Here is a 71,806-nt window from a genome sequence, read left to right on the forward strand (position 1 = left end):
AAAAAAATGGTGACTTCACCGTTTTCAGCCGATCTTGGATGGACCTTGAAAAAATCATGTTGAGTGAAATAAGTCAGAAACAGAAGGATGAATATGGGATGATCTCACTCTCAGGCCGAAGTTGAAAAACAAGACCAGAAAAGAAAACACAAGTCAAACCTGAAATGGAAGTGGAGTATTACACCAAAGTAAAAGACTCTGGGGTGGGTGGGTGGGTGGGGAGAATACAGGTCCATGAAAAATGATGAATGAAATGGTGGGGGTTGTATTGTTAAATGGGAACATGTTATGCATGTTCAAACTATTGTATTTACTGTTGAATGTAAAGCATTAATTCCCCAATAAAGAAATAAAAGAAAAAATAGTAGTGTGGCAAGCCATTAAATCCAGAGGCTAGATATTGTAGAAAACTGAAGAATAATCTTCAAATATAGCTTTCTTTTATATTTATTTATTTATTTATTTATCTTACCAGACCACTGCTCAGCTCTGGCTTATTGTGGTGTAGGGGGATTGAATCAGCAACCTTGGAGCCTCAGGCATGAAAGTCTTTTGCATAACCATTATGCTATCTCTCCCACCTGGTCCTCAAATATATCAAATCTAGACTCTGGAACCTTTAAATGCTACCTAATATGGCAAGATTTTTCAGGCATGATTAAATGAATGCTCTTATGATTAAAAGATTTTCCTGGATTATCCAAGAAGGCCTTGATACAACTACAAGTATCTGTCACAAGTGAGCAGGCTGAGGATCAAGGGGCTGATGACATCTAGTGGGTAGAAGCTGCCTAAACGCTACAGTGCAAGAACAACCCCCATTGTAAAATATATGTGTCTGAAACTGCTAACAGTGCTGAGGGTGAGAAATATTGAACTCTATTATCTATATTCCTAAAAACTTACACAGTCAAGCTGGGGGCCGGGCAGTAGCGCAGCGGGTTAAGTGCACATGGCACGAAGCCCAAGGACCCACGTCAAGGATCCCAGTTAGAGCTCCCCGCTCCGCACCTGCAGGGGGGTCACTTTAGAAGCGGTGAAGCAGGTCTGCAGGTGTCTAGCTTTCTCTTCCCTTCTGTCTTCCCCTCCCCTCTCCATTTCTTTCTGTCCTATCCAACAACAACGACACAATAATGGCAACAAAAAAGGGGGGGATGGCCTCCAGGAGCAGTGGATTCCTAATGTAGGCACTGAGCCCCAGTAATAACCCTGGAGGCAAAAAAAAGTCTTTTAAAAGGAATCTTAACATCTGGGTGAAAAAAAGTGGACTGTTTATTTTAGGAGTTGTCTTATATTTGGGTTTATAAAGTATTCCAGAGGGGGATAGGGGGCATAGCATAATGGTTATGCAAACAAACTCTCATGCCTGAGGCTCTGAAGTCCCAGGTCCAATCCTCTGTGCCACCATAATGGTTATAAAAATATAATTTCATACCTGAGGCTCCAAAGGCTCAGGTTCAATCCCCATACCACTATAAACCAGAACTCAGCAATGGCTCTCCTTAAAAAAAAAAAAGGGGGGGGGGGGTTGGGCAGTAGCACAACAGGTTAAATGCAGGTGGCGCAAACCACAAGGACTGGCGTTGAGGATCCCGGTTCGAGCCCCTGGCTCCCCACAGTGAAGCAGGTCTGCAGATGTCTATCTTTCTCTCTCCCTCTCTGTCTTCCCCTCCTCTCTCCATTTCTCTCTGTCCTATCCAACAATGAACATCATCAACAACAATAATAACCACAACAAGGCTACAATAACAAAGGCAACAAAAGGGAAAAAAAAAAAAAAGCCTCCAGGAGCAGTGGATTCATGGTGCAGGCACCAAGCCCCAGCAATAACCCTGGAGGCAAAAAAAAAAAAAAAAGGAGTCCAGCAGTAGCGCAGAGGGTTAAGCACATGTGGGCCCCGGGGAGTCGTTTCACAAGCGCTGAAGCAGGTCTGCAGTTGTCTTTCTCTTCCCCCTCTCTGTCTTCCCCTCCTCTCTCCATTTTTCTCTGTCCTACCCAACAATGACGACATCAATAACAACAATAATAACTACAACAACAATAAAACAACAAGGACAACAAAAGGGGAAATAAATAATAATAATAAAAATTTGGGGGCCAGGTGGTGGCACACCTGGTTAAGTGCACACATTACATTGCACAAGGTCCCAGATTCAAGCCTCTGGTCCCCGCCTGTAGAGGGAAAGCTTCACAAGTGTTGAAGTAGGGCTGCAGGTGTCTCTCTGTCTTTCTCTCCCTCTCGATCTCCCCCACTTCTCTCAATTTCTCTCTATCTGTATCCAATAATAAATAAATAAATAAATATTTTAAAATAATAATAATAATAATAATTTTAAAAAGACTTCAAATTGGTAATCAGACTGAATTTTAACAGTGGGCTCAAATTGTTAATACATTTCTTTCTTTTTTTTCACCAGAGCACTGGTCAGCTTTCTGGCTTATGGTGGTACGGGGGGATTGAACCTGGGACTTCAGCGCCTCAGGCATGGCAGTTTGTTTGCATAACCATTATGCTATCTACCCCAGCCTGTTAATACATTTCTAATAATGACTGGTTCTTTGAAATGCTGACTCTCCTAAAAGCTTAGACTAGGGAGAACTGATGCAACCAGTGGTGTTACTTTATAAGATACAGCTATATATAAATAGCATCAAAGGGTGGTCTGGGAGGTGTCGAGGGTGATAGGGCTTTGGACTCTCAAGCATGAGGTCCTGGGTTCGATCCCCAGCAGCACATGTGCCAGAGTGATGTCTGGTCCTTTCTCTCTCCTCCTATCTTTCTCATTAATAAATAAATAAATAAAATCTTTAAAAAAATAGCATCAAAGGACATAAATTATGGTGAGGTCATGCATGATACAGCAAATCCCAGCAATGGGATTTTCAAAGTTAATCAAACTGCTAAATAATTTGAATATAGCAATAACTATCTATTGCCTTCATAAACCCTAAGACAGCAGGAACCCAATTCCACTAAAAAGCCCATATTTCCTCCTGTCCTGGAACCTCTAGGGTGGGGCTCATTTTCCTGCATGCTTCTCTCAGCTCACACCAACTGATTCTGCATCTGCTGATCCCAACCTAATCAACGCACCAAGTACCACCTCGGCACGCTTCACTTCGGACTGCATCCAGAAATGTCAGGCGTGCAATGTCAACCCTTCAGCCTCATTACTTGGGTGAGACCTTTCCTTCCTCACAGGACTCCTTAATTCCATTTCCAGTGGTTCACTTCCTAACAAAGCCCCAAAACCCAGATATAGACCAGGTCCCATGAGACAGAGCATATGTTCACATGTATCCATAGGTTAGGGTAGAATATATACCTGAAAGCAAAAGTGCACAATAGTTTGCAGTGAGTCAATTAATGAAGCAAGCAAGTAGAAAGACCTAAAAAGACACCATAAAGTACCTAATGAAATAGTTTCTACTTAGACCTAGATACCCTCCTCACCTACTTCCTATTACACTTCCCTCATTCACTCCAAATCTAACCTTATCAAAGTAAGGACTACAAAAGCTGAATTAGGGCAAGAGACTGGCATACTTTAATGATGACTCTTTAATCACTATCAGGCCACCCCATCAGCTGGGGCCCTAGTCGGAGAGTCCTGGGATTCCCACACAGACATGATGAGCCTAGACCTCAAATAGATCCCTCTCCCACTGTCATTGGTCATCTCCATCAGTAGCAATACAATGGACCCCTTTGTAGGCCCCTATAGGACCTTGCCCTCAATGTGGATCAACAATGGTAGAGAATGTTCTATCCTCCGAAGGGGGGTTGGATAACATATTCTACCTACCACCTGAGGAAGATGGGTCCTGAAATTGGTGCAACTTAGAACATTCCTACTCATGATCACAGAATGTGAGCTCAGACCTACAGGGATGTAGACGTTACATAGGCTCCTATGCTGAACATGGGCCCCAGAGACCCCTGCGAGTGAGTCCCCCTCACCCCGTCACATGTGCAGCAGTCCCCTGGACAGCCTTCAGTCCTCTATTCCATCTTACCGGCACTGCTTCGATTACTTTCTTGGCTCTCTTGGACTCTCTCTGTAATTTATTCACCTTTCCTCAAAGTTTTGGGACTTTGAATTTAAGCTGTGCCACCTGCACCTCGGATCCTTCACCTGTTGTGCAGGAGGGCACCCTTCAACTTCCTGAAGGCACAGAGCAGCGCTGGCAGATGGGGTCACTCTCTGCTCTCCTCTCCATCTTTCCCCACATCCTTCCCTTGCTCTGCCCCACACTGAGCGCCCCTCCCTATCTCTAGTAGGGCACACCTTTGATTGCAGAGCGAGAACTGCTCCTGTCGCCTGGTTTGCAAGGAGGGTCACCTCATCATGCACTGGATCCTGGAAGAAAGCCTCACATTGAGTGGGAAGAATTTGGGACTTAAGCTAGAAGGAGCAAATAAAGGCACATGGCTTTGTGCTGGGCAGGATGAGGGCAGGAAGACTCTACAACTGGGCACAATTTTGGTAACCCTAGAATGTCCTGTAAATAGAGATATCATGTAGATATCACTAAAATAATGGGGGATGGGAGTTGGGCTGTAGCGCAGCGGCGGTAACGCAGCAGGTTAAGCGCTAGTGCCGCAAAGCGCAAGGACCAGAAAATAGATCCCAGTTCGAGCCCCCAGCCCCCCTCCTGCAGGGGAGTCGCTTCACAGGCGCTTCACAGTGAAGCAGGTCTGCAGGTGTCTGTCTTTCTCTCCCCCTCTCTGTCTTCCCCTCCTCTCTCCATTTCTCTCTGTCCTATCCAACAATGACAGCAGCATCATCAACAACAACTACAACAATAAAACAACAAGGGCAACAAAGGGGAATAAATAAATAAATTTTTTTTAAAAAAGAAAGCAAAATTGAGTGGTTGAGGAATAAGCATAAGATGGAGTCTTTTTAGGGAGTTGGGCGGTAGCGCAGCGGGTTAAGCATATGTGGCATAAAGTACAAGGACCTTAAGGATCCCGGTTCAAGTCCTGGACTCCCCACCTGCAGGGGAGTCGCTTCACAGGCGGTGAAGCAGGTCTGAAGGTGTCTGTCTTTCTCTCCCCCTCTCTGTCTTCCCCTCCTCTCTCCATTTCTCTCTGTCCTATCCAACAATGACAACATCAATACCAATAACAATAAAACAGGGGCAACGAAAGGGAATAAATATTTTTTAAAAACTTTTTAAAAAGATGGAGTCTTTTCACTGTGGACTCTTATATTAACAGAACTTTCTGTATGCATTTTTTATTTTCTTTACTTATATATTTATCTTTTTAATTTTTATTTAATATTGGACAGAGAAATTGAGAGGCGTGGGGGAGATAGAGAGGGAGAGAGACAGAGAGACAGCTGCAGCCCTGCTTCACCACTTGTGAAGCTTTCCCCTTGCAGGTGGGAACCAAGGGCTTGAACCTGGGTCCTCTTGCACTGTAATGTGTGTGGTTAACCTGGTGCACCACCACCTGGCCCCTTATTATCATTATTTATGTATTGGCTAGAGACAGCCAGAAATCAGGATGGAAGGGGAAGATAGGGAGAAAGAGAGATACCTGCAGCCCTGCTTCACCACTTGCAAAGCTTTACTTCTGCACGTGGGGATGTGGCTCGAACCACTGTCTTGAATCTGGGTACTTGCACACTGCAATGTGTGTGCTTAACCAGGTACACCACTGCCTGGCCCCCATTCTCTCACATTCAAAGTAAATAAATACATAAATAATTTTTTAAATGTTGTGGGGAGGGCAAGTACTGGTGTACCTGGCCGAGCACACATATTACAGTGCGCAAGGACCTGAGTCTGAGCTCCCGGTCCCCACCTGCAGAGGGAAAGCTTTGTGAGTGGTGAGGCAGTGCTGCAGGTGTCTCTCTGTCTCTTCCTCTCTATCTCCCTTTCCATTTCTGACTGTCTCTAGCCAATAAATAATAAAGATATATATTTTTTAATTTTAAATGTTATGAGCCAAGGAGATATCTCAGAGCATAAGACTTGCATGTCTCATGCCTAAGGTCCAGAGGACCTAGATACTACCATACTCTAGAGCCAAGCAGTATTTTTCTTCTCTGTCTCTCTCTCTCTCCTTATTTCTATTACTCATAATCCAACAAAACAGAAGTAAGCAGACTGTAAGATTTATGAGAGCGGGAGTCGGGCGTAGCGCAGCAGGTTAAGTGCATGTGGCTCAAAGCGCAAGGACTGGCATGAGGATCCCAGTTCCAGCCCCGGCTCCCCACCTGCAGGGGAGTCGCTTCACAGGCGGTGAAGCAGGTCTGCAGGTGTCTATCTTTCTCTCCCCCCTCTGTCTTCCCCTCCTCTCTCCATTTCTCTCTGTCCTATCCAACAACGACGACAACAACAATAAAAACGAGGGCAACAAAAAGGAAATAAAGAAAAGAAAAAAAAAATTTTTTTAAGATTTATGAGACCTACAGTAGCTATCTTTGGGAGGGTGAAAACTTTTTAGTGGTGGGTGTGGTGTGGAACTAACTAGACGTTGTAATTTTACAATCTTGTAACAAACTACTAATAACAAATAAAATTTTTAATTAAAATATATAAATATTTTAACTATTCCATAGTTAAGATAATGCTTACAAAAGCTCTGAGTATCTACAGTAGGCATTTTAGTATTATTATTTTTATATTTTATTTTTTTACCAGAGCACTACTCAGTTCTGGTTTATGGTGGTAAAAGGGATTGAACCTGGGGACTCTGGAGCCTCAGGCATGAGAGTCTCTTTGCATAACCATTATGCTAGCTACCCTTACCCTACAGTAGGCATTTTATAAATGATAGCTAGATGATGATGATGATCTGTTTGTTCTGAGTTCCAGGGTCACAGGAAGCAACACAAGGAGCTGGGGCTGCCTCGCATGCTTCACAAACACGAGTCCTTGGATTTAACACCATGCATCCATGTACTCACATGCACTCGGCACATGCTACCACATGGAGACACATATTGACAGTTGTGGCCCTCCACTCACATACTCAGCTGTTCAAACCTGCCATTCCCACAATCACACCTGACCAGATTTACCTTCCTCATGCTCTTTCACTATCAACACACACACACACACACACACACACACACACACACACACACTCAGCTCCATGATGTAACAGCTCCTCTGACTCTGCTCCTGGCTACCCAACAAATCACAAGCAGGAAAGGGTGAAGGGTGTTGAGGAGTGGGGATCATGTTTCTGGCTAACCTTCAACCCCTACCCCAGCTGAACACTGGCATCCAAGGATCTTGGGGTCCTGTTTAGGGGTAAGGGACTTCTAGATATGCACAGTGACCTGTGTGCAGAGGGGTGTCTGCGTGCCTGTGGTGTAGGTGTGTTTGCAGGGTCTTGTGTCTGGGCTTGTGTGCTGTAAGGGTGTATGTGTTGTGTCCGCTAGTACTGCTGCACAGGTCTGTGAGGGTGTGCCTCCCCTCTGAGTGATAAGTAGGACGCATCCCGTGAGGGACTGGTGTGTTTGTTCAGACAGTATTGTGTGTAGCGAGCAGTCACAGGTTGGCTCGGGGGATGTTGAGGGACACTTGTGTGTTCCATTTGTGAAAACCAGGAGCTGTATTTGAGGGAATACTGTGCCATATGATGATGTGTTTAATGTCTGAGAAGCATCAAGATGTGTTTGCAAGTAATGAAGGAGTGTGTGTCCATGACTGAGTGAATAATAGAGAAGTCAAACTGCCCAGCTCTACAGACCCCCAGTTTCAAGGACTGACAAAGCAGCCAAACCTGACCCCTTCACCCAGGCCACCAACCTCTTACCTGAGGAACAGCAGGGACAGTAGTCTAGGTGGTGACCCATGAGGCTGAGGGGGAGATAGGGGCTGCCGAGTACATGCTTCCTGGACAGTTTCTTAGGAAACTCAGGAAGCAGGCTATGGAGTGGGGAGGATGCAGTAGGCAAGCCCAGACCTAGATGTATGACTCAGTTCTTGCTCCAGTCCCTGCTCAGAAGTGACAGGATAAAGACTTTAGGGGAAGCCTGCCAGCTGGCTCTGCTAGGTAAGCAGGTCATTAAGAGCAGGAAGACAGCTCCTTGGGTGGAGCTCCAGGCTCCAAATTACCGGGAATACCCACATTCAACAGAAACTGAGCACGGGCTCAGTCAATAACATTGGTCTACCACCAACATGCAGAGGCCCTCTGGGAGGAAGGGCTGGGCCTACACTGGCAGGCAAGGGAGGGATTGGCCCCCTTGTCAGAGAGGAAAATGAAAAATGACCTAAGAAGGTCCCAGCTCATTCCTCAGGAGCCCCCAATCTGAGGGTGTGTAATACAGACCCACACTTAGCAGCCCAATATTCACTGAGCACAGCCTCAACTCTAGGAAGCCCCAAGGTGATAGCATGTGAGTCTTGTGCCCTGCTGACTGAGCCTTTACCCTGGCCACAATGTGTTGCTTCACTGAGGCTTGGTGCCTGGACAACCAATCCACATTTCCTGACAGCCATGTTTCCCTATTTTACTTTATTTTTAGAATTATGATGCAGACAGAGAGAGTGAATGGGAACACCTGCAGTCTGCTCCACCACTTGTGAGGCTTCCCCTCTGGAGGTGCGGTTGGGGGCTCAAACCCCGGTCCTCAAACACGGTAACTTGTGCATTGTATGAGCTGTGCCAACATCAGGCCCATATTTATACATATTTTAAAATATGTTTTTATCTTTATTTATCAGATAGAGACAACCAGATATTGAGAGGAAAGGAGGTAGAGAGAGAGAGAGGGAGAGAGACAGAGAGATACCTGCAACCCTACTTCACCACTTGTGAAGCTTTTCCCCTGCAGGTGGGAACCGGGAGCTTGAACCTGCATCTTTGCGCACTGTCATGTGTGCATTTAACCAGGTGTGCCACCACCTGCTCCCCCCTTTATTTTTTAAGATAGAGACAGTAAGGGGGCAGGTGTTGGTGCACCATGTAGAGTGAACATGCACAGTTTACGATGTGCAATGACCCAGATTCAGCCCCCAGTCTAACCCGCAGGAGCTTCACAAGCAATGAAGCAGTGCTGCCATTGTCTCTCTCCCTATATGCCCCTTCCCTCTCAATTTCTAGCTAAATAAATTTTAATAGAAAAATAATAAAATAATAAAGATAAGGGGTGGGGTAGAGAGCATAATGGTCATGCAAAGAGACTGTCATACCTGAGGTTCCAAAGTCCCCAGGTTCAATCCCCCGCACCACCATAAGCCAGAGCTGAGCAGTGCTGTGGTAAAAAAGAAATAAATAAATAAATCAAAATAAAATAATAAAGATAAGAGACAGAGAAGCACAAAGTCAAAGAGACAGGGCCAAGTGGCGGAGCACCTGGTTGACCGCACACATTATCATACACAAGGACCCAGGTTCAAGTCCCCAGGCCCCATCTGCAGGACGGAAACTTCGTGAGCACTGAAACAGGGCTGCAGGTGTCTTCCTGTTTCTCTTCTTCTCCTCTTTTGATTTCTCTCTATCCAATAAGTAAATAAGCAAATAAAATATTTTTTAAAAAAAAGAGGGAGTCGGGTGGTAGCTCATCGGGTTAAGCGCACATGGCGCAATGCACAAGGACTGGCGTAAGGATCCCAGTTTGAGTCCCCGGCTCCCCACCTGCAGGGGAGTCGCTTCACAAGTGGTGAAGCAGGTCTGCAGGTGTCTGTCTTTCTCTCCCCCTCTCCGTCTTCCCCTCCTCTCTCCATTTCTCTCTGTCCTATCCAACAACAACGAGAACAATAATAACTACAATAAAACGAGGGCAACAAAAGGGAAAATTAAAAAAAAAAGTTGAAGAGACTACAGCATCAAAGCTTCCTTCAATGCAGTGGGGGCCAGGCTCAAACTCAAGCACACTATCCAAGTGAGCTGTTTTGCCAACCTGTTAAAACAGGGACAAGGAGGGCAAGGAGGAGTAGCCACTCTTCTGGGAACCCAGGTTTTTTGATCTCCTTAACCTTAAAGGTAACACATTTGATGCATTTCTTCTTTTTTTTTTTTTCTTCTGCCTCCAGGATTATTGCTGGTGTTTGGTGCCTGCACTAAAAATCCACTGCTCCTGGAGGCCATTATTCCCATTTTGTTGTCCTTATTGTTACCCTTGTTATTATTATTGTTGTCATTGTTGCTGTTGTTGGATAGGACAGAGAGAAATCGAGACAGGAAGGGAGACAGAAAGGGGTAAAGATAGACACCTGCAGACCTGCTTCACCGCCTGTGAAGCAACTCTCCTGCAGGTGGGGAGCCGGGGGCTCGAACCGGGATCCTTGAGCTGGTCCTGTGCTTTGCAAGACAGGGCCAGGTGGTGGTGTAATTTGCACTATGCTACCACCCGACTCCTTCCTTTCTTTTTTTTTTTATATTTTATTTATTTTTCCTTTTGTTGCCCTTGTTTTTTGTTGTTGTTGTTGTTGTTGTAATTGATGTCGTTGTTGTTGGGTAGGACAGAGAGAAATGGAGAGAGGAGGGGAAGACAGAGGGGGAGAGAAAGACAGACACCTGCAGACCTGCTTCACCATCTGTGAAGCGACTCCCCTGCAGGTGGGGAGCCAGGGGGCTCAAATCAGGATCCTTAAGCCGGTCCTTGAGCTTTGTGCCATGTGTGCTTAACCCGCTGCGCTACTGCCTGGCTCCCCTTCCTTTCTTTTTTAAAACTTTTGTGCCTGGGGGAGCAAAGGTCTCAGGTTCAATCTCCAGCACCACCATAAGCCAGAGCTGAGTAGTGCTCTGGTTAAAAAAAAGAGAGAGAATTTTATATCAATCTATTTTCTTCAGAGAAAATACTGGATGGTGGAGTGGTTGGTAGAATGCATACATTACCATGCACAATGACTCAGGTTCAAGTCCCTGCTCCTCACCGGCAGAGAAGAAGCTGCACAAGCAGTGGAGTGATGCTAAGTCTCTCCCTCTCTGTTTCTATCAGAATAAAAGAAAAAAGAAAAAAACTGGTGGGAGCAATGGAGTCATCATGCAGGCACTGAGCCCCAGGGGTTGGGATGCAAATATGAAAGGGCAAATTTTGCTTCACACGCTGAGCTTCTACCCTCATGCTGGCACACTCACCTGCATTTTTTTTATTTCCTCTTGTTGCCCTTGTTGTTTTATTGTTGTAGTTATTTGCTAGATAGGACAGAGAGAAATGGAGAGAGGAGGGGAAGACAGAGAGGGGGAGAGAAAGACAGACACCTACAGACCTGCCTCACTGCTTGTAAAGAGATGCCCTTGCAGGTGGGGATCCGGGGGCTCGAACCAGGATCCTTAACGCTGGCCCTTGCACTTTGTACCACATGCGCTTAACCCACTGCGCTACCGCCCAACTCCCACTCACCTGCATCTTAACAGGCACTTACTTCCACCACCACTGGGACTCCAGGAGACTAAGAGGTTAAAAGGTAAGGCCAGGCGGGCCAGTTGGTGGCACACCTGGTTGAGCTCATAGGTTACAATGTGCAAAGACCCGGGTTCGATCCCCCAGTCCCCACCTGCAGGGGGAAAGCTTCACAAGTGGTGAAGCAGGGCTGTAGGTGTCTCTGTCTCTCACCCTATCTCCCCCTTCCCTCTGGATTTCTGCATGTCTCTATCCAATAAATAAATAAAGATAATTAAAAAAAAAAAAAGAAAGGAAGGCCAGGGTCAGGGAGATGGCACAGTACTTTTTTTTTTAATTTCTTTATTGGGGAATTAATGTTTTACATTCAACAGTAAATACAATAGTTTGTACATGCACAACACTCCCCAGTTTCCCATATAACAATACAACCCCATTAGGTCCTCTGTCATCCTTCTTGGACCTGTATTCTCCCCACCCACCCACCCCCACCCCAGAGTCTTTTACTTTGGTGCAATACACCAATTCCAGTTCAGGTTCTACTTCTGTTTTCTTTTCTGATCTTGTTTTTCAGCTTCTTCCTGAGAGTGAGATCATCCCATATTCATCCTTCTGTTTCTGACTTATTTCACTTAGCATGAATTTTTTTTTTTTTAATTTCTTTATTGGGGAATTAATGTTTTACATTCAACAGTAAATACAATAGTTTGTACATGCCTAACATTCCCCAGTTTCCCATTTAACAATACAAACCCCCCTATGTCATTTATCATCCTTCATGGACCTGTATTCTCCCCACCCACCCACCCCCACGCCCACCCCAGAGTCTTTTACTTTGGTGCAATACGCCAATTCCAGTTCAGGTTCTACTTGTGTTTTCTTTTCTGATCTTGTTTTTCAACTTCTGCCTGAGAGTGAGATCATCCCATATTCATCCTTCTGTTTCTGAATTATTTCACTTAACATGAATTTTTCAAGGTCCATCCAAGATCGGCTGAAAACGGTGAAGTCATCATTTTTTTTATTTATTATTTTTTTTATTTAAGAAAGGATTAATTAACAAAACCATAGGGTAGGAGGGGTACAACTCCACACAATTCCCACCGCCCAATCTCCATATCCCACCCCCTCCCCCGATAGCTTTCCCATTCTCTATCCCTCTGGGAGCATGGACCCAGGGTCATTGTGGGTTGCAGAAGGTAGAAGGTCTGGCTTCTGTAATTGCTTCCCCGCTGAACATGGGCGTTGACTGGTCGGTCCATACTCCCAGTCTGCCTCTCTCTTTCCCTAGTAGGATGGGTCTCTGGGGAAGCTGAGCTCCAGGACATATTGGTGGTGTCTTCAATCCAGGGAAGTCTGGCCGGCATCCTGATGACACCTGGAACCTGGTGACTGAAAAGAGAGTTAACATACAAAGCCAAACAAATTGTTGAGCAATCATGGACCCAAAGCTTGGAAAAGTGGAGAGGAAGTATTAGGGAGGTACTCACTACAAACTCTAGTGTACTTCTGCTTTCTTACTTTGGTGCCATACTCCAAACTCAGTCAATTTCTGCTTTGCGTTTCTACTTCTTTTTTTTTTTTAATTTCTTTTTTCTTTATTTTTTATTTAAGAAAGGATTAATTAACAAAACCATAGGGTAGGAGGGGTACAACTCCACACAATTCCCACTGCCCAATCTCCATATCCCACCCCCTCCCCCATAGCTTTCCCATTCTCTATCCCTCTGGGAGCATGGACCCAGGGTCATTGAGGGTTGCAGAAGGTAGAAGGTCTGGCTTCTGTAATTGCTTCCTCGCTGAACATGGGCGTTGACTGGTCGGTCCATACTCCCAGTCTGCCTCTCTCTTTCCCTAGTAGGATGGGTCTCTGGGGAAGCTGAGCTCCAGGACACATTGGTGGTGTCTTCAATCCATTGAAGTCTGGCCGGCATCCTGATGACACCTGGAACCTGGTGACTGAAAAGAGAGTTAACATACAAAGTCAAACAAATTGTTGAGCAATCATGGACCCAAAGCTTGGAAAAGTGGAGAGGAAGTATTAGGGAGGTACTCACTGCAAACTCTAGTATACTTCTGCTTTCTTACTTTGGTGCCATACTCCAAACCAGTCAATTTCTGCTTTGCGTTTCTACTTCTTTTTTTTTTTTTTACATGCATAACATTCCCCAGATTCCCATTTAGCAATACAACCCCCACTATTTCATTCATCATTTTTCATGGACCTGTATTCTCCCCACCCACCCACCCACCCCAGAGTCTTTTACTTTGGTGTAATACTCCAATTCCATTTCAGGTTCGACTTGTGTTTTCTTTTCTAATCTTGTTTTTCAACTTCGGCCTGAGAGTGAGATCATCCCATATTCATCCTTCTGTTTCTGACTTACTTCACTCAACATGATTTTTTCAAGGTCCATCCAAGATCGGCTGAAAACGGTGAAGTCACCATTTTTTACAGCTGAGTAGTATTCCATTGTGTATATATACCACAACTTGCTCAGCCACTTATCTGTTGTTGGACACCTGGGTTGCTTCCAGGTTCTGGCTATTACAAATTGTGCTGCCAAGAATATATGTGTACACAGATCTTTTTGGATGGATGTGCTGGGTTCCTTAGGTTATATCCCCAGGAGAGGAATTGCAGGGTCATAGGGTAGGTCCATTTCTAGCCTTCTGAGAGTTCTCCAGAAGATGGCACAGTACTTAAGCACAACTTTCTGGCTGAGGCTCTCAGGTCCCAGATTTAATCCCAAACACCACTGCCAGCCAGAGCTGAGCAGTGTTCTGATTTGGGTAAGGTTTTTTTGTTTTGTTTTGTTGTTTTTTGTTTTTGCTCTAGTTTTTAAAAAAAAAAAAGTGGCCTAGGAGGTGGCAATGGATATAGCATTGAGCTCTCAAGTATGAGATCCTGAGTTTTTGTTGTTGTCATTTTTTAAGAATTTATTTAGGGTGTCGGGCGGTAGCGCAGCAGGTTAAGCACACATGGCACAAAGTGCAAGGACCGGCATAAGGATACCAGTTTGAGCCTCAGGCTCCTCACTTGCAGGAGGGGTTGCTCCACAAGTGGTGAATCAGGTCTTCAGATGTCTATCTTTCTCTCCTCCTGTCTTCCCTTCCTCTATCGATTTCTCTCTGTCCTATCCAACAAAAGTGATATCAATAACAACAATAATAACCCCAACAACGTTAAACATCCAGGGCAACAAAAGGGGAAAAAATAGCCTCCAGGAGCAGTGAATGCATGGTACAGGCACCGAGCCCCAACAACAATCCTGGAGGCAAAAAAAAAAAAAAAAGATTTTATTTAGGGCAGAGGGCAGATAGCATAATGGTTATGCAGACTCTCATGCCTTAGACTCCAAAGTCCCAAGTTCAGTCCCCTGCACCACCATAAGCCAGAGCTGAACAGTGCTCTGGTCAAAAAAAAAAAAAAAAAATATATATATATATATATTTAGGGGGCTGGGTGATGGTGCACCTGGTTCAATGCACATTACCTATACGCAAGGACCCAGGTTCAAGCTCCGGGTCCCCACCTGCTGAGGGGAACCTTCACGAGTGGTGAAGCACAACTGGTATCTGTCTCTTTCCCTGTCTTCCCGTTCCTCTAAATTTCTGCCTGTCTCTATCCAATAAAGATAATTAAAAAATCTAAAAAGATTTTATTATTTATTTTTGCCTCCAGGGTTATTGCTGGGGCTTGGTGCCTGCACTACGAATCCACTGCTCCTGGAAGCCATTTGTGTTGCCTTGTTGTTATTGGATAGGACAAAGAGAAATTGAGAGAGGAGGGGAAGACAGAGGGGGGAGAGAAAGATAGACACCTGCAGACCTGCTTCACCGTTTATGGAGTGACCCTGTTGGTAGCTAGACAGTGGTCCTAGCACTTCGAGCCATGTGCGCTTAACCCGCTGTGCTACTGCCCAACCCCCCCCCCCAAGATTTTATTTATTAATGAGAAAGGAGACAGAGAACCAGACATCACTCTGGTACATGTGCTGCCGGAGATTGAATTCCAAACCTTATACTTCCAAGTCGTGTCTTATCAACTGCGCTACCTCCCACACCACAAAGATCCTGAGTTCTTCTTCTTCTTCTTCTTTTTTTTTTTTTGTCTCCAGGGTTATCACTGGGGCTTGGTGCCTGCACTACAAATCCACTGCTCCTGGAGGCTATTTTTCCCTTTTTTTAATATTTATTTATTCCCTTTTGTTGCCCTTATTGTTGTAGTTATTAATGTCGTTGTTGGATAGGACATAGAGAAATGGAGAGAGGAGGGGAAGACAGAGAGGGGGAGAGAAAGATAGACACCCACAGACCTGCTTCACTGCTTGTGAAGTGACCCCGCCTACCACAGGTGGGGAGCCGGGGCTTGAACCGGGATCCTTACACTGGTTCTTATGATTCGTGCCATGTGCACTTAACCCGCTGCGCTACTGCCCAACCTGAGGTCCTGAGTTCTTTTTTTAATAACTTATTTATTCATGAGAAAGATAGGAGGAGAGAAAGAACCAACCATCACTCTGGTATATGTGTAGCCAGGGATCGAACTCGGGACTTTATGGTTGAGAATCCAATACTTTATCCAGTGTGCCACTTCCCGGACCACAGATCCTGAGTTCTATCCTCAGTATCACATGTGTCAGAGTGATACTCTGGAGCCAGCAGATAGCTCACCTGATAAAAGCACTCCCCTGCAGGTGGGGAGCGGCAGGCTCGAACCAGGATCCTTACACCAGTCCTTGCGCTTGGCGCCAAGTGCGCTTAACCCGCTGCACTACCACCCATCCCCCCAGGTGGGAGGTTTTAAGTGATGACACTCCCAAAGGCAATGATAAATTCCACTTTATTTTAAAAGAAGCTGGGGTTGAGTTGAAGTCACAGGTCCAAATGCCAGGATTCTAAGCTTACCTGTCTGGCTCCTTCCATTTCACCTCCGTCCACAATCATTGCACAAGCAGCAGCAAGCTGTGCAGTGGGAAGGGTAGAGGTGGTTCCGCTCCATTATTCACAGCAAACCACAGGAGAAAGAGTAAAGTGGCTCTTCTGTTTCTCTCTGGACCCTGGCACTAGCTCAGAGAGCTCCTTAACCCATTCATGAATGAAGGGAAAGGCTATAGCAGACACAGCCCTTTCCTGGAGGCATCTGAACTGCCTCAAGTCAGCGCCTCCGGCACACCTTCCTCCCTGGTGAGGTCATCACTGAAGATTGCTCTGAGCAGAGATATGAGAATGGGCTGGGGCCACTCAGAATCTTCCAAGTTGATATGTGCCTCATATGTGTCAGGAAGGAACAGGATAGTACTAATCCGTCTGGGCAAACAGGTTGTTGAGGCTGAAGCCCATAATCTTAATATGACTTATGATCTCTCTGGTCTCCCCTCACCCCAATTTAGTTCCATGAATGGGCTATGCTCCTACCTACACCTGGTCTTTGGGAACAGCTTTCCCTTGGAGATATCCCAAGTCCTACCCCACCTGTGTCAGACACCCATAGTAGTCATCCCAGAAGTTCCTCCCTTTCTCATTAGCAATTTTTTTTATATTTATTTTCCTTTTTTGTTGCCCTTGTTGTTTTCTATTATTGTTGTAGTTATTGTTGTTTTTTTAATATTTATTAATTTCCTTTTTGTTGGTCTTGTTTTTATTGTTGTTGATGTCGTCGTTGTTGGATAGGACAGAGAGAAATGGAGAGAGAAGGGGGAGACAGAAAGGGGGAGAGAAAGACAGACACCTGCAGACCTGCCTCACCGCCTGTGAAGCGACTCCCCTGCAGGTGGGGAGCCAGGGGCTCGAACCGGGATCCTTAAGCCAGTCCTTGTGCTTTGCACCACCTGCGCTTAACCCACTGCACTACCACCTGACTCCCTCTCATTAGCAAATTTTACTGCAGTCAACACCAGTTCTGAGGGCAAAGTTCTGCCCATTTTCTCCTGCCATTTTCTCAGTAAAATTTATTTTTTATGTACTTTTCTTAAAATTTATTTATTCCCTTTCATTGCCCTTGTTGTTTTATTGTTGTAGTTATTATTGTTGTTGTTGTTGGGTAGGAAGAGAGAAATGCGGAGAGGAGGGGAAGACAGAGAAGGGGAGAGAAAGACAGACACCTTCAGACCTGCTTCACCGCCTGTGAAGCGACTTCCGTGCAGGTGAGGAGCAGGGGGCTCCAACCCAGATCCTTACTCTGGTCCTTGTGCTTTGCAAGACCTGTGCTTAACCTGCTGAGCTACCGCCCAACTCCCTCTCAGTAAAATTTATAACTAGAGGCCATGTGACTCATTTTTTTGGCCAAATACACCCTTTGAGAAAGATCTTACTTCTCCTGGATGACTTCTGACCAGCAGTTGCCATGAGGTATAGTGCTGCCTCAGTTATAAAGGCAACTGAGAGAAAGCACAGTAAGAGCTTGTGCTGTACCAGTACTGGTTTGTCTGTTTTTTTAATCTTTATTTATTGGATAGTTAGTCAGAAATTGAGAGAGAAAGGTGGGGGTAGATAGCAAAATGGTTATGTAGAGTCTCATGTCTGAGGCTCCAAAGTTCTAGGTTCAATCCCACACCACCATAAACCAGAGCTGAGCAGTGCTCTGGTTTTTAAAAAAAAAGAAGTAGAAAGCAAGAAGAGGGCGGGCAGTAGCACAGCAGGTTAAGCGCACATGGTGTGAAGCGCATGGACCGGTCCAGGCAGGCATAAGGATCCCAGTTTGAGCCCCTAGCTCCCCACCTACAGGCAGGTCGCTTTACAAGCGGTGAGGCATGTCTGCAGGTGTCTATCTTTCTCTCCCCTCTCTGTCTTCCCCTCCTCTCTCAATTTCTCTGTCTTATCCAACAACAATAGCAATAACAATAACAACAAGGCCACCAATGACAACAAAAATGGGGAAAAAATGGCCTCCAACAGTGGATTTGTAGTGTAGGCACGGAGCCTCAGTGCCTGAAGGAAAGAAAGGAAGGAAAGAAGGAAGGGAGGGAGGGAGGGAGGGAGGGAGGTAAACGCAACGAGTGCCACCTCAGCAAGCTTCACTTCAGACTGTGTCCAGAGACGTCAGGTGTGGAATGTCAACCCTTCAGCTTCATTACTCGGGTGAGACCTTTCCTTTCACAGGATTCTTTAATTCCATTTCAGGTGGTTCACTTCCTAACAAAGTCCCAAAACCTAGATGTAGACCAGGTCCCGTGAGATAGGGCATATGTTCACATGTATCCATAAACTAGGGCGAAATATATACCTGAAAGCAAAAGTGCACAACAGTCTGCAGTGAGTCAGTATATGCAGCAAGCAAGTAGTAAGACCTAAAAAGACACCATAAAGTTCCTAATGAAATAGTGTCTACTTAGATTTAGATACCCTCCTCACCTACTTCCTTATTATACTTCCCTCACTCCAAAGCTAACCTTATCAAAGTAAGGACTACAAAAGTTGAATAAGGGCAAGAGACTGGCATACTTTAACAATGACTCTTTAGTCACTATCAGGCCACCCCATCAGCTGGGGCCCTACTAGGGGAGTCCTGAGATTACCAAACAGACATGATGGGCCTAAACCTCGAATAAATCCCCCTCTCCATTCTTACTGGTCATCTCTATCAGGAACAACATAACAGACCCCTTTGTGGGCCCCCATAGGACCTTGCCCTCAACATGGATCAACCACAGTAGAGAATGTTCCATCCTCTAATGGGAGGCTGGACAACATACTCTATCTTCCACCTGAGGAAGATGGGTTCTGAAATTGGGGCAGCTTAGAACATTCCTACTCATGACCACAGAATGTGATCTCAGATATACAGGGATGCAGATGTCACATAGGCTCCTAAGCTGAATATGGGCCCCAGATCACATCAAATCAATGAGGTTTACAGTCAACAATATTTGTACTCCTTTCCCATATTAGGGAGCTACTCTCTTCCCTGATCCAGCTTTCTGGTCCTTTTTCCAGCCATGGCATCATCTCCCCAGACAGTAACTTGGATCCACCTGCATATCAGATGTCAGGCTCAGAAAAAAAAAAAAAAAAACTAGTATAGTCATGGGCCCTTTGGAATATACCTAAAATAGGCCTACTAGCTATCTACAAAATGGAGACCTCCCCGCCCCCAACTCATCATCTGAACTATTCCAGCCTTTAAGTTCATGATTAGTCAACAATTTGTTTGGCTTTATATATTAACTCTTTGTTCAGCCACCAGGTTCCATATGCTACCGTGATGCCAACTGGACTTCCCTAGGCAGATGACCCCACCAATGTACCCCGGTTCCCCAGAGCCCCACCCCACAAGGGAAAAAGAGACAGGCTGGGGGGATGAATTAACCTGCCAATGCCCATGTTCAGCTGGGAAGCAATTACAGAAGCCAGACCTTCCACCTTCTGCATCCCATAATGACCCTGGGTCCATGCTCCCAGAGGCAAAAAGAATAGGAAAGCTATCAGGGGAGGGGATGGCATACAGAGTTCTGGTGGTGGGAACTGTGTGGAGTTGTAGCCCTCTTATCCTATGGTTCTTGTCAGTGTTTCCTTTTTATAAATAAAAATTATAAAATTAAAAAATTAAAAAAGGGATAAAAAGAAAGAAAGAGGGGGTAAGCGTGTAATAGAGAGAGCCTGAGAAACACCTGCAGCACTGCTCCACAGCTTGTGAAGCTTTCTCCCTGCAGGTGAGAACCAGGGGCTTGAACCTGGGTCCTTGTGCATTGTAACATGTGTGCTCAACAAGGTGCGTGGCCACCACTGGGGCCCTTTCCTAGTAACTGTTGAGCCCATGAACAGCACCCAAAAGCAGCTGCCATGAGACATTTTTATTAACATTCATTTATTTATCTTTAGAAAGATAACAAAGCACTTCTAAATTCTGGCTATGGCAGTGTCAGAGATTAAACATGGGGTCTCTGGGGCCTCAGATTTGTTTTTGTTTTGATTTGGTTTTTTTCCTATTATGTTACCCCTTGATTCATCTACAAAACACTTAAAAATTCTAGTTTCAAGTCATCCAATTTCTCATGGTTTTATATTTCAGGTGATAACTGTTAGGTTGTCAGAAAACTCTCGATGCATTTTTGCATAGAAAAACATATGGGAGTTGGGCTGTAGCGCCGTGGGTTAAGCACACGTGGTGTGAAGCACAAGAACCAGCGAAAGGATCCCGGTTCGAGCCCCCGGCTTCCCACCTACAGGGGAGTTGCTTCACAGGCAGTGAAGCAGGTCTGCAGGTGTCTTTCTCTCCCCTTCTCTGTCTTCCCTTCCTCTCTCCATTTCTCTCTGTCCTAACCAACATTGACGACATCAACAACAATAACTACAACAATTGTGGTCCGGGAGGTGGTGCAGTGATAAAGCTTTGGACTCTCAAGCATGAGGTTCTGAGTTCGATCCCCGGCAACACATGTGCCAGAGTGATGTCTGGTTCTTTCTCTCTTCTCCTATCTTTCTCATTTATAAATAAATAAAATCTTTAAAAAAAAAAACTACAACAATAAAACAAGGGCAACAAAAGGGAATAAATAAATATTAAAAGGAAAGAAAGAGAAAGAAAGAAAGAAAGAAAGAAAGAAAGAAAGAAAGAAAGAAAGAAAGAAAGAAAAACATGTTATGCCAGACTTTTATGTCTAAGGCTCCCAGGCCCCAGGTTCAATCTCCTACACCACCATTAAGCCAGAGATGAGCTGGGCTGAGCTGAGCTGAGGTCTGGTCAAAAAAAATTTTTTTAAGTTATGTTTCTGCCAGAACAGAGCAACAGCCATGGCCCTGCGCCACCCATGGCCATCAGCCTCAACAAGGTCACAAAGACACCAAGAATGTCAGCAAGCCAAGGCACAGCCGCCACTACGGCCCCTCACCAAGCACACCAAGTTGGAGGTGTGTAGCTTTGCCCCCTAGAATGCTGTGCCATGGAGCTGCTCAAGATCTCCAAAGACAGGCATGCACTCAAGTTCATCAAGAAGCAGGTGGACACCCATGTCCACGCCAAGGGGAAGCTGGAGGAGTTGAGCAACATGCTGGCTGCCATAAGGAAGGCGACAGCCAAGGACTGAGCTGCCCCACCCCTGCTCTGAATAAACCCATGTTCTGGAGAAAGGAAACACACACACACATACACACATAATAACTTTTCAAACAACCCAATATTTCCTTCTTTTTTTTTTGCCTCCAGGGTTATTGCTGGGACTTGGTGATGGCACTGTGAATCCACTGCTCCTGGAGGCTATTTTTCCCCCATTTTTGTTGCCCTTGTTTTTGTTATTGTTGTTATTGGATAGGACAGAGAAATGAAGAGAGGAAGGGAAGACAGAGAAGGAAGACAGAGAGGGGGAGAGAAAGATAAGACACCTGCAGACCTGCTTCACCGCCTGTGAAGTGACCCCTGTGCAGGTGGGGAGCCGGGGGCTCGAACCAGGATCTTTGCGCTTTGCGCCACATGTGCTTAGCCCGCCCCCCTCAACCCAATATTTCTTTCCTTGTGTCCCTTCAAAGGGATGATCTTGCCTCTCACAGCCAGCAGATCATCTAAGTTAATACTATAAGCCGGATGTTTTCACATATTACAGCATTCAACCCCAAAATGATCAGTATCTTCATTTTACACAGAAATAAACACACACTGGCAACACTCACTTAGCATCATGGTACTCTGGCTAATTATGTTCCGGCTAATTGCCCCTCAAAGTTGCACAGTAATCTGTATTTTTGCTTTGTGGATAAAAAAAAACTAAGGTTGTGGTCCGGGAGGTGGCGCAGTGGATATGGCATTGGACTCTCAAGCATGAGTTCAATCCTGAGTTCAATCCCTGGCAGCACATGTACCAGAGTGATTTCTCTCCTATCATTTCTCATGAATAAATAAAATCTTTAAAAAAAAAAACAAAAACTAAGGTTTGGCAAATAATTGGCAAGGAGCTGGGTTTATCCAATTCCATCGCATTTGGGGGTTGGCTCACACCTGGAAATAATACCTAAGGAAGACTACATCACTGGTTCGAGTATAAAAATTTATTACACATACAGAGTATTATCACTAATGAGTGCAGACAGGCTAAGACACAATGGGACTGGATAGAGGACAGCTAGATCTTTGGAAAGTGAACAGGTCTGGGTGGCTCAGAACCTCATGCCACACAGGCCAGTCAGATGGTGATGGGAGAGCACACACAGTAGGTCATCAAGTGACAGCTCTGTGTGCTCTCTCTCTGGTCTGGGGCTTCGGAGACTGCCAAATCCAGGAGCAAACAACCAAAGCAAAGTGGTTTCCTAAGTGGCCCAGACACAAAGGCCTGAAGTCACAGCAACACCATTTTAAGCAGTATGTTTAATTGGGTGATTTCCACAAACTATACAAAGTTTCTAACCATCACAATTCGGTGAAGTACAAAACATTAAGTTACAGGCTGTAGGATGAGAAGACAGCACAGATGGTGCCACCTTCTAATCCTGGTTGGTCTAGAAGTAGCGGGTAAGGAAAGGTTTATTTTTAAACCAAGCCCCTCATTTCAATGTACAAAAGAATTCCTCTGATTGCTATTAAATTGTATTGAAAATAAAATGGACTAAAAAGCAAATACTACTCTATGTTGGGGTGGAAATGAGAGGGAAAAATGAGTCCTTCAAAGCAGGAAGGGAGACAGCTGAGGAAGGTTATATGGCTGTGACCTCAGGCGGTCACTCACGCTGCTCCATTTTTACTTTTGGTGGTCTCAGGAAGGTCCGATTTTTCTTCTCTTTCTTCCCCTTGGTATTTGCTTGGAAGTTCCGCCAGCTGTCCACCCGGCCATCTCGACTTTCCTAAGCATGAAAGAGTTCTGAGGTGAGGAACTAGTTAATGAAAGGGCCTGTACTTGCTCTGGCAGCCTCTCACAGCCCACCCCAGTTCAGCCTCTGGAACAACTCAAGAGCAGAGCGGAGCTTTCTTCCCATTTCCACAGGCCTAGGATAAGTATCATGCCATTCCTGGAAGGGATGGATAAACTGAAAAGGATAAACTGAAAGTTGAAAAAAAAGAGGATAAAAAGTAACACTCATCACAAAATGAAGCTACCATTAGTTGGGGCCCTGGGGGCTAAATATCTGGCATATACAATTGCTAATCTTTGCAAAATGCTGACTACAATGTTAAGTGCCACCAGAAGTTCAGGAAAGACTAAGAGAGAAAGGTTAAATCATTTTCTCAAAACCATACAGCTGGTCTGTAATACAGCCTCTTTCTACTGGACACCCCCCCAAATTGCACATATGATGAAATTCCTAATCTGGAAGTCAGGCGGTAGCGCAGTGGGTTAAGTGCATGTGGCACAAAGTGTAAGGACCAGCATAAGGATCCCAGTTTGAACCCCCGGCTCCCCACCTGCAGGGGGGATCGCTTCACAGGCAGTGAAGCAGGTCTGCAGGAGTCTGTCTTTCTCTCCTCCTCTCTGTCTTCCACTACTCTCTCTATTTCTCTCTGTCCTATCCAACGACATTAATAACAACAATAATAACTACAACAATAAAACAGCAAGGGCAACAAAAGGGAATAAATAAATATAAAAAAAAAAAGAAAAAGTCCTAATCCACTGCACTGAGAGTACCACTAGACTCTCTTCTTTCTCATCAAGGCACCAACTCATTTTCCCACTTCTCACAAATAACACTTTTCACAAATACGTGGGACACAAAGGCCTGAGGTTTAACTGTAGAGAAGGCCAAATGGTGCTCAATTTAAGAAATTGGCTGGGGGGTCGGGCAGTAGCGCAGTGGGTTAAACACAGGTGGCAGACCTGCTTCACCGTTTGTGAAGCGGCCCCCCTGCAGATGGGGAACCGGGGACTCGAAAGGGATCCTTATGCCGGTCCTTGCACTTTGAGCCATGTGCACACACACAAAAATTTTTTAAATAAAAAATTTTACCTCGAAGTTTTTCTGCCACTCCCTTTCACGTTTGGCTTTTTCTTGAGCTTCAATCTCTTCTTCCCTTTGTCGTTTCCTAGGAAGAAAACCAGACCATAGTATTTTTTAATACTTATGCGACTGTGTCACCCATATAAGTTAAGTCAACTCTACACAAAAGTAAGCATAGAGAGGAAATTACTTCTCTAAGGATATACAAAGATGGCTGGAAAGGGCTCAAAGTAACTTTCACAAATACCTCATTTAAAAACACCTAATGAGACTGGACAAGATATTAATAAACACTGACTGGTGAAACAGCTCATTTGGATAGATCCCTGCTTTGGCATGTGTGCAGCCCAGGTCCAAGCCCACCCCCCACTACACTCAAGTAAGCTTTTTTTTTTTTTTTAATATTTATTTATTTATTTACTTATTCCCTTTTGTTGCCCTTGTTGTTTTTTATTGTTGTAGTTATTATTCATGCCGTCAGTCGTTGTTGGATAGGACAGAGAGAAATGGGGAGAGCAGGAGAAGACAGAGAGGGAGAGAGAAAGACAGACACCTGCAGACCTGCTTCACCGCCTGTGAAGCAACTCTTCTGCAGGTGGGGAGCCAGGGGGCTCGAACCAGGATCCTTACACCAGTCCTTGCACTTTGCGCCACCTGCGCTTAACTGAAGTAAGCTTTGATGCTGTGGTCCCTTTCTCTTTCTGCCTCTCTAAAATAAACAAGCAATCCTGTTACATACAGACAGATTAGGTCAAAAGATAAACACTCAGTCAATACTATTCACTATTTATTTCCCAGACATCAGGAAGAATTTCTCACCATGATGAGTCAAAAGTGTGGCTTTCAGGTAACTATTTCAGTCAGTTTCTTAAATGACACAAAGTCATTACACAAGTTCCCTTCATTAAAAGCATCCCCAAAACTCAATCTGGGTTGATAAGGATATTCAGACATGGCTTACATTGAATGTACTGATATATACCTTTCATGCATCTCTTTGGCTTCTCTCTCTTTCCTTTTAATTTCCAGCTCAGCAAACAATTTCATGGTCTGTTTGTATACTGCTTGCTTGAACTATAAGAAAATTAAAAACAAAAGTAAATATTTTACCAGTAACTTGAATCAAACACTTTTGGATGGAGCCTAAGCAAATTAGATAAAAGCAAACTGAAATCCAGCAAGGAAAAAATATCTTCAGAGAACCACTTAATGAAAATTACTCTCATGAGAATAATACATCCGTCCATGAATTCTCTCCCTTTTCACCAAGCCATAGGAATCTTGATCCCCAGTTAAAAAAAAAAAAAAAGGAAAAGGAAAAATATCCACATTTTTGTAACCACCACTTAAGACTGATTTTTTTATATATTTATTTTCCCTTTTGTTCCCCTTGTTTTTCATTGTTGTAGTTATTGTTGTTATTAATGTCACTGTTGGATAGAACAGAAAGAAGTGGAGAGAGGAAAGAAAGACAGAGAGGAGGAGAGAAAGATAGACACCTGCAGATCTGCTTCACTGCCTGTGAAGTGACTTCCCTGCAGGTGGGGAGCTGGGGTTCAAACCGGGATCCTTACTCTGGTCCACGTGCCCTTAAACCACTGTGCTACCGCCCAACTCCCTGATTTTTTTTTTCCCCTTAATGAGAAAGATAGACACACCAAGGGACCAGGTGGTGGCACACATGGTTGAGTGCACATGCTATAATGCTCAAAGACCTGGGTCCAAGTCCCTGGCTCCTACTTGCCGGAGGAAAGCTTCACAACTAGGTGAGGCAGGGCAGATGTCTTCTCTGTCTCTCTCCCTCTCTATTAACCCAGTCACCTCTCAGTTTCTGTCTCTACCCAAATAAATAAATAAATAAAATATTGAGAGAGAGAGAGAGAGAGAGACTGAGACCAGAGCACTGCTCAGCTCTGGCTTACAGTGGTGTTGGAGACTGAACCTGGGATCTTTTGGTGCCATAGACATGAGAGGCTTTTGCTTAGCCATTATGCTATCTCCCTAGCCCTAATAGAGACTTTTAATGAGTCCTATCTTTTAAAAAAACCCAACAACTTCCCAAAACAACTTTCATTATTTCCTCTCACAGTATTATTTTTTTTAAAAAAAGAATTTATCTACTTATTCATGAGAAAGATAGGAAAAAGAACCAGATATCACTCTGGTTACATGTGCTGCCAGGAATTGAACTCAGGACCTCACGCTTCAGAGTCCAATACTTTATCCATTGCACCACCTCCTGGACCACTCACAATATTATATTATACAACCACTCTCCTAGATATCAGGCAATAAAGATATAAAGTTGCTGGGAGTTGGCCAGAAGCATAAGAACAGGTGTAGGGATCCCAGTTCAAGCCCCCAGCTTCCCACCTACAGGGGAGTCGCTTCACAGACAGTGAAACAGGTCTGCAGGTGTTTATCTTTCTCTTCCCCTCTCTGTCTTCCCCTCCTCTCTCCATTTCTCTCTGTCCTATCAGACGAGATCAGGCATGTTCAGGGTGGTATGTTCATAGACCTCTCTGTCCTATCTAACAGCAATGACATCGATTACAACAGTAACTACAACAATAATAAAAAACAAGGGCAACGAAAGGGAAAATAAATAAATAAATAAATAGACAGATATAAAGTTGCTATCATGCAGACCAATGTCAGGACTCCACTAACTTTCACAGAGCTCTAGTTGTCCCTATTCCTTGTTCTGTTTTGAATATATTTTATTTATTGCAAGTGAAATACAGAAGTAGGGGAGATAGCACAATGGTTATACAAACAGACTCTCATGCCTGAGGCTCCAAAGTCCCAAGTTCAGTCCTCCACACCACTATAAACACAGAGCTGAACTCTGTGTGTTTCTTTCTCTCAAAAATAAAATGAAGAAAATTATTTTTTAAAAAGGAAAAGAAAAAAGAAAGTAAAATACAGAGACCAGAGCACTGCTCAGCTCTGGTTTATGGTGGTGCTGGGATCTTAGACTCAGGCATGCTGTTTCCTCTGTCCTTATTTCATATTTCCTTTAGATAGAAAGAGAAATCAAGAGGGAAAGGGGAGAGAGAGAAGGAGAGAGACATCTGAAGCACTATTTCACTGCTTGTGAAGCTTTTCCCCCTATAGATGCAGACTGGGGGTTTGAACCCATGACTCTGCACAATGTAACATGTCTGACCAACCGAATGTGCCACCACCCAGGTCTTATTCCTAGTTTCATTTCCTGTTCTTGCTTCATCTACAACTTTATCTTACTACACATGATAGCCCAATTTAAAAGTACATTTCCCAGAATTCTCTGAATTGAAGTGACCAACTTAAGTTTCAGTGATGTGGCCCAGAATGATGTGGTGCAGTGGACAAACTCTGAACTGTGAAGTCACAAATTTGACCTCTCTCTCTCTCTCTAATTATTTTGTGTCTAAGTCTAAGTCTGTGGGATATGAGGAAATGTGATCTAGCATCTTCCTGGAATATTCTTAGAGGGAAAGTTTCTCGCTCTTATTATACTCTGCTATTTGGCTAGTAAGCAGCTATTTACCAAGAGTCGTTTGTGGCTACTCCCAAAGTCAACTCTAAGCCAGCTGTGATTACTACCGTATTTATGTGATAAAATAAGTAATCATAAGATAGCAATGCTGGAAGACCTGGGGTCAAGCCCACGAGCAGGGGTGAAAACCTCATGAGTAGTGGGCCAGTACTATAGGTATCTCACCTTCTGCCTCCCTACCCCTATCTAGTTCTCACCCTCTATCAAAAATAATATTATTGACCACATCAATAATAACTACAATAAAACAACAAGGACAACAAAAGGGAATAAATAAATAAATATAAAAAGCTTAAAAAAAAGAAATAGCATAATGGTTATGCAAAGGGACTTTCACACCTGAGGTTCTAAAGTCCCAGGTTCAATCCCCCACACCACTATAAGCCACAGCTGAGCAGTGCTCTGGTAAAAAAAAAAAAAAAAAAGGGAGTCGGGCTGTAGCTCAGCGGGTTAAGTGCAGGTTACAGGTTACACAAAGCACAAGGACTGGCATAAGGATCCCGGTTCGAGCCCTGGCTCCCCACCTGCAGGGGAGTCGCTTCACAGGCGGTGAAGCAGGCCTGCAGGTGTCTATCTTTCTCTCTCCCCCTCTGTCTTCCCCTCTTCTCTCCATTTCTCTCTGTCCTATCCAACAACGACAACATCAATAACTACAACAATAAAACAACAATGGCAACAAAAGGGAATAAATAAATATAAAATAAAAATAAATATAAAATAAAATTAAAAATTAAAAAAGAAAAAGAAAAAAAAGGAAGTAGGATAAAATGAATGGTAGTCAAGAATGGTGGCATCCTGCAAACATGAAGCACCAGCAACAACCCTTATGGCAAAATAATATTTTTGGGGTGGGAGAGGAGAAGTCATCACTTCACTGCTCCAAGCCAACTTTTTCAGATACAGACATAGAGAGGGTGGGGGCCGGGTGGTAGTGCAACAAGTTAAGCGCACACAGTATGAAGTACAAAGACCCACACAAGGCTCCTGGTTTGAGCCCCCAGCTCTCCACCTGCAGGAGAGTCACTTCACACGCAGTGAAACAGATCTGCAGGTGTCTATCTTTCTCTCCCCCTCTCTATCTTCCCTTCCCCTCTCAATTTCTCTCTGTTCTACCCAATAAAATGGAAAAAATGGGTCTCCAGGAGCAGTGGATTCATAGTGCAAGGCACTGAGCCCCAGCGATAAGCCTGGAGGTAATATATATATATATATATGGGGGGGAGGAGAAAGCCTGGGAGGTGATACAGTGATAAAGTGCTGTATAGGGTCCTGAGTTTGATCCTCAGTATCCCATGTGCCAGAGTGATGCTTTAAACCTCTGTGTGTGTCATTATTAATAATTAAATAAAGTGAGAGAGAGAAAGAGACAAAGACACCATAGAACCAAAGATTTTCTTTTCTTTTTTAAGTGTGGTAGGGGCCAGACTCAAGCCTGGGCCATGCCCACAACAAAGCAGGACCACTATCCAAATGACCTATCACGTCAGCACATAAATAGTCTAACAACAAAACAAAGCAAAAGAAAAAAAGTTCCTAACTTAAATGTCTGATACCCCAAAGAGCACAGATTTAATCCCTGTACAAAGATAAGCAATACTCTCTTCTCTCTCTCTCTCTAGCATCCCTCACAATCAATAAATATTTTTTCCTTTCTACCAGAGCACTACTCGGCTCTGGTTTATGGTGCTGAAGGAGACTGAGCCAGGGCCTCTGGAGCCTCAGGCATTAGTCTTCTTGCATAATAATTAACAGTATCTATGCTCCCCATACATACATCTTAAGAAAATAACTACACTGGGAAGTCGGGCGGTAGCGCAGCAGGTTAAACACACGTGGCACCATGTACAAGGACCGGCGTAAGAATCCCAGTTCGAGCCCCCGGCTCCCCACCTGCAGGGCAGTCACTTCACAGGCGGTGAAGCAGGTCTGCAGGTGTCTGTCTTTCTCTCCCCCTGTCTTCCCCTCCTCTCTCCATTTCTGTCCTAACAATGACGACATCAATAACAACAATAACTATAACAACAATAAAAAACAACAAGGACAACAAAAGGGGAAATAAATATAAAAAAATAAAAATATTAAAAAATTTAAAAAAGAAAATAACTGGGAGTTGGCGGTAGCGCAGTGGGTTAAATGCAGGTGGTGCAAAGCACAAGGACCTAAGTGAGGATCCTGGTTCGAGCCCCCAGCTCCTCACCTGCAGGGGAGACGCTTCACAGGTGGTGAAGCAGGTCTGCAGGTGTCTATCTGTCTGCAGGTGTCTATCTTTCTCTCCCCCTGTCTTCCCCTCTTGTCTCCATTTCTCTCTGTCCTGTCCAACAATGACGACATCAGTAACAATATCTACAATAATAAAAGACAACAAGGGCAATGAAAGGGAACATTTAAAAAAAAAAGAAAATAACTACACTGAATATTTAAAAGGATGATTATATATTTATTTATTTATTGTATAGAGACAAAGAAATTGAGAGGGAAGGGGGAACTGAGAGGGAAAAAGAGAGACACCTGTGAAGCTTGTGAGGCTTCTTGTGAAGCTTCCCCCTGGCAGGTGGGGGACTGGGAGCTTGAGCCCAGGTCTTTGAGCATTGCAACATTCGTGTTTAACTGGTTGTGCAAGCACCCAGCCCCCAAGATTGTTTTTTTTTTTTTTTTTTATATTTATTTGTTTTCCCTTTTGTTATCCTTGTTTTTTATTATTGTTGTTAGATAGGACAGAGAGAAATGGAGAGGGGAAGGAAAGGAAAGACAGAGAGGGCGAGAGAAAGACACCTGCAGACCTGCTTCACCGCCTATGAAGCGACTCCACTGCAGGTGGGTAGCTGGGGGCTCGAAGTAGGATCCTTACGCCAGTCCTTGCGCTTCACGTGCGCTCAACCCACTGCGCTACCGCCCAACTCCCCTAAGGTTATTTGTGTGTGTGTGCCTCCAGGGTTATTGCTGGGTCTTGCTTGGTGCCTGTGCTACAAATCCACTGCTCTTAGAGGCCATTTTTCCCCCTTTTGTTGCCCTTATTGTTTACTGTTGTTGGATAGGACAGAGAGAAATGGAGAGAGAAAGGAAAGCAGAGAGGGGGAGAGAAAGATATAACTACAGACCTGCTTCACCACTTATGAAGCGACACCCCCTGGGGGGCCAGGGACTCAAACCAGGATCCTTACATCGGTTCTCGCACTTTGCGCTATGTATGCTTAACCTGGTGCGCTACCGTCGGCCCCCGATGTTTTTTTTTTCATATTTACTTATTTATTTATTCCCTTTTGTTGCCCTTGTTGTTTTACTGTTGTTGTTATTGATGCCGTTCTTGTTGGATAGAACAGAGAGAAAGGGAGAGAGGAGGGGAAAACAAGAGAGGTGGGAGAGATAGACACTTGCAGACCTGCCTTGCCGCCTGTAAAGCGACTCCCCTACAGGTGGGAAGCCGGGGGCTCCTACCGAGATCCTACACCGGTCCTTGGGCTTTGCTCCACATGCACTTAACCAACTAAGCTACAGCCCGACTCCCCTGATATGGTTTTGGTTTTGGCCTCCAGGGTTATTGCTGGGGCTCAGTGCCTGCACCATAAATCCACTGCTCCTAGAGGCCATTTTCCCCCTTTATTTGCCCTTGTAGCCTTGTTGTGATTATTATTGTTGTCGGATAGGAAAGAGAAAAATAGAGAGAGATGGGGAGGACAGAGAAAAATCGAGAGAGGAGGGGAAGACAGAGGGGGAGAGAAAGACAGACACCTGCAGACCTGCTTCACCACCCATGAAGCGACTCCCCTGCAGGTGGGGAGCCAGCCGGGCACTCGAACCCGGATCCTTACGCCAGTCCTTGGGCCTTGTGCCATGTGCGCTTAACCCGCTGCGCTACCGCCCGACCCCCTCGATAAGTTCTTTTAACGGTGCTTAAGTATAAAGTTAAAATAACGCTTCTATCTTAAGGCATCCTTCTCTCTAACTTAACACTCACTCACACAAGAGAAGGTGGCTTTTCCCATAATTAACTCACCAGCTCAGGATCATCCTCTTCCACGTTAGTAGGTTTGCCTTCCTTCTTTAACTGTTTTTTTCTCTCTTTTACCTAAAAAAAGATTTTTTTTCATCAAAAAGTGGGCCTCATCTTTTGAGAATATCCATTAAACTATATATAAGGATATGTGAATTTTCTATAGGAATAACAAGTTTCCCTTAAAAAAGGAGTCTCCTCTGCACCCCCACCCCCACCCAAAACAGCAGTGAAATTAAGGAACGCTAGAAACTAGGAACCAGGGGCCATCTTTCTAGTTAGTTTCTAATCTCACCAAAAACCCCATCAACTTAGAAGCGTAAAAAGAGACCAGCAAGAGAGCTGTCCTTAAATCAGATTTGAGGCCCAAACCAAAAAAATCTTTGATGTGTAGAGCCAATTACCCACTCATCTTTCATAACTTACACTTAAGTGCTTATAGAAAAAAAATTATTTGTCAAGTCTTGAAAGAAACCGTAAGAGTTATGGCTTAAAAATAAATAAATAGGGGGGCCAGGGGGTGGTGCACCTGGTTAAGCGCACACATTACAGTGCACAATTACCCAGGTTCAAGCCCCTGGTCCCCACCTGCAGGGGGAAAGCTTCATGACGGGGAAAGCTTCATGACGGATGAAGCAGGGCTGCAGGTGTCTCTCTGTCCCTCTCCCTCTCCCTCTCCTCTCAATTTCTCTCTATCTCTATCCAATAATAAAGAAATAAATTAAAAAATGAAAAAAAAATTAAAAAAGAAAATAAAGTTATGGCATTAAGTACAATTGTTTTCTGGTTTTCTATAACTGCTTCCTTAACCACTGTAAAATCCCCTTAAACCAATAATTTTCACATCACACTAATATTTTATTACCTTGGTCATCAGTGAAATAAAAAAAAAATTAGATAAATGCATTCAAGCAAAAATGACACTGTACCTTCCATGCTCAGAAAAGCTCTATTGCCCCCTTGTGGTCAAAAAGCCTACCAACAGCTCCTTTATAAGCAAAATATATTGAATTGTAGGGAAAGTCATGCAGTTCCGCATGGAAAAAAAGTCATGATGAATTTTTGCACTGAAAAAGTCATGACTTTCCATGGGGGGCCAGGTGGTGGAGCACCTGGTTGAGTGTACATGTTACAGTGCACAAGGACCTGGGTTCGAGCTCCTGGTCCCCACCTGCAGGGGGAAAGCTTCACCAGTGGTGAGCAGTGCCACAAATGTCTCTCTCTCTCTCTGTCTTCCCCCTTCCTCTCAATTTCTGGCTGTCTCTATCAAATATATAAATATTTAAAAAAAATTAAAAAAATAAAAAGTCATGACTTTCCTGATACTCCAGTAAATGAATCATTTAAGGAGAAATTATCTATACTTTTCTGACTTTTATCAGTTTGTCCAACAAGTAACATTCCAACACACTTATCAGCAGAGAATAGCCAAGGCAGTCCACCTCCTCTTCTTACTCATTTTTCTCATCTAGAATTGTATTGTTTGTTATGTTGTTCTACTTCAAATTCCAAAACTCTTCAAAGAAATGGTAACATATATATTCACTCTTGATTGAAATAACTTTTATGAGATTCTTACCCCAGCAAGTGAAAATTTTAAACAAAGATTTTTTTTTGTACTTAAGCAAGTCATTTTAACATTTCTCACCACTAAAGAAAACTTAGACAATATAAAAAACATAGCCAGCCATAACTAATTTATTTCATTTAAGTCCTTCCCAACATTGTTAGTACAAGCATACTTCCTCCTATTAAAAAAAAAAAAAAAAAAAAAAAAAGTACTAATATTCCCTTGGCCAGTCTTCCTCAGAAGCCCTGTGCTATAGACAAGGATAAAAATCAAGAGTCAAGCACTACCATGGCTGTTACAGTATTCTACTCTTGGAAGAGGGTAAAGTGACACTATGTAGTGAAGGCGAAGAAAACCCTCACTCGGTAGGAACAGCATTCTAGTAGTCCTCATCCTAAGCTCTAAGCACAGAGCACAGTTTAGGCACAGTGTTCATGACTACCAGAGCGGTGATGGAGCTGAGATAAGCCGTCATCAGTTTTGCCAGCAGGCACTGCCATGTGAACATCTGCCCTCCGACAAGGAGCCCAAGGCTTGCTAATACTCCCTGTAAACACAGCAGCACTAGCAATACTTACAGTGTGTTCCACGTATTCTTTTCCTGCCTGAATTACATCCAGGGCCCTCTTCTTTTGTTCCTGATCCAGTAGCAACTTGTAAGCTTTGTCCACAGCTAATGCAAAACATTGAAATTAACTGTTTCTGCAAACACCCTTGGAAAGTCTGAACTATACTCAGGCAGTGTAAAATGGACTTCTGTCATCTAAAAGCATTCCCTACTTTGTTGCATTATTACTGTTGTTAAACTAATTTAAAACCAGACAACTATAGCAATGACTTTCCACAAGAACCTTGAAAAAAATAAATATACACTCAAGGCTTAAAAAAAAAAAAATACCACATCTAACTCTAGAGTTCAGTGATAAAGCACTTCCAATATTTTCTTTTTACATTCAAAGAAAACTGATCCTACGCAATAGCAGTCTGTGTTAGCACATCAAAATTTTAACAAAGCAAAGTTATGGCTTATTTAATATCAATAACAGCAACAATCTGCTTTGGAATGACAACTGTTCAACTGAAAACCACAGCTTCATGACCGGAGGACAAATCTTTATTGATTTTTCTAAATTGAAGATAAGAACAATGTCTTACTCAGAAGCAGGTAAATTTACAAATACCTTCAAAAGCCTTTTGTGCTCTGTCAGCATCATCTTGATTTTTGTCAGGATGCACCAATATGGATAACTAATAGGAGAGAAAAGTTAGATGTGTCAATTAAGAGGAACATTTAGTAAATCTTCACCTGCACTGGGCCTCTTTATAAACAAAGCTCAAAGATATTATTGCAAAAAAAAAAAAAAAAGAGAGAGAGAGATAATCAAAAATAACATTTTTTAAAAAAGAAATACCATACAGAGGGTCGAGTGGTGGCGCACCTGGTTAAGCGCATGTATTACAATGCGCAAGGATCAAGGTTCAAGCCCCCCATCCCCACCTGCAGGGGGAAAGCTTTATGAGTGGTGAAGCAGGGCTGCAGGGGTCTCTCTGTCTCTCTCCCTCTCTATCACCCCCCTCCCTCTTGATTTCTGGCTGTCTCTATCCAATAAATAAAGATAAAAAAATTAAAAGGGCAACAAAAGGGAATAAATAATTTTTTTTTTAATTCTGAAAAAAAGAAATACCATGTGGTCCGGGAGGTGGTGCAATGATAAAAGCTTTGGACTCTCAAGGATGAGGTCCTGAGTTTGATCCCCAGCAGCACATGTGCCAGAGTGTTGTCTAGTTCTTTCCCTCTCCTCCTATCTTTCTCATAAATAAATAAAATCTTTAAAAAAGAAAGAAAGAAATACCATACAATGCCTAAAAGCATTTATCTTGGGTAGAGAAGCGGGTTAACCGCAGGTGGCGCAAAGCACAAGGACCAGCGTAAGGATCCCAGTTCAAGCCCACGGCTCCCCACCTGCAAGTGGGGTCGCTTCACAAGCGATGAAGCAGGTCTACAGGTGTCTATCTTTCTCTTCCCCTGTCTTCCCCTCCTCTCTCTATTTCTCTCTGTCCTACCCAACAATAGCAATAGCAATAACAATAATAATAACTACTAAATGCAAATTTTTTTTAAACCCTAGCACTACTCAGCTCTGGGTTATAGTGGAGCGGGGGATTGAACCTGGGACTTTGGAGTCTCAGGCATAAAAGTCTCTTTGCATAACTATTATGCTATATACCCCCCCCCTTTTTTTTTTTGCCTCCAAGGTTATCACTGGGGCTAGGAGCCAACACTATGAATCCACTGCTCCTAGTGGCCATTTTTTCCCGTTTATACTTCATACTGTGTGCTTAACCAGGTGTGCCACTGCCCAACCCTCCAAGTGTCTTTATCACCTTCTTCTCTCAATTTCTCTCTGTCCTAGCCAATAAATCTTTTAAAAATGTTTATTTATTTCCTTTTGTTGCCCTTGTTGTTTTATTGTTGTAGTTATTATTGTTGTTGTTACTGATGTTGTCGTTGATAGGACAGAGAGAAATTGAGAGAGATGGGGAAGACAGAGGCGAGAAAGAAAGACACCTGTAGACCTGCTTCACCATTGTGAAACAACTCCCTTGCAGGTGGGGAGCCAGGGGTTCAAACTGGGATCCTTACACCAGTGCTTGTGCTTTGTGCCATGTGCACTTAACCTGCTGCGTTACTGCCTGACTCCGTATTTTTTTTTGCCTTCAGGATTACTGCCAGGGCTCGGTGCCTGCACCACGAATCCACTGCTCCTGGAGACCATTTTTTCCCCTTTTGTTGCCCTTGTTTTATCATTGTTGTGGTTATTATTGTTGTTGTTGTTGCCGTTGGATAGGACAGAGAGAAATGGAGAGAGGATGGGAAGACAGAGAAGGGGAGAGAAAGACACCTGCAGACCTGCTTCACCGCCTGTGAAGCAACTCCCCTCCCGTTGGGGAGCCGGGGGCTCAAATCGTGATCCTTACTCTGGTCCTTGCACTTTGCGCCACGTGCGCTTAACCCACTGCACTACCGCCCGACTCCCCCTTAATTTTTTTAAGGGGGGGGAGGGTAGGATGGCTACCAGGAGTGGTAATTTTATTGTGCAAGCCCTAGCAATAACCAGGATGGCAAAAATAAATACATGCATACTCCCAACAACCCCCAAAATTAGGCACCACTATCAAGTGCATTTTATAAATGAAATAGCAGGTACAGAAAGGAGGAAAGTAACTTGCCCCTAGTTCATGCCATTTGCGAAAGTAGTCACGGGGGTGGGGAGACAATGTAATGGTTCTGCAATAAACTTTCATGCCTGCAGCTGAGATCCCAGTTTCAGTCCCCAGCACCACCATAAACCAGAGTTGAGAACAGTGCTCTGGTCTCTCTCATTAAAATCAACTTTTTTTTTTTCTTTTTTCTTTTTTAAATACTGTCAAAGGAAGTCAGGTAGTGGTGCAAGAACCTGAGTTCAAAGCTCCACTCACCAACTGCATGAAGGATGTTTCATGAGCAGTGAAGCTGGTCTGTAGGTGTCTATCATTCTCTCTCCTCCGAGTCTCAATTTCTCTTTGTTCTATCAAAATTAATGGGGGGGTGGCTGCCAGGAGCAGTAGATTCATAGTGCAGGCACTTATAACCCTGGTTGCAAATTAATAATAATAATAATAACAGCACTATCATCAAAAGAGCTATGCAAAAAGACTTTCGTGCCTGAGGTTCTGAGGTCCCAGGTTCAATCCCCAGCATCACCATAAGCCAGAGCTGAGCAGTGCTGTGGTAAAATAAATAAACAAATTATACCGGCAGTATTCAAACTCAAGGGTTGGGGAGAGAGTATAATGGTTATACAAAAAGACTGTTATGCTTGTATCACCAAAGGTACCTGGTTCAATCCTCAGTACCACTGTAAGTCATAACTGAGCAGTGCTCTGATAATAATCAAACTCAGGCCATATAACTCCCACATTCCTAACTATTAGATCACATTAATGACTAAATTAGACCTTCATGGAATTCTTTATATAGATACACAAAAATGGGGGGTAGATAGTATAATGGTTATGCAAAAAGACTCTCATGCCTGAGGCTCCAAAGTCCCCACGTCAACATAAGCCAGAGCTAACTAAGCAATACCCTGGTTTGAAAAAAAAAAAAAATTCCACCAAAATGTTATAGTTCTATGTATATGTTTAGCGCTGATGTCTCACACATGCAAAATCAGACACTCTGGAGCAGAACTTTCTTTTATTTAAGATTTGTTTTGGGGCCGGGTGGTGGTGCACCTGTGGTTGAGTGCATGTATTACAATGCGCAAGGACACAGGTTTGAGCCCCCGGTCCCCACCTGCAGGGGGAAAGCTTTGCGAGTGGTGAAGCAGTGCTGCAGGTGTCTCTCTGTCTCTCTCCCTATCAACCCCTTCCCTCTTGATTTCTGGCTTTCCTTATCTAATAAATAAAGATTAAAAAAAAATTTTTTTTAAGCCTTAACTCTTTGAGAATCAGGCTGTAGCGCAGTGGGTTAAGTGCAGGTGGCGCAAAACATGAGGACCAGCGTTAAGGATCCCGGTTCGAGACCTGGCTCCCCACCTGCAGGGGAGTCACTTCACAAGCGGTGAAGCAGTTCTGCAGGTGTCTATCTTTCTCTCCCCCTTTCTGTCTTCCCCCATCTCTGTCCTATCCAACAACAATAATAGATACAATAATAAAACAAGGGCAACCAATGGGAATAAATAAATAAATAAGTTTTAAAAAAATATTTGTTTTCTTACTTTTTTATTTTATTTTACTTTTTGTCTCTAGGATTATTGCTGGGGCTCGGTGCCAGCACTACGAATCCACTGCACCTGGAGGCTATTTTTCCCATTTTGTTGCCCTTGTAGTTGTTATAGTTGTTGTTGGATAGGACAGACAGAGAGAAATAGAGAGAGACGGGGAAGACAGAGAGGGGAGAGAAACAGAGACACCTGCAGACTTGCTTCACTGCTTGAGAAGCGACCCCTCTGCAGGTGGGGAGCCGGGGGCTCGAACCGGGATCCTTACGCTGGTCCTTGCACTTTGCACCATATGTGCTTAACCCACTGTGCCACCGCCCAGCCCCCAAGATTTGCTTATTGATTAGAAAGTGAGATGGAGAATCAAGGCATCAATCTAGTATTTGTGGTGTTTGGGATTAAACTTAGGACCTCATGCTTGAGGGTCCTAAGTGTTATGCACTATGGTATCTCCTGTTGGAAGAATTCATCCTTTTTATTTCAGAGAAAGAAAAGGAGTGGGAGAGACAGAGACATGCCATAGCATCTGTGTGGCTTTCCCTGCTAACATGGTGATCTCAGATAGTACCAGCTGTGGAACCTCCAGGCTTGTGTATGATGAGGCCTGTGCTCTACTGGATAAGCTATCTATAGACTCCAAATGTTGTTTTGACTATGGACTTGAAAACATGCTTATTTAATTAGAAAATACTGGTAAATGCATTACATTAGGAAACTTGAAATTTTAGAGAAAAGAAAGGGAGGAAAGCTTAATATAAATGCAAAATAGATCTCAAGGAAGGGAAGCTATAAAGTTATATAACAGGAAATTATTCAGAGGCAAAGAAAAAACATCTTGGCTTATTAGGAGGGGGAGATTATGAGTCAGCAATGTGGGGGCAGTAAGTATTAAGGCAGGCATTAACAATGGTTTTTAACACTATGGAATGTAAGAACTGAAAATTACCTTCATTAAGGGAGTGTAATAAACCCTTTTTTAAAAAGCTGGTGTTACTCAGTTATCAAACCTGCAATTTTTTTTGGAGGGGGACGGGTTTATTGTTTTTACCAGAACACTGCTCAGCAATGGCTAATGTTAGTGCCAGGTATTGAACCTGGGACCTGGATCCTTAGGCATGAAGGTCTGTTGAATGAACCAATGTGTATGTTTTTTGTTTGTTTTTTTGTTTAGGCAACAATAAAACTATGTAGCTTGAGTTATTAAACAGAGTAGGCTCCTGGAACCTCATGAAACTTATTTATTTACTTATTTATTTATTTATTTATTTATTTTTGCACAACCATTATGCTATCTCCCTAGCCCTAAAAAATATTTGTACTGATGTTTTTGTGAGTTTATTTATTTATTAAAACTTGTGATTAATAGTACAAGATTTTAAGATTAGGGGTCAGGTGGTGGAGTACTTGGTTGAGCACACATCACAGTGCGCAAGGACCCAGGCTTAAGCCCTCACTCCCCACCTGCATGGGAGAAAGCTTTGCAAGTGGTGAAGCAGTGCCGCAGGTTTTCCTCTCACTCCCTCTTCCTGCTCGACTTCTGGCTGTCTCTTATCCAATAAACAAATAAAAGATAATCTTTTTAAAAGTTTGTAAAATTACAGTGTATAATTTCTCACTACACCCACCACCAAAGTTCTGCATCCCCCACTCTCTCACTTCTCACTGATAACCATGATAGTTTTCAAAAATCTTAGAAACAGTTTGCTTGCTTCTGTTTTTTTGTCTTCTTTTGATTTTTTTTTTCTCAAGATGTGTATCAGATCTCTAGATTCCACTAAGAGTGAAACCATCTGACCCCTAATCTTAAAACCTTGTACTATTAATCACAAATTTTAATAAATAAATAAAACTCACAAAATATCATTAAAATATTTTTTATGGCTAGGGAGATAACATAATGGTTATGGGAAAAAAAAAAAAAAAAGCAGTAGCACAGCGGGTTAAGCACAGGTGGCAAAAAGCGTAAGGACCAGCGTAAGGATCCCAGTTCAAGCCCTCAGCTCCCTACCTACAGGGGAGTCGCTTCACAAGTGGTGAAGCAGGTCTGCAGGTGTCTTTCTTTCCCCCTCTGTTTTCTCCTCCTCTCTCCATTTCTCTCTGTCCTATCCAACAACGGCGACAATAATAATAACTACAATGCAATAAAAGGGAATAAATAAATATTCTTTAAAAGATTTTTTTAAAAAATCATGATACCCAACACATCCACCCAAAAAGATCTGTGTACACATATGTTCTTGGCAGCACAATTTGTAATAGGCAAAACCTGGAAGCAAACCCAGGTGTCCAACAACAGAGGAGTGGCTGAGCAAGTTGTGGTCTATATACACAATGGAATACTACTCAGCTGTAAAAAATGGTGACTTCACCGTTTTCAGCTGATCTTGGATGGACCTTGAAAAAATCATGTTGAGTGAAATAAGTCAGAAACAGAAGGATGAATATGGGATGATCTCACTCTCAGGCAGAAGTTGAAAAACAAGATCAGAAAAAAAAACACAAGTAGAACCTGAAATGGAATTGGCATATCACACCAAAGTAAAAGACTCTGGGGTGGGTAGGTGGGGAGAATACAGGTCCAGGAAGGATTCAGAGGACCTAGTGGGGATTGTATTGTTAAATGGGAAACTGGGGAATGTTATGCATGTGCAAACTATTGTATTTACTGTTGAATGTAAAACATTAATTCCCCAATAAAGAAAAAAAAAAAATCGTGATGTTCCAGGAGCCCAGGTTCAATTCCCAGCACTACCATAATCCAGAGCTGAGCAGTACACTCTAGTCTTTTTCTCTGTGTCTATTAAAATGAAAAAAAAATTAATATTTTATTTTTTTATTCATTCCCTTTTGTTGCTCTTATTGTTTTATTGTTGTGGTTATTGATGTCATCATTGTTGGATAGGACAGAGAGAAATGGAGAAAAGAGAGAAAGACAGAGAGGGGAGAAAAAGACATCTGCAGGCCTGCTTCACCTTCTGTGAAGCGACTCCCCTGCAGGTGGGGATCCTTACACCAGTCCTGGCGCTTTGTGCCACCTGCTCTTAACCCACTGCACTACCGCCCAACTCCCAAAATAAATATTTTTTAATAATATTTTTTTAAACTGCTATGAACCATTTAACAAGTTCCCCTGTCATGGAATTAAGAAGCCATGTAGTGGATAAAGCATTGGATTCTCAACCATGAGGTCCTGAGTTTGATCCCCGGCAGCACATGTACCAGAGTGATGTCTGGTTCTTTCTCTCCTCCTATCTTTCTCATGAATAAATAAATCAATTCTTTAAAAAAAAAAAAGAAAAAGAAAAAGAAGAAGCCATGTAAATTCTACCTTGTACACTGTAATATTACAATTTTTTTAATTGTCTTTATTTATTGCATAGAGACAGCCAGAAATCGAGAGGAAAAGAGCGAGTGAAGAGAGACACCTGCAACACTGCTTCACCACTTGCAAAGCTTTCCCCCATGCAGGTCGACCTCATGCTTGAGAGTCCAATGCTTTTCCATTGCACCACCTCCCGGACAATCATTCATTCATGTATCTCCTCTCCTTACATCTCCTCTCTCTCTCCCTCTCTTCCTCCCCTCCCCCTCCCTTCCCTAACCCAACCCCTCCCCTCCCCTCTCTCTCTTCTCCTATATTAATGAATAAATAAATCTTTCTCACAAAAGTTTTCAGCCTCCTCTTAATTAAGGGACTAAGGAGATTCTACTTGGATAGAAAATTCATTCTGGGAGTCGGGCGGTAGCACAGCGGGTTAAGCGCAAGTGGCGGTAAGTGTAAGGACCGGCAGAAGGATCCCGGTTCGAGCCTCCGCCTCCCCACCTGTAAGGGAGTCACCTCACAGGCGGTGAAGCTGGTCTGCAGGTGTCTATCTTTCTCTCCCCCTCTGTCTTCCCCTCCTCTCTCCATTTCTCTCTGTTCTATCCAACAATGATGACATCAATAACAACAATAATAACTACAACAAGGGCAACAAAAGGAAATAAATATTTTTAAAAAAAGAAAATTCATTTCATTGGGGCTGGGTGGTGGCACATCTGGTTAAGTGCACACATTACAATGTGCAAGGACCCAGGCTCCTGATCCCCACCTGCAGTGGGAAAGCTTCGTAAGTGGTGAAGCAGGGTAGCAGGTGCCTCTGTCGCTGTCCCTCTCACCCTCCTCTTCCCCTTTCAATTTCTCTCTGACTCTATCCAATAATAAATAAAATATAAAAAAAGAAAGAAAGAAAATTCATTCCACTCACAGATAAGCTATATTGATTAAATTATTTATGGTTTTATGCCACTGAGGATTTTTGGGTTTTTTTTTTTTTTAATATTTATTTTATTTATTTATTCCCTTTGTTGCCCTTGTTGTTTTATTGTTGTAGTTATTATTGTTGTTGTCGTTGTTGGATAGGACAGAGAGAAATGGAGAGAGATGGGGAAGACAGAGAGGAGGAGAGAAAGATAGACACCTGCAGACCTGCTTCACCGCCTGTGAAGCAACTCCCCTGCAGGTGGGGAGCCGGGGCTTGAACCGGGATCCTTATGCTGGTCCTTGTGCTTTGCGCCACCTGCGCTTAACCCGCTGTGCTACAGCCCGACTCCCTGAGGATTTTTGTTTTAAGAGTTACAGAGGGAGTCCAGCAGTAGTGCAGCAGGTTAAGCACACGTGGTGTGAAGCACAAGGACCAGCAGAAGGACTCCGGTTCGAACCCCTGGCTCCCCACCTGTAGGGGAGTCGCTTCACAGGTGGTGAAGCAAGTCTGTAGGTGTCTATCTTTCTTTCCCCCTCTGTCTTCCCTCCTTTCTCCATTTCTCTCTGTCCTATCTAATAACGACGACATCAACAACAATAATAACTACAACAATGAAAAACAACAAGGGCAACAAAAATGGAAAATAAATATTTAAAATTTTTTAAAAAGAGTTACAGAGCTGCAAGTTTAAGGGGGAAAGAAAGGCTAATGGGTGAGGCAGTAGAGTAGCAGTAGAGCACCGGACTTGCATAAATAAGATTCTGACTTTGATTCCAAGGACCATATATGTCCTAGTGATGCTATGGCTCTCTTTTTAAGATTTTATTTATTTATTTATTTACTTATTTGGATAGGGGGGAGAGAGAGCCAGTATATGTGCTACTGGGGATTGAACTTAGGACCTCATGCTTGAGAGTCCTATGCTTTATTCATTGCACCACCTACCAGACCACCATTCATTCATATTCCGTCTCTCTCTCTCCTTTTGTATTAATGAATAAATAAATCTTTTTCACAAAAAGTTTTCAGCCTGGTAGGTGACACAGAGCACTAATCTAGAACATGAGGTACATGAGGTACTGAGTCTGAATCCCAGCATCACATGTGCCAGAGTGATGCTGTAATTCTCCCCAATTCTCTCTCATGTTAATAAATATTTTTTTACATTTATTTATTTATTTTCCCTTTTGTTGCCCTTGGTTTTTTTTTGTTGTGGTGGTGGTTATTATTACTGCTGTTGTTGTCATAGTTGTTGGATAGGACAGAGAGAAATGGAGAGAGGAGGGGAAAACGGCAGGTGGGGAGCCGGGGGCTTGAACCAGGATCCTTCTCACTGCGCTACCGCCCAACTCCCAATAAGTAAATAAATAAATATTTTAAGATAACTCACTTTTTTCAAGTCTTATGTTAACCCAAGAGTTGTAATAGCAAATAGACAAGCATGTGCCTAATTTTTTTTTTTTTGACAGAAAAAAAAACAAAGTTTAATAGTAAGTATGCTTCCTGTATACTTAGGAGAACTCAGTAAAAGCAGAGTAATAACTGAGAAATACATTCCATCTATTATAGGGAAATGGTACTGTACCTGCCGGAACCTCTTTTTTATTTCTTCATCTGTCACTTCTGGATCTATCTGAAGAACCTGGAAGAATCAAAATTAAAACTTTAAAGAAATCAAAAGAATTATTATGACATATTATTATGACCCAACGGCTGTAGCGCAACGGGTTAAGCACAGGTGGCGCAAAGCACAAGGACCGGCATAAGGATCCCGGTTCGAACCCCAGCTCCCCACCTGCAGGGGAGTCGCTTCACAGGCGGTGAAGCCGGTCTGCAGGAGTCTATCTTTCTCTCCTCCTCTCTGTCTTCCCCTCCTCTCTCCATTTCTCTCTGTCCTATCCAACAACGACAACAACAATAATAACTACAACAATAAAACAACAAGGGCAACAAAAGGGAATAAATAAATTAAATAAATATTTTTTAAAAAAAGAATTATTATGACTATTTTGTTACCAGGGTGATTGTTGGGGCTAGGTGTCTATACAACAACTATAGCCCTCTCAGTGGCTTTTATTCTTTTCCTTTTCTCTTTATTTTTGATAAGAGGGAGGGAAAGAGGAACACACAGCACCGCTCCATTGTTCACAGAGCTTCCCTCCTAAAGGTGGGAACTGGAGCTTGAACCCATGTCCTCCCACACGGCAACATGTGTTCTACCAGGTGAGTCACCACCCAGGCCCAATAATTCATACATTTTAAATTTTTAACATTATCTTTATTTATTTGTTGGATAGAGACAGGCAGAAATTGAGAGGAGAGGGGAGACAGAGAGGAAGAAAGACACCTGCAACCCTGCTTCACCACTCGCAAAGCTTTCCCCCTGCAGGTGGGGACAAGGGGCTTCTGTGCACTCAACCCGGACCACAATAATTCATACTTTTTAAAAGAGATATCCAATAACTATACATATAATCATCATCGCAGCCATAATCAGTGCCTGGCAGTTTTAAAAATGTTCAAACAAGGGAGTCAGGCGGTAGCGCAGCGACTTAAGCGCACGTGGCGCAAAGCCAAGGACCGGTTTAAGGATCCCAGTTTGAGCCCCTGGCTCCCCACCTGCAGGGGAGTCGCTTCACAGGTGGTGAAGCAGGTCTGCAGGTGTCTGCCTTTCTCTCCCCCTCTGTCTTCCCCTCCTCTCTCCATTTCTCTCTGTCCTATCTAATAACGACGACATCAACAATAATAACTACAACAACAATGAAAAACAAGGGCAACAAAAGGGAAAATAAATAATAAAATTTTTTTTAAATGTTCAAACAGTGGTCCGGGAGGTGGCGCAGTGGCTAAGGCACTAGACTCTCAAGCATGAGGCCCTGAGTTCGATCTCTGGCAGCATATGTACCAGAGATGGCTGGTTCTTTCTCTCCTCCTATCTTTCTCATGAATAAATAAATAATTTTTTTTAAAAAAAGTTCAAACAGTCCAGGAGATGACACAGCAGAAGAACATAAGACTGGAAAGTATGAGGTCCTGAGTCTGATCTCAAGCACACATGTCAAAGTGACACTATTGTTCTCTCCCTTGATCCAGTAGGAAGTATTTTTCTTTAGTGCTTACAGATCTGAGAGACAGCTCACCAGTGCTCTGGTCCGAGCTATCCTGCCTCTCATGTTCTCTCTCATAAAAAATAAAATTTTCAGTATTTTATTTATTTATTGGATAAAGACAGAAATCAAGGGGAGGTAGGGAGAAAAACAGACATCTGCAGCACTGCTCCAACACTCATTAAGTTTTCTACCTATAGGTAAGGACTAGGGGCTTGAACTTGGGTCCTTAGACACCAAAATGTGTGCACCACTGCCTGGCCTTCTAAACAAATCTTGAAGAAAAAAAAAAAAAAAAAACTTGGGTGGGCTAGATAATAAAAGTTAAATAAACAAAAAGTTTAAAAAAAATGTTGAGGGCAGGGGTAAATAGCATAATGGTTCTTCTTCTAGCGTTTGCCCTTCTTCCGTAGTCAGTCAACAGCGTCAGGTTGAGCCTGATGTAAAGTTTCGAGACCTCCTTTGAATCTGGAGAGGTGGCAGTCGTTGACTATGTGGGTCATAGTCTGTCTGGAGCCGCAGGGGCAGTTCGGGTCGTCTCTGGCTCCCCAGCGATGGAACATAGCGGCGCACCGGCCATGGCCTGTTCGACAGCGATTGAGGAGGGCCCAATCATAACGTGCCGGGTTGACGCTTGCAGGGGTCTGTGATGAGGTGTTTGTTCTTTACCTCAGCTGACTGCCAACTCTGTTTCCAAGAGTCTGGAACAGAGAAGTTCAGTGTAGGCGTAGGGGACCAGATTGGGTGACAAGACGTCAAGCGTTCGACAGGGTGGGCGAAGATATCCGTGTATATTGGCAGGTCCGGTCGAGCATAGACGTGGGAAATGAACTTAGATGATGCCGCATCCCGACGAATATCTGGCGGGGCGATGTTGCTAAGAACTGGCAGCCATGGAACCGGGGTGGAACGGATGGTTCCAGAAATTATCCTCATGGAGGAATATAATTTGGAATCGACCAAGTGGACATGGGGGCTATGGAACCATACTGGGGCACAGTATTCTGCAGTGGAATAGCATAATGCCAGAGATGATGATTGTAGTGTGGAAGCGCTCGCGCCCCATGAGGAGCTGGCCAGTCTTGCAATGATGTGATTCCTCGCGCCCACCTTTGCTGCAGTTTTTATGAGATGTTCGTGAAATGACAGGGTGTGATCGAGAGTAACGCCAAGATAGACTGGCTGGGCTTCATGCTGGATTCTCATATCGCCAAACTGCACATTAAGCTCACGCGAGGCCGAGGCATGGTGTAGATGGAAAACAGATGATACCGTTTTTGCAGTGCTAGGGATTAGTCGCCATTTTTTACAGTAATCAGATATCAGAGTTATCAAATGGTTATGCAAAGAGACAGACTCTCATGCCTGAGGCTCTGAGGTCCCAGGTTCAATCCCCTGCACCACCATTAGGCAGAGCTGAGCAGTGCTCTGGAAAATGGAATAAAATAGATAGATAGATAGATAGATAGATAGATAGACAGACAGACAGACAGACAGACAGATGTTGGGCCTGGGGAAATGACTATAGGAGGGCCTAGATTCAATCCACAGCACATGAAGCATCATGGACAGCACTGAACGGAACTCATGGATAGTGAAGCAGTGCTTTGGTGTTGATCTCTCTGTCTCTCTTCTTCCTCTCTAAGTATATTGAAGGTCTTTTTTTTTTAAATTTTTTTTTTAATATTTATTTTATTTATTTATTCCCTTTTGTTGCCCTTGTTGTTTTATTGTTGTAGTTATTATTGTTGTTGTTGTTGTTGTTGGATAGGACAGAGAGAAATGGAGAGAGGAGGGGAAGACAGATGGGGGAGAGAAAGATAGACACCTGCAGACCTGCTTCACCGCCTGTGAAGCGACTCCCCTGCAGGTGGGGAGCCGGGGTTCGAACCGGGATCCTTATGCCAGTCCTTGTGCTTTGCGCCACCTGCGCTTAACCCGCTGCGCTACAGCCCGACTCCCATCGAAGGTCTTTTTTGTTGTTGTTGTTAATATTTATTTACTTATTCCTTTTTTTGTTGCCCTTGTTATTAATGTCATTATTGTTGGATAAGACAGAGAGAAATGGAGAGAGGAAGGTAACACAGAGGGGAGAGACAGACAGGCACCTGCAGACCTGCTTCACCCCTGTGAAGTGACTCCCCTGCAGGTGGGGAGCCAGGGGCTCGAACCGGGATCCTTACGCTGGTCCTTGTGCTTTGTGCCACCTGCGCTTAACCCGCTGTGCTATCACCCGACTCCCATATTGAAGATATTTTAGTTAGGTGGAGATGGGTACTTGATAGAATTGCACATATACAAGAGGCCCCCAGTACTACAAGAGACTAGTGGGGTGGGGCTAGATGATAGTGCACCCAGTTGAGTAAATATGTTACTATGAGCATGGATCTCGGTTCAAGTCCCCATTTCCCACCTGTGGGGGAAACAGATTTGCAGCTGTCTTTTCAAAAATTTTATTTTTAATTCTATTTATTATTGGAATAGAGACAGAAATTGAGAGAGAAGGGGGAGATAGAGAGGGCCAGGAGGTGGCACACCAGGTTAAGAGCACCCTATTTGAACCTCCAGCTCCCCACCTGAAAGGGGGTCACTTCATAAGCAGTGAATTAGATCTGAAGGTGTCTATCTTTCTCTCTCCCTCTCTCTTTTTTTTTCAAGATTTTTTATTTACTGGGAGTCGGGTGGTAGTGCAACGGGTTAAGCGCACGAGGCGCAAAGTGCAAGGACCAGCGTAAGGATCCTGGTTTGAGCCCCCAGCTCCCCACCTGCAGGAGAGTCGCTTCATAAGCGGTGAAGCAGGTCTGCAGGTGTCTATCTTTCTCTCCCCCTCTCTGTCTTCCCCTCCTCTCTCCATTTCTCTGTCCTATCCAACAATGATGGCATCAATAACTACAAGAATAAAACAACATGGCAACAAAAGGGAATAAGATACAGTTTCAAATTTTAAAGACATTTTAGGATCTTCTTTGGAAATGGTCTAATGTATTTCTGCTTCCAGTGATTGAAAAAAAAAAAAAAAAGATTTTTTATTTATTAATGAGAAAGTAGGAGAGAAAAAGAACCAGACATCACTCTGGTACATGTGCTGCCAGGGACTGAACTCACAACCTCACGCTTAAGGGTCCAATGCTTTATCCACTACACCACCTCCCGGACCACCTCTCTCCCTCTCTATCTCCCCCTCTCCTCTCAATTTCTATTTCCTATCCAACAAAAAAATGAGAAAAAAAGGGAGAGTTGGGCGGTAGCAAAGCGGGTTAAGCACACATGGTGCGAAGTGCAAGGAGGGCGGAAGGATCCTGACCCCGCTCCCCACCTGCAGGGGAGTCACTTCACAGGCAGTGAAGCAGGTCTGCAGGTGTCTGTCTTTGTCTCCCCCCTCTGCCTTCCCCTCCTCTCTGTCCTATCCAACAACAACATCAATAGCGACAACAATAATAACTACAACAATAAAATCAACAGGACAACAAAAGGGAATAAATAAATAAATAAATATTTTTTAAATATTTTAAAAAGGAAAAAAAATAGCCACCAGGAGCAGTGGATTCATAGTGCCAGCACTGAGCCACAGCAATAACCCTGAAGGAAAAAAAAAACTAGAGGGAGAGAGACATAGAGACACTTGCAGCTCTACTTCACCACTCGTGAAGATTGCCCCTTGTAGGTGGGGACCAGGGACCTGAACCTTAGTCCTTGCACACTGTAGTGTATGTGCCTAATCAGCTGTACCACCGCCTAGCCCCCTAGTGTCTATTTCTCTCCCCCTCTATCTCCCTTTGCCTTCCCAATTTCTTTCTGTCCTATCAGATAACTAGAAAAGTAAGCAAACAAGCAAACAAACAAATACCATTAAAAAAAGAAAAAAGAACCGGGGGGTGGAGGGGCAAGCAGTAGTGCAGCGGATTGAGCACACATGGCACAAAGCTCAGGGACCAGCATAAAGATGCCAATTTAAGCCCCCGGCTACCCCACCTGCAAGGGGGTGGTTTCACAAGCGCTAAAGCAGGTCTGTAGGTGTCTATCTTTCTCTCCCTCTCTGTCTTCTCCTCCTCTCTCCATTACTCTCTGTCCCATCCAACAACAACAGCAATGGCAACAAAAATAATAATCACAGCAAAAATAAAACAAGGGCAACAAAAAGGGGAAAAAATAGCCTCCAGGAGCAGTGGATTCATGGTGCAGGCACCAAGCCCCAACAATAACCCTGTAGGCAAAAAAAAAAAAAAAAAAAAAAAAGAGGGGCCTGGTAGTAGCTCAGCAAGTTAAGTGCACATGGAGCGAAGCTCAAGGATGGGCATAAGGATCCTGGTTTCAGTCCTGGGCTCCCCACCTGCAGGGGGGTCACTTCACAGGCCATGAAGCAGGTCTACAGGTGTCTGTCTTTCTCTCCTCCTTTCTGTCTTCCCCTCCTCTCTTGATTTCTCTCTATCCTATCCAACAACAACAGCAATGACAACAATAACAATAACAAAGAGCAACAAAATGGGGAAAATAACCTCTAGGAGCAGTGGATTTGTAGTGTACCGAGCCCTAGTGATAACCCTGGAGGCAAAAGAAAAATAAATAAAAATAAAAGTAATTTTTAAAAAAGGAAAAAAAAGGGGCCAGGCAATGATGCACTTTGGTTAAGCGTGCACATTACAGTGTGCAAGGTCCAGGTTCAAGCCCCTGGTCCCCATCTATAGGGGAAAGCTTCAGGAGTGGTGAAGCAGGGCTGCAGGTGTCTCTCTCCCTCTCTCTCTGTCTCTATACAATAATAAATAAATAAATAAATAATAAAACATTAAAAATTTTTTTAAAAAAGAGAGAGAGGGAGAGAGATGGAGTCCAGCGGTACCACAGCAAGTAAAGCGTTCATGATGCAAAATGCAAAGACTGGAATAAGGATCCTGGTTCGAGCCCCCGGCTCCCCACCTGCAGGGGAGTCGCTTCACAGGCGGTGAAGCAGGTCTGCAGGTGTCTATCTTTCTCTCCCCCTCTCTGTCTTCCCCTCCTCTCTCCATTTCTCTCTGTCCTATCCAACAATGACGACATCAATAACAACAACAATAATAACTACAACAATAAAAAAAGGGCAACAAAAGGGAATAAATAAATAAATATTTTTTAAAAAGAGAGAGAAGAATGTTAAGTATGCCATGGTACAGGAGGTGACTGGTACACTGGCTAGTGTTCAGCTCTCAAGCTTGAGGTTCAGAACTAAATCCTTATCATCACATACACCAGAGCAAACTCCCCATTACAGAAGTCACAACATCAACTTACCTCAAATGGATTCAAATTGAAGTAGGAAGAACCAGGACGGGTCAATCTTTCAATCTGATTTTTGGATGTTAGAACTGAATCTCTCTTCTCTATTTGTTTCACCTAAAATTAAGGAAATAAAAAGTCCATTAGTAAAGCCCAAAAATAAATTGAATTATCTAGCTTAAAATTCTACTCACTGGGAGTCAGGCGGTAGCACAACAGGTTAAGCGCAGGTGGTGCAAAGCGCAAGGACCAACATAAGAATCCCGGTTCGAGCCCCCTGGCTCCCCACCTGCAGGAGAGTAGCTTCACAGGCAGTGAAGCAGGTCTGCAGGTATCTATCTTTCTCTCCCCCACTCTGTCTTCCCCTCCTCTCTCCATTTCGCTCCGTCCTATCCAACAACAATGACATCAATAACAATAACTACAACAATTTAGAAAAACACGGCAACAAAAGGGAAAATAAATAAATAAAGAGACTGGCATACTTTAACGATGACTCTAGTCACTATCAGGCCACCCCATCCGCTGGGGCCCTGATATTCGGGGAGTCCTGAGATTCCCAAATAGACATGATGGGCCTAGAACTCAAATAAATCCCTCTCTCCATTGTTACCAGTCATTCCTATCAAGAACAATACAACAGACCCCTTTGTGGGCCCCCATAAGACCTTGCCCTCAACTTGGATCAACAATGGTAGAGAATGTTCCATCCTCTGAAGGGAGGCTGGACAATACACTCTATGCTACACACCTGAGGAAGATGGGTCCTGATATTGGGGCAGCCTGGAACGTCTCTACTTATGACCACAAAATGTGAGCTCAGATCTAGAGGGATGCAGAGGTCACATAAGACTCCTAGGCTGAATATGGGCCCCAGATCACATCAAATTGATGGTGTTTACAGTAAACAATATTTATACACCTTTCCCGTATTTGGGAGCTATTCTCTTCCCTGATCCAGCTTTCTGGTCACTCTGCCAGTCAAGACAACACCTCCCCAGACAATAATTAGGATCCATCTGCATATCAGATTTCAGGCTCAGACAAAAATAATCACTAATATAGCCACAGGCCCTCTGGAATATAACTACAATATGCCTACTAGCTATCTACAAAATGGAGGGGCCCCCAACTCTTCATCTGCACTATTCCAGCCTTTAGGTCCATGATTGGTCAACAATTTGTTTGGCTTTGTATGTTAACTCTCTTTTCAACCACCAGGTTCCAGATGCTAGCAGGATCCCAACCAGACTTCCCTGGACAGACAACCCCACCAACATGACCTGTAGCTCCGCTTCCCCAGAGCCCTTCCCCACTAGGGAAAGAGAAAGACAGGCTGGGAGTATGGATTGACCTGTCAACACCCATGTTCAGCGGGGAAGCAATTACAGAAGCCAGACCTTCCACCTTCTGCATCCCACAATGACCTTGGGACCATACTCCCAGAGGGTTAAAGAATAGGAAAGCTATCAGGGGAGGGGATGGGATACAGAGTTCTGGTGGTGAGAATTGTGTGAAGTTGAACCCCTCTTATCCTATGGTTTAGTCAATGTGTCCTTTTTATAAATAAAAAATTAAACTTAAAAAAAAAATTCTGGGACTCGGGCAGTAGCACAGCGGGTTAAGCGCACGTGGCACAAAGCACAAGACCGGCGAGGATCCAGGTTCGAGCCACCGGCTCCCCACCTGTAGGGGAGTCGCGTCATAGTTGGTGAAGCAGGTCTGCAGGTGACTCTCTTTCTCGCCCCTCTGTCTTCCTCTCCTCTCTCCATTTCTCTCTGTCCTATCCAACAATGACGACATCAGTAACAACAATAACTACAACAATAAAAAAACAAGGGCAACAAAAAGGAAATAAATAAATAAAATAAAATAAAATTTCTAGTGGTCCGGGACGTGGCGCAGTGGCTAAAGCACTGGACTCTCAAGCATGAAGTCCTAAGTTCAATCCCCAGCAGCACATGTGCCAGAGTGATGTCTGGTTCTTTCTCTCTTATCTTTCTCATTAATAAATAAATAAAATCTTTTTAAAAATTCTACTCACTAACTTGTTCAGTAAGCATTTATTTGTACATCTACATGTATAAAATATTTTACTAAATGGGAACACAGAACTCTGGTGGTGGGAACGATATGGAACTGTGCCCGTTATTTTGTAAATCATCAATTTTTTTATATTTATTTATTTATTTTCCCTTTTGTTGCCCTTGTTGTTTAACATTGTTGTGGCTATTGATGTCATTGTTGTTGGATAAGACAGAGAGAAATGGAGAGAGGAGGGGAAGACAAAAAGGAGGAGAGAAAGACAGACACCTGCAGACCTGCTTCACCACTTGTGAAGCGACTCCCCTGCAGGTGGGGAGCCGGGGGCTGGATCCTTACGTCAGTCCTTGAGCTTTGCGCCATGTGCACTGCACGGCCGCCAGACTCTCAATCATTAATTTTTTTTCTGCCTCTAGGGTTATTGTTAGGGCTCAGTGCCTGCACTAGGAATCCCCTGCTTCTGGAGGCCATTTTTCCCACTTTGTTGTAGTTGTTACATTTTGTTGTTATTTTGTTGTTATTATTGCTGCTGTTGTTAGATAGGCTAGAGAGAAGTTGAGCAAGAATGCGAAGAAGACACAGAGGGAGAGAAAGACACCTGCAGACCTGCTTCAGCGCTTGTAAAGTGAGTCCCCTGCAGGTGGGGAGCCAGAGGCTAGAACCAGCATCCTTGCACCCATCCTTGCTCTTCCCACCATGTGCACTTAACTTAGTGTGCTACCTCCTGGCCCCACTAAGAGACTGGGTGATGGCAACTGGTTGAGCTCACATGTTATAATGTACAAGGACCCAGGTTTGATCCCCAGGTCCAACCTGCAAGGTGAAAGTTTTGCAAGTGGTGAAGCAGTGCTGCAGGTGTCTCTCTCCCTTCACCTTCCCTCTCAACTTCAGGCTGTTTCTATCTAAAAAAGATAATAACAAAAAATGAATTTAAAAAATTTACTAAACACTGAGGGCTAATAACTATCACCAATAAAGAATGTAAAAACTTTAAACATATTACTCAACATCCTACACGTTGATAAAATGTTTTTTAAAAAACAATTGGGAGGGCAGGGGTAGATAGCATAATGGTTATACAAACAGACTCTCATGCCTGAAGCTTCAAAGTCCTAGGTTCAATCCCCTGCACCACCATAGGCCAAAGCTGAGCAGTGCTCTGGTAAAAAAAAAAAAAAAAAAAAAAAAAAAATCATTATAAAAAAAAAAATTGGGAGTAGGGCGGTAGCGCAGCGGGTTAAGCGCACGTGGCGCAAAGCGCAAGGACCTGCGTAAGAATCCTGGTTCGAGCCCCCCAGCTCCCCACCTGCAGGGGAGTCGCTTCACAGGTGGTGAAACAGGTCTGCAGGTGTCTATCTTTCTCTCCCCCTGTCTTCCCCTCCTCTCTCCATTTCTCTCTGTCCTATCCAACTACAAGAACATTAATAACAACAATAATAACTACAACAATAAAACAAGGGCAACAAAAGGGAAAATAAATATTTTTTAAAAATTTAAAAAAGCAATTGATGGGAGTTGGAAGGTAGCACAGCAGGTTAAGCACACGTGGTGCAAAGCGCAAGGACCAGCTTAAAGATCCCAGTTCAAGCCCCCAGCTCCCCACCTGCAAGGGAGTCGATTGACAGGCGATAAAGCAGGTCTGCAGGTGTCTTTCTCACCCATCTCTGTCTTCCCCTCCTCTCTCCATTTCTCTCTGTCCTATCCAACAATGATGATATAAATAACAACAATAATAACTACAACAATTAAAAAAAAACATGGGCAACAAAGGTAATAAATAAATATTTTTTTAAAAAAGCAATTGATAAGAAAACTAAGATTAGCGATCAGGGAGTTGGCGCAGCAGAAAAAGCACTGGACTCTCAAATATGAGGTATTGAGTTCGATCCCCAGCAGCACATGTACCAGAGTGATGTCTAGTTCTTTCTCCCTCTCTCCTTCTATCTTTCTCATAAATAAATAAAATCTTTAAAAAAGAAAGCAAGAAAACTATGATTAAATGACTTGTTTTCAGTTATTCAAATTTGTAAACCAGAATTTCAATCCAAACAGTCTGACAGCAGACATCAGGATTCAAAGATAAGTAAGTCATAACTAGGGCTAAAGAGACAGCATGATAGTTATGCAAAGATTCTCAGGCCTGAGACACCAAAGGTCCCAGATTCGATCCCCAGCACTACCATAAGCCACAGCTGAGTAGTGCTCTGGTAAAAATAGTGTTGAATCACAGGGCTACGTGGTGGTACAACTGGCTAAGCGCACACACATTACAGTGAGCAAGGATCCGGTTCAAGCCCCTGGTCCCCACCTGCAGAGGGAAAGCTTTACAAGTAGTGATGCAGGGCTACAAGTGTCTCTCTGACTTTCTCCCTTCCCCCTCAATTTCTGTCTCTATCCAAAAATAAATAAATAAAACAAAAAATTTAAAAGTCTAAAATATGTGAATGTGGTGTTGAATCCAAATATGGGAAAAGTTGTATCTCTGTGTGTTCATTTCAATTTCAATTTGTAACTTTTTTTTAAAGGCTGGGTGAGCTAACATGATAGCCCTGGTTTATTCTTTTTTGTTTAAGATTTTATTTATTGACTAATGAGAATGATAGGAGGAGAGAGATAAAGAACCAGACATCACTCTGGTACATGTGCTGCCAGGGATCAAACTCAAAAGACCTCATGCTTGAGAGGTCCAGTGTTTTATCCATTGCACCACTTCCCGGACCACATACTTTTCTTTATGCTAAAAAAGGAAAAATACAGGGGCCAGGTTGAACACCGGGTTAAGCACACACTTTATCATGTTCAAAACCAGGGTTAGTGCCCCACCTGCAGGGGATGGAGGTGCTTCACAAGCGTGATGCAAGTATTGCAGCTTGTCTGTCTCTTCTTCTCTATCTCCCTTTTCCCCCTCAATTTCTCTCTGTCCTATCAAAGAAAAAGGAAAAAATGGGGAGTCGGGTGGTAACACAATGGGTTAAGTGCATGTGGCACGAAGCACAAGGAATGGCCTAAGGATCCCGGTTAGAGCACCCGGCTCCCCACCTGCAGGGGAGTCGCTTCACAGGTGGTGAAGCAGGTCTGCAGGTGTCTGTCTTTCTCTCCCTGACTTCCCCTCCTCTATTTCTCTCTCTCCTATCCAACAACGACATCAATAACAACAACAATAACTACAACAACCATAAAAAAAGGGCAACAAAAAGGAAATAAATATTTAAAAGAAAAGGGAAAATGGCCTCCAGGAGTGTTGGATTTCCTCATGCAGGCACTGAGCCCCAGCAATAGCCTGGTGGCAAAAAGAAAGAAAGAAAGAAAGAAAGAAAGAAAGAAAGAAAGAAAGAAAGAAAGAAAGAAAGAAAATGATTACCCTGAAAACATTTTTTTTATTATTTATTCCCTTTTGTTGCCCTTGTTGTTTTATTGTTGTGGTTATTATTGTCGTCGTTGTTGGATAGGACAGAGAGAAACGGAGAGGAGGGGAAGACAGAGAGGGGGAGAGAAAGATAGACACCTGCAGACCTGCTTCACCACCTGTGAAGCAACTCCCCTGCAGGTGGGGAGCCGGGATTCGAACCGGGATCCTTATGCCGGTCCTTGTGCTTTGCGCCACCTGCGCTTAACCCGTTGCGCTATACAGCCCAACTCCCCTGAAAACATTTAAAAGCGTGTATAGGATAGGGGAAATTTTGGCACTGTGGTATCTCTGTCTCTTTTTCAGCCTGTCTGGATGAATAGTCAGCCTGGGAATGGTACAAGTCTCCAGCTCATAGAGGGGGGAAAAATGCTCATAGGAGATGGCTTGGGAGGCAGCACAGTGGATAAAGTGTTGGACTCTCAAGCATGAGATCCTGAGTTCTCCCTCTCTGTCTATGTGAAAAGTAAGCCTGGAACGGTGACACCCCCGCCCCCAAATAGTATGTTTCAGCCTTAATCAGAGCACTGCTCCACTTGGGCTCAGAGTCGTGCTGAGGATAGAACCTGGGAGCTCAGAGTCTCAGGCATGAAAGTCATTTGCATTACCGTTATGCTGTCTCCCTGACCTGCCTTAGATTTTAGAAAACCTTTTTCTAAAAAAAAATGCTTATGTATTCCCTTTTGTTGCCCTTGTTTTATTGTTGTAGTTATTACTGTTTTTGTTATTGATGTCATCATTGTTGGACAGGACAAAGAGAAATGGAGAGAAGCAGGGAAGACAGAGAGGGGAGAGAAAGATAGACACCTGCAGACCTGCTTCACTGCCCGTGAAGCGACTCCCGTGCAGGTGGGGAGCCGGGGGCTCTAACCAGGATCCTTTCGCCGGTCCTTGCATTGCGCCACCTGCGCTTAACCAGCTGCGCTACTGCCCGACTCCCCAAAGAATCATTCTGACAAACATGATTCAGGAGACCTCATACCTGAGTCCAATAATCTCTCCACAGCACCACTTTCCAAACAAAACGTTGCAAGTTTTGTTTTGTTTTAAGATATCTGAAAGGTTCCCCAGAGACCCACCCTACTAGGGAAAGAGAGAGGCAGACTGGGAGTATGGACCGACCAGTCAACGCCCATGTTCAGCGAGGAAGCAATTACAGAAGCCAGACCTTCTACCTTCTGCAACCCTCAATGACCCTGGGTCCATGCTCCCAGAGGGATAGAGAATGGGAAAGCTACTGGGGAGGGGGTGGGATATGGAGATTGGGCGGTGGGAATTGTGTGGAGTTGTACCCCTCCTACCCTATGGTTTTGTTAATTAATCCTTTCTTAAATAAAAAAAAATTTTTTTAAAAAGATATTTGAAAGGTATCACCAAAGTAAAAGTCTCTGGGGTGGGTGGGTGGGGAAAATACAAGTCCATGAAGGAAGATAAATGACATAGTGGGGGTTATTGTTAAATGGGAAACTGGGGAATGTTATGCATGAACAAACTATTGTATTTACTGTTGAATGTAAAACATTAATTCCCCAATAAAGAAATTTTTTTAAAAATATTTGAAAGGAGAGGCAGAATCACCAAACTCTAGCATATGTGGTGCCTGACTTAACTCATGCTGAGCCCTGCTCTCTACCACTGAATCACCTCGCAGAATGTAATAAAAGGGATCCTTTCGTGTTAACTCCTAGAAACTTTTGTTTCATTGTTAAAACTCCCTTTACAGGTGTGGAAGCAGGATCTATAAATACAAGCTTTGGTAAAGTTTAATCATGGTAGGGACAACATCCTCGCACGAATATAGTCCCCCAGCCCCTCTAGCTCCAAATACCAAACGTTTTTCGTTCATTTACTTAATGCATTTATTTATTCGACATTTCCTGGTCAACCACTATGGACTAGACACTGGAGATGCAACAGTGAACGAGACTGAGACTAAACTTACTCCCGTCCTAACAAGCTATCATACGGAAGACCCAGAGCAAATTATTTCTCTTCCTAAACTTCAGTTTTGTACACTGTGACGTGGAGATGCGGCCTACCTGGCATGAAGCACAGTGCCTGGCGTTCGCTATTGGCAGCAATAACTGATAATGGGAACTTAATAGAGTATTAAGGGTAGAGAATGCTTCCATTTAGAATAAAAGTAAAATCTTAGCCCCCAGACTTCGCAGACTTTGAGAAAGTCTGCGCGCGCCCAAGCACTTCGATGGCCACATTCGCAATCCCCCACAGACATCAGACCCAGACCCCTTGTAGTCGCCAGCAGTTCCCCACAAAAGCCGTCAGACTGGAAAGGCACACACCCCTAACCTCCTAATATCTCGAGGCCAGAGAAGACGGGCAACCCAACGGTACAGGCCCAAGAGTCCAGTGCCTTCGCCTGAGATGATATTACGCCCAGACGGTGTCACCACGGTGCCTCTATTCCTCACTTAGCGCTCACCTCACTGTAGAAGGTCATAAATGCTTCCTCTGTGCTGCCGCCACCTCCAGAAGCCCCGCTCTCTCCTGGAGCCGCCATTTTCACAGTCCCGCCACCACGTGACTCTTCTGCGCCGGCGCTACCCCACGTGACTTTTTAACCGGCCCGCTTCCCTAACCCCGCCTCCTTCCTTAAAGGGACAGCAGCCCTGTCAGATAACGCTAATGTATGTAAACTTGTTCTTAATTCTGGTGAAATGCACAAAACAAAAAAATTTTAAGTGAACAGTTAAATACATTCACAATGCTGTGCAAACATCTCTAGTTCAAAAAAAAGTTTTATTACTTCCAAAAGTTAACTGGCCCCTATTAAGTGGCTGCTATGCTGTCTTCTTTCCACTAATCTATGTTCTGTTTGTATGGATTTACTGATTATGGATATTTCATGTAAATGGAATCATTCGATATGTGATCTTTTATAACTGATTTCTTTCACTTAATTTTTTCAATCTTGTATCATGTATCATTACTTCTTTTTTTTTTTTTTTTTTTAATCAGAGCACTGCTGAGCTCTGACTTATAGTGGTGCATGGTACTGAAACTGGGACTATGAAGCCTCAAGCAAGACAGTCTGTATAACCATTATGCTATCTAACCCCAACCTCATATATCATTTGTTCAATATTTTTTAATATTTATTTTATTTATTTATTCCCTTTTGTTGCCCTTGTTTTATTGTTGTAGTTATTATTGTTGTTATCGTTGTTGGATAGGACAGAGAGAAATGGAGAGGGGAGGGGAAGACAGAGAGGAGGAGAGAAAGATAGACACCTGCAGACCTGCTTCACCACCTGTGAAGCGACTCCCCTGCAGGTGGGGAGCCGGGGTTCGAACCGGGATCCTTATGCCTGTCCTTGTGCTTTGCGCCACCTGTGCTTAACCCGCTGCGCTACAGCCCGACTCCCATTTCAATATTTTTTATAGCTGACAAATACTACCCATTGTATGTGTCAATATATGCCACAGTTTATGTATTTATCAATTGATAGACATTTGGACTGTTCCCATAAACAACCGGTATTATGAAATACTTCTGCTGTGAACATTCTTGTACATATATTTGAGTTATGAATTGGGAAGGTACATCTAGAAATTAAGTGAAGAATTTTGCAATTTATCTACATGCTCACTTAACACTTTCTTTTAAAAAATATATCAGAGTCTGAGCAGGAAAGATAGCATGATGGCTATGCAAAGAAACTCATGCCTAAGTCCCCTAAGTCCCATATTCAATCCCTCATACCACCATAAACCAAAGCTGAGCAGTGCTTTGGTAAATAAATAAAATTAATTGGGGGTAAATAGCATAATGGTTATGCAAAGAGAGTCTCATGCCTGAGGCTCAGAAGTCCTGGCTTCAATCTCTTACACCACCATAAGCCAGAGCTGATCAGTGCTCTGGTTAAAAAAAAAAAAAAAATAGTAGCGGTCCAGGAGGTGGCACAGTGGATAAAGCATTGGATTCTCAAGCATGAGGTCTGGAGTTCAATCCCTGGCAGCACATGTACCAGAGTGATGTCTGGTTCTTTCTCTCTCTCTTCCTATTTTTCTCATTAATAAATAAATAAAATCTTTAAAAAAAAAAGACACTAGTACCTAAATGGTTTGATTTGGTTTTGTTTTAATTTTTTATTATCTTTATTTATTTACTGAACAGAGATAGTCAGAAATCAAGAGGGAAGAGGGTGATAGAGAAGGAGAGAGACAGAGAGACACCTGCAGACCTGCTTCACTACTTATGAAGCTTTCCCCCTGCAGGTGGAGCCTGGAAGGCCAAACCCAGATCCTCGCTCACTGTAAAATAACATGCTCAACCAGGTGCGCCACCACCCAGCCTCCCTAAGTAGGTTTTTTTTTGTTATTATTATTATTATTATTATTATTATTATTATTATTGAAAAAGATAGGGTAAGGGAGAGATAGAACCAGACATCATTCTGGTATATGTGCTGCCAGGGGTTGATCTCTGGACCTCATGCTTGAGAGTCCAATGCTTTCTATACTGTGCCACCTCCTGGACCACCCTAAGTGGGTCTTTTACATAAATTTTGTTTTGTTTTGTTTTGTTTTTGTTTTTTACCAGAGCACTGCTCAGATCTGGCTTATGGTGGTGTGGGGGATTGAACCTGGGACTTGAGAGCCTCAGGCATGAAGGTCTCTTTGCATAACCATTATGCTATACCCCCACCCACAGTTTTTTACATAAATTTAACAATATCATCCACTGGACACCTACCCGTGGGCATAATCAAGAAACAGCAGTATCTGAGAGACACCAATTTATTATCACTCAGCAATGGCCTTATAAATTATTTTAATTTTTTCCATCTGTTTTTTTTTTCTTCCATTTTCTACATTGATCATTTGAAAATATGCCCTGCAAGCATTTCCTCATGTTAGTCTTACAAACTAGGACTTTTTTTTTTAATTATCTTTATTTATTGGATAGAGACAGCCAGAAATCAAGAGGGAAGGGGTGATAGAGAGGGAGAGAGACAGAGAGACACCTGCAGCCCTGTTTCACCACCTGCAAAGCTTTCCCCCTGCAGGTGGCGGGGGCTCGACCCCAGGTCCTTGCGCACTATAGTAGCGCACTCAACCAGGTGCGCCACCATCTGGCCAGGACTTATTTTTTTAAAAAAAGCATTTTGTATGTGGTCCAGGAGGTGGTGCAGTGGATGAATCATTGGATTCTCAGGCTGAGGACCTGAGTTCAACCCCCAGCAGCATATGTACCAGAGTGATGTCTGGTTCTTTCTCTCTCCTCCTATCTTTCTCATAAATAAATTATTTTAAATTATTTATTTATTTATTTATGAGAAAGACAGAGGGAGAGAGAGAAAGAACCAGACAGCTTTCTGGTACGTGTGCTACCGGGGATCCAACTCAGGACCTCATGTTTGAGAGTCCAATACTTTATCCACTGTGTCACCTCCCGGACCACTAGGACTTATTTTTTACAACCAAAAGATGATCGATAAAAAGTCTTACAATTTCATGGAAAACAAGAAAGGTATTTTATTTTATTTATTTATAATTTTTTTTACATTTATTTATTTTCCCTTTTGTTACCCTTGTTTATCGTTGTTGTTGTTGTTATTGCTGTCATTGTTGTTGGATAGGACAGAGAGAAATGGAGAGAGGAGGGCAGGACAGAGAGGGGAAGAAAAAGATAGACACCTGCAGACCTGCTTCACCGCCTGTGAAGCGACTCCCCTGCAGGCGGGGAGCCGGGGGCTCGAACTCGGATCCTTCCTCCGGTCTTTGCACTTTGTGCCACCTGCGCTTAACCCGCTAAGCGATGCCTGACTTCCGGTATTTTATTTTTTTATACTCTTATCTTTTTTATTTTTGTTTGTTCATTATTATCACCAGAGCACTGCTTATCTCTGGCTGATGGTGGTGCGCGGGATTGAAAGAAAGGTATTTTAAGGGCTGGGGAGACAACATAAAGGTTATGCAAAAGGCTCTCATGCCCAAGGTTCTGAAGTCCCAGGTTCAATCCCCAGTACCACCATAAACCAGAGCTGAGCAGTGCTCTGGTCTTTCTCTCTGTATCTCTCTCATTAAAATAAATAAAAATTGGGGGGTCGGGCGGTGGCGCAGTGGGTTAAGCGCATGTGGCGCAAAGCGCAGGAACCGGCGTAAGGATCCCGGTTCGAGCCCCCGGCTCCCCACCTGCAGGGGAGTCGCTTCACAGGTGGTGAAGCAGGTCTGCAGGTGTCTTATCTTTCTCTCCCCTTCTCTGTCTTCCCCTCCTCTCTCCATTTCTCTCTGTCCTATCCAACAACGAATTGCGTCAACAAGGGCAATAATAATAACCACAATGAAGCTACAAGGGCAACAAAAGGGGGAAAAAAATGGCCTCCAGGAGCGGTGGATTCATGGTGCAGGCACCGAGCCCACCAATAACCCTGGAGGAGGAAAATAATAATAATAATAATAATAATAATAATAATATAAAAATAAAAAAAAACAAAAAAATAAAATAAAAATTATAAAAAAAGAAAAGAAAGGTATTTTAATAGTAATAATCAGACATGTAATGTGGCCCACTCCTCTCATCTAGAGTGGAGGGGGACCCAGAGGGAGAAAATGAGGTAGACAAGGTTACTGTTGTCATGGTCATGTCAGATGGCTGATGAAGCCTTCCCAAAACTCTTTACGCTCTTTTCCACTTCATTTCACCACATTATCAAAAGCCCGGTTATAAATATTATTCAATAAAATACTAATGCATTTCACAAAATATTAATTTCAGTATCTACTCGATTTCGGGTGCTGAAAAGTGCAAAGAATGAAAGAACAAAACATGTCATCATACACACACACACACACAAAGTGCAACGAATGAAAGAACAAAACATGTCATCACAGAAGGTGGAAGGTCTCTCTCTCTCACACACACACACACACACACACACTCTCCACAACTCTAAGTAGTGACATCCTTGGAAGTCAGCATCCTAAACAAACACCTTTCCCAACTCCTATATTGCCCATAGTTTTATGCTAGTAGTCCAGGAAAGGGAGGGCTTACTTTGGGTATTTAATAACAACTTTAGGATTAAAAAAATCGTAAAATGGCATCCAAGAGCCGAAATTCTGACTTCTGACCCTCTCTCCCTCCTCCTTCTATTATTATTTCCCCAGCCCTTTGGCCGGGAAGCCTTGCTAAGGGGGTGGCTACGAATAGGTTCGCCTCCCATTCAGGATTGGTGGGCAATTCCAAGAGTCCCGCCTTCTCCCTCTCATGATTCGCTACGTCTACGTTCTTCCCGCCTCTCCATCAAAAAGATTGGCTGCCGGCCATCGGCGCCGTTTGCGCCAACTGAGATGCTGGAACGCCTGCGCCAGTAACTGGTTAGGTGTGGCTCTGGCAGCAATGGCAGTCTCGGCGGTGGTGGCGGCGCGGATGCGGCTGCATGTGTGGGGGGCCACGGCGCTGCGAGCCCGAGGCTTCAGCTCTGACCAGGTACGCCGGCATCGGTGTTTGCATCCCCTGGCCCGAGCGCGGTTTCCTTCTCTTCCTTGGCACCTTTACACATACACCTTTTCTCTTTCTGCAGCCGAGCAGCCACGACTCCAGTTCAGGCTCAATCCGAGAGGCCGGTGGGGCCTTCGGGAAGAGGGAGCAAGCTGAAGAGGAACGTTACTTCCGGTGAGGCCCACCAGTCCAGAGTTCAGCCCACGACCTCTACTGGCTTTTCCGGTCCGGTAGTCACACCCATCCCTGCGCGGTCACCTGGGCTCCGCACACCCCAGCAGGACTCTGTCCCCGAAAACCAAAGCGCTCAAGACCATTGCCGGCTATAGAGTGCTTCCGGTGCCCCGTAGTCTCGGAGCTCCCCAAACCCACGGCTCAGTTCTTCCTGAGTCATTTACCACCCCCACTCGTGGGGTTCTCCCTGCTTATGCAAAACGCCCCAAGATTTTCCTTTTTCTTCTTAATTTCATAGGGCAGAAAGAAATTGAGAAGGAGAGAGACATCTGCAGCACGACTTCACTTGTGAAATTTTCCCCCTGCAGGTGGAGGAGGCCTGAGGCTCCCTTGCAGATGATCAAGTGTGCACTTAACCAGGTGCGCCACCACCGCCGCTCCCAGGTTTTTCACAATGTCTAAGTCCAACTGAATATGGGGCCGGCTGGTGGCGCACCTGGTTAGGCGCACACATTACAATGCACAAGGAGCCAGGTTCAAGGCCCTGTCCCTCACCTGCAGGAGGAAAGCTTCACAAATGATTCAGCAGGGCTGCAGGTGTCTCTGTCTCTCCCTCTCTATCTCGCCCCTCCTCTCAATTTCTGGCTGTCTCTAATAAAGATAATAAAAAAAAATTAATCCAACCGAATTATACTGCAGATCCTCTAAGCCTGACTTTCTCTGTTCTCACCCACCTGTCACTCCTGCCTTTTCCTTCCTGCACACACTTTGACTTATCAAACTCTGCAGGAATGGATTCCCAGACTCCTCAGCTCCTCTAAACCATTTCTAAACTACACACATACACTAGATAGGTTATCACAGGAGCTGATGGCAGCTGAATCCCGTTCTGGAGACTTTAGCCCAGCCCAGCCCCTGAACTGAGTAGATTGCTCTTTCACATGAGAGTGTGGGGTGACCAGGGCCAGTTTACTCTGCCTGTGACCCTGCAGTGATCTTTTTCTCAACTTCAGACCACAATGAGAAACAATGTGCAATTAGTCTTGCTTGATTTCCCCTTTGGCCTATCTTTTTCAACTTGCGCTGCTCTTACTTGCTCTTTGTTTAATCTGACAGCCAACATTTCCTCAGTAAGTTTATTTGGTTGGGGAAATAAAAAAAGAGTAATTGGACCAACAAGATAGCACACTCAGGTGCTTGCTTAGTCAGGGCCAAGCCCTACACTGACGGAAACTGTAGTTTTTTTTTCTGTCTTTGTCTCTACCTGAAAGAAAGAAAGAAAAAAAATCAACTTGGAGCTGTGAAACCCCAGTAGCAGCAAAAAGAAGAAAAAATAATATTGCTGTGTCCCTGCCATACCAGCAAGGTATATAGTACAGCTTTCAGAAACCACTTAATTGGGTTCCTGTGTTTGACACTTATTTAGGCCCAAATCTGACTGAACCAACTAGACTGCCAAGTACTGTCAATACAAGAGGTCCCCTCTTCTCCTCCCCTTGTTTTTTTGTCTTGGTTTGTTTTTTTGTTTGTTTGTATTAGATTTATTTATGAAAAAGACCAGATAGCAGATCATCATTGTGGCACATTTGATGCTGGTGATTGAACTCAGGACCCCATGTTTATGGTTCTAACTTTACTTTTTTTTTTCTTTAACCATGTTGTTATTATTTTTTAAACCGTGTTATTATTTTATTTATTTTTTGTTATTATTTTTTAAGCCGTGTTATTATTTTATGTATTTATTTATTTTTTTACCAGAGCTGTTCAGCTCTGGCTTATGGTGGTGTGGGGGATTTAACCTGGGACATTAGAGCCTCAGGCATGAAAGATTTTATTTATTTATTAATGAGAAACATAGGAGGACAGAGAGAAAGAATCAGACATCACTCTGATACATGTGCTGCCGGGGCTTGAACTCAAGACCTCACGCTTGAGAGTCAAGTGCTTTATCCACTGCGCCACCTCCCGGACCACATTTATTTATTTTTTAATATTTATTTATTTTCCCTTTTGTTGCCCTTGTTTAACATTGTTATGGTTATTGATGTCATTGTTGTTGTATATGACAGAGAGAAATGAACGGGGGAGACGGGGGGTGGGAGGAGAACGACAGACACCTGCAGACCTGCTTCACTGCTTGTGAAGTGACTCCCCTGTGGGTGGGGAGCCGGGGGCTCGAACTGGGGTCCATATGCTGGTCCTTGCGCTTTGCGCCACGTGTGCTTACCCCGCTGCATTTATTATTTTTTTTATCTTTATTAATTGGGTAGAAACAGCCAGAAATCTAGATGGTAGGGTGAGAGAAAGGGAGAAAGAGGGAGTCAGGCGGTAGCACAGCAGGTTAAGCGCACGTGGCACGAAGCACAAGGACCAACCTAAGGATCTGGGTTCGAGCCCCCAGCTCCCCACCTGCAGGGGAGTCGTTTCACAAGCAGTGGAGCAGGTTTGCAGGTGCAGGTGTCTATCTTTCTCTCCCCCTCTCTGTTTCCCCTCTTGATTTCTCTCTGTCTTATCCAACAACAGTAGCAACAACAATAATAACCATGATGATAAAACAACAAGGGAAAAAATGGTCTCTAAGAGCAGTGGATTCATGGTGCAGGCACCGAGCCCCAACAATAACCCTGGAGGCAAAAAAAAAAAAGGAGAAAGAGACCCCTGTGACACTGCTTCACCACTTGCAAAGCTTTCCCCCCCTCAGGTGGGGACCAGGGGTCTAAACCCGCATCCTTGCACATTATAATGTGTGCTCAACCAGGTCAGTCACCACCTGGCCCCAGATTCTTTTTTTTTTTAATTTTTTAATTTTATTTATTAATGAGAATGATAGGAGAAGAGAGAGAAAGAACCAGACATCACGCCAGTATATGTGCTGCGGGAGGCTGAACTCGGGACCTCATGCTTAAGAGTTTAGTGCTTTATCCATTGCGCCACCTTCCGGATCACTCTTTTTTTTTTTTAGATTTTAGTTATTTATTAATGAGGAAGATAGAACCAGACATCACTCTGGCACATATGCCACCGGGGATCAAACTCAGGAGAGTTTTTGCACTTGAGAGTCCAAAGCTTTATCACTACACCACCTCCCAGACCACCAGATTCTCTTATTTTATTTAATTGGATACTGACAGAAATTGAGAGGTCCACAGACATAGAGAAGGGGAGACAGAAAGACACCTGCAGCTCTACTTCACTCATGAAACTTTCCCTCTGCAGGTGGGGATCAGGGGCTTGAACCCAGGTCCTTGCACACTGTAGTGTGTGCCCTTAACCAGATGCACCACCACCTGGCCCCAGTTTCTTTTTCTTTTTTTTTTTTTAATATTTTTTAATTATTTTTTTAAGCTTTATTTATTTATTTATTATTGGATAGAGGATAGAGACAGAGAGAAATTGAGGGGAAAGGAAGATAGAGATGGATAGAGACAGAGAGACACCTACAGCCCTGCTTCACCACTTGTGAAGCTTTCCCCCTGCAGGTGGGGACCAGGGGCTTGAACCTGGGTCCTTGCGCACTGTAGTGTGTGCGCTTAACCAGGTGCGCCACTGCCTGGTCCCCTGGCCCCCAGTTTCTAACTCTGTCCACCCACTGTATCACCTCCAAGACCTCAGGACCTTGCTGTCACCCCTCTCCCCACACCCCATTTCAGCCTTTACAACCAGGCGTGCATTTCTCTAGGCAAAGAAACAGCTGCTCAAATTGGGATAGGACTTGGGTATTTGTCTATGTGGCCTCAAGCTTTGGTTTTTTTGTTTTGTTCTTGTTTTTGCTTTCCTTCCCCAAGAGGAATTTTGTTCTCTGGGTTGTTTCTCTGATAAGGTGTTAGAATTTATGTCATATCTCTTGAGTTGTCTACTATAGAGAGCAATCAAATAACTCATAAGTGATAGTATTTAAAACACTAGCTCCAGGAAAATTGAATCATTTTGGCCATCTCTTAAAGATAAATACCTGGTGTATTGCACCAAAGTAAAAGACTCTGGGGTGGGTGGGTGGGGAGAATACAGATCCATGAAGGATGATAAATGACATAGTGGGGTTGTATTGTTAAATAGGAAACTACGGAATGTTATGCATGTACAAACTATTGTATTTACTGTTGAATGTAAAACATTAATTCCTCAATAAAGAAACAAAAAAAAGAAAAGAAAAAAGATAAATACCTTTTTGTTGTTGTTTACCAGAGCATTGCTTAGCTTGCTTATTGTGGTGTAAGAGATTGAATGCTCAAGGCATGAGTCTTTTTTGCATAACCATTATGCTATCAACCCCCCCAGATGAATACTTCCTAAGATGGAATATTATTTCACATGCGGGGGGAGTTTTATTTGTTTTGGTTGTTTGTTTTTTTGTTTGTTTTATTATCTATCTTCATTGGTTAAAGATAGTAAAAAATCAAGAGGATGGGGGAGCTAGAGAGGGAGATACACCTGCAGCACTGCTTCACAGCTCATGAAACTTTTCCCCCTGCAGGTGGGGACTTGAACCCTGGTCCTTGAACATTGTAACATGCGCTAACCAGGTACACCACCACCCAGCCCACTTTTTGTTTTTGTTTTTGTTTTGTTTTTTTTGAATTTTTTATTATATTTATTTTCCCTTTTGTTGTTTTTAAAATTTTGTTATTGAGGAATTAATGTTTTTACATTGGACAGTAAATACAATAGTTTGTACATTCATAGCATTACCCAGTTTTCCATATAACAATACAACCCCCACTAGGTCCTCTGTCATCCTTCTTGGATCTGTATTCTTCCCGCCCACCCACCCCAGAGTCTTTTACTTTGGTGCAATATGCCAATTCCAGTTCAGGTTCTACTTGTATTTGCTCTCCCCAGGAGAGGAATTGCAGGATCATAGGGTAGGTCCATTTCTAGCCTTCTGAGATTTCTCCAGACTGTTCTCCACAAAGGTTGGACTAATTGACATTCCCACCAGCAGTGCAGGAGGGTTCCTTTGACCCCACACCCTCTCCAACATTTGCTTCTGTTACCTATTCTGATGACATTCTCACAGGAGTGAAGTGGTATCTCATTGTCTTTATTTGCATTTCTCTGACAACCAGAGACTTGGAGCATTTTTTCATGTGTTTCTTAGCCTTTTGGATCTCTTCTGTGGTGAATATTCTGTCCATTGTCCTCCCCCCATTTTTGGATGGGGTTGTTTTGTTGAGATTGGCAAGCTCTTTATATATGTTGGTTATTAAACTTTTGTCTGATGTATGTGAAGACCTCCCATTCTGTGAGGGGTCTCTTGGTTTGGGTAGTAGTTTCTTTTGCTGTACAGAAGCTTTTTAATTTGATGTAGTCCTATAGGTTTATGCTTGTGCCTTAGTCTTCTTTGTAATTGGATTGGTTACATTGAAGATGTCTTTAAAATGTATGTGGAAAAGAGTTCTGCCAATATTTTCTTCTAAGTATCTGATAGTTTGTGGTCTAACATCCAAGTCCTTGATCCCACTTGGAATTTACTTTTGTATTTGGTGAAATATAGTGGTTCAGTTTTATTCTTCTGCATGTTTCAACCCATTGTTTCCAACACCATTTGTTGAAGACTCTACTTTCCCCATAGTCTGGGCACCTTAGTCAAAGATTAGATGTCCATAGGTGTGCTCTTGTTTTTTTATTGTTGCTGTTATTGATGTTGTCGTTGTTGGATAGGACGGAGAGAAATGGAGAGAGGAGGGGAAGACAGGGGGAGAGAAAGACAGACACCTGTAGACCTACTTCACACCTGTGAAGCGTATCTCCTGCAGGTGGGGAGCCAAGGGCTCGAATTGGGATCCTTAGCCTGGTCCTTGCACTTTGCGCCACGTGTGGTTAACCGCTGCGCTACTGCCCAACTCCCTTTTTTTTTTTTTCCTGTGGATGAGAAAGAGAGAAAAAGAGAACCAGACAGCATTCTGGCACATGTGTTGGGAAGAATCAAACTCAGAACCTCATGCTTGAAAGTGCAATGTGTTATCAGCCGGGCCACCTCCCAGATCCTTAGCGTGCCTCTAAGGGTGGAAGAGGCCTTGTTTCCAAAGGGTAGAATAAGGTAGGTACTCCTGTTGTTTGCCTTAGCTATGTGTATCAGAGATCTCTTTGATATAAAGGATTGAAATTAAATTAAGAGCCACTTTGTCGTTATAGAGCACGAACTAAGGAACAGCTGTTAGCCTTGAAGAAACACCATGAAGATGAAATTGGCCATCATGTGAAAGAAATTGAGCGTCTTCAGAAAGAAATTGAACGGCATAAGCAGAGGATCAAGAGTCTAAAACGCCACGATGATGATGATTAAATACACACAGCTTCCCCCATACAGTGGCTACAGATAATTTTCCCCCATCCACATAGAAAGAAGTTATGGTTCAATTACCTGTGTACTAGCAACAGATAATAATAAATTGTTATCTGAGAACTTTGTCTATTTCATTCTTCTATCAGGAGTGGGACAGGGGAACAGATACTACTGAACTGCTAAGATAGACTAAACAAAGTGCCTGCACTAGGGAGCTCAAAGACTTTTAAAAGAACATACAGTATGGTAAGTGTGCTATTCAACATGGAGAGGTGGGAGGGGAAGGGGAACAGAAAAAGGCCCTTTCCCTCTCCTACTTGTCAGTGGCATTCAGAGAAAAGGATGAACCTCAATAATAGAAAGGAATTTTCTCCATTAAAAGAATTATGTATCAATGGGAGGGAGAAGGAAAACCAGAACACCACTCTGGCACAAATGATACCAACTGTCAACATAGGACCTCGTGCCAAAGAGTCCAACACCGTCCAGCACTTTATCCACGCCACTACCTCCCAGGCCTTACTAGGGCACTTTTTTTTTTTTAATTGGGGAATTAATGTTTTATATTCAACAGTAAATACAATAGTTTGTACATGCATAACATTCCCCAGTTTCCCATATAACAATACAACCCCCACTAGGTCCTCTGTCATCCTTCTTGGACCTGTATTCTCCCCACCCACCCACCCGAGTCTTACTTTGGTGCAATACGCCAATTCCAGTTCAGGTTCTACTTGTGGGGTTGTTTTGTTTTTTTCCTGATCTTGTTTTTCAATTTCTGCCTGAGGGTGAGATCATCCCATATTCATCCTTGTGCTTCTGACTTATTTCACTCAACATGATTTTTTCAAGGTCCATCCAAGATCGGCTGAAAACGGTGAAGTCACCATTTTTTACAGCTGAGTAGTATTCCATTTTGTATATATACCACAACTTACTTGCTCAGCCACTCATCTGTTGTTGGACACCTGGGTTTGCTTCTAGGTTTTGGCTATTACAAATTGTGCTGCCAAGAACATATGTGTACACAGATCTTTTTGGATGGGTGTGTTGGGTTCCTTAGGATATATCCCCAGGAGAGGAATTGCAGGGTCATAGGGTAGGTCCATTTCTAGCCTTCTGAGAGTTCTCCAGACTGTTCTCCACAGAGGTTGGACCAATTGACATTCCCACCAGCAGTGTAGGAGGGTTCCTTTAACCCCACATCCTCTCCAACATTTGCTGCTGTTACCTTTTCTGATGTATGACATTCTCACAGGAGTGAAGTGGTATCTCATTGTTGTCTTTATTTGCATTTCTGACAATCAGAGACTTGGAGCATTTTTTCATGTGTTTCTCGGCCTTTTGGATATCTTCTGTGGTGAATATTCTGTCCATTGTCCTCCCCCCCATTTTGGATGGGGTTATTTGTTGTCTTGTTGAGTTTGGCAAGCTCTTCATATATGTTGGTTATTAAACTCTTGTCTGATGTATGGCATGTAAAGATCTTCTCCCATTCTGTGAGGGGTCTCTTGGTTTGGGTAGTGGTTTCTTTTGCTGTGAAGAAGCTTTTTAATTTGATGTAGTCCCATAGGTTTATACTTGCCTTAGTCTACTTTGTAATTGGATTCGTTTCATTGAAGATGTCTTTAAAATTTATGCGGAAAAGAGTTCTGCCAATATTTTCCTCTAAGTATTTGATAGTTTATGGTCTAACATCCAAGTCCTTGATCCACTTGGAATTTACTTTTGTATTTGGTGAAATACAGTGGTTCAGTTTCCTTCTTCTGCATGTTTCA

General features: G+C 43.5%; 2 protein-coding genes across 2 annotated transcripts; one reads left to right on the forward strand and one right to left on the reverse strand.

Moving 5' to 3' along the window:
- Positions 1 to 22,282: 22,282 nt before the first annotated feature.
- Positions 22,283 to 58,656, reverse strand: DNAJC8 (DnaJ heat shock protein family (Hsp40) member C8). Its single transcript, XM_060205715.1, has 9 exons — positions 58,544 to 58,656; positions 50,667 to 50,768; positions 43,880 to 43,936; positions 34,466 to 34,532; positions 33,863 to 33,957; positions 31,718 to 31,789; positions 25,165 to 25,256; positions 24,192 to 24,267; positions 22,283 to 23,090 (listed from the first exon to the last, which is right to left on the reverse strand). The coding sequence occupies exons 1-9, from the start codon at positions 58,619 to 58,621 to the stop codon at positions 22,968 to 22,970; spliced, it is 762 nt and encodes a 253-aa protein (XP_060061698.1). The 5' UTR covers positions 58,622 to 58,656; the 3' UTR covers positions 22,283 to 22,967.
- A 4,732-nt stretch (positions 58,657 to 63,388) lies between these two features.
- On the forward strand, positions 63,389 to 70,148 carry ATP5IF1 (ATP synthase inhibitory factor subunit 1). The gene is made up of 3 exons (XM_007522425.3): positions 63,389 to 63,556; positions 63,651 to 63,742; positions 69,878 to 70,148. Exons 1-3 carry the CDS (start codon positions 63,467 to 63,469, stop codon positions 70,026 to 70,028), a joined length of 333 nt encoding a protein of 110 aa, XP_007522487.1. The 5' UTR covers positions 63,389 to 63,466; the 3' UTR covers positions 70,029 to 70,148.
- Positions 70,149 to 71,806: the final 1,658 nt, after the last annotated feature.

The sequence above is a fragment of the Erinaceus europaeus genome, chromosome 13 (assembly GCF_950295315.1).
Source record: "Erinaceus europaeus chromosome 13, mEriEur2.1, whole genome shotgun sequence".
In the NCBI taxonomy this organism is placed as follows: Eukaryota; Metazoa; Chordata; class Mammalia; order Eulipotyphla; family Erinaceidae; genus Erinaceus; species Erinaceus europaeus.

Coding starts and splice junctions, on each gene's coding strand:
- DNAJC8 (XM_060205715.1), bottom strand. CDS start 58,621: ATGGCGGCTCCAGGAGAGAGCGGGGCTTCTGGAGGTGGCGGCAGCACA. Junction 43,937..50,666: donor TCAATTTGAATCCATTTGAG/GTAAGTTGATGT, acceptor TGATTCTTCCAG/GTTCTTCAGATAGATCCAGA. Junction 34,533..43,879: donor TAAAAAAGAGGTTCCGGCAG/GTACAGTACCAT, acceptor CTCTCCTATTAG/TTATCCATATTGGTGCATCC.
- ATP5IF1 (XM_007522425.3), top strand. CDS start 63,467: ATGGCAGTCTCGGCGGTGGTGGCGGCGCGGATGCGGCTGCATGTGTGG. Junction 63,557..63,650: donor GAGGCTTCAGCTCTGACCAG/GTACGCCGGCAT, acceptor CTCTTTCTGCAG/CCGAGCAGCCACGACTCCAG. Junction 63,743..69,877: donor GAAGAGGAACGTTACTTCCG/GTGAGGCCCACC, acceptor TTGTCGTTATAG/AGCACGAACTAAGGAACAGC.